At 45.1% G+C, this 70,691-nt stretch overlaps 2 protein-coding genes and 2 pseudogenes across 8 annotated transcripts; 1 reads left to right on the top strand and 3 right to left on the bottom strand.

The window, feature by feature from the left end:
- Positions 1-221: 221 nt before the first annotated feature.
- Positions 222-533, bottom strand: LOC129498341 (ATP synthase subunit g, mitochondrial-like; annotated as a pseudogene).
- A 9,830-nt stretch (positions 534-10,363) lies between these two features.
- On the bottom strand, positions 10,364-12,286 carry LOC129498807 (metal transporter CNNM3-like; annotated as a pseudogene).
- A 2,026-nt stretch (positions 12,287-14,312) lies between these two features.
- On the top strand, positions 14,313-24,196 carry HNRNPA3 (heterogeneous nuclear ribonucleoprotein A3). 5 transcript variants are annotated; one of them, XM_055308254.1, is made up of 11 exons: positions 14,313-14,457; positions 16,446-16,568; positions 16,660-16,806; positions 16,896-17,106; positions 17,422-17,511; positions 17,594-17,686; positions 17,768-17,848; positions 18,235-18,378; positions 19,537-19,659; positions 19,755-19,828; positions 22,612-24,196. In XM_055308254.1, exons 1-10 carry the CDS (start codon positions 14,386-14,388, stop codon positions 19,805-19,807), a joined length of 1,137 nt encoding a protein of 378 aa, XP_055164229.1. In that variant the 5' UTR covers positions 14,313-14,385; the 3' UTR covers positions 19,808-19,828; positions 22,612-24,196. The 5 variants fall into 5 exon arrangements, with proteins under 5 accessions (XP_055164229.1, XP_055164230.1, XP_055164228.1 ...); XM_055308255.1 differs by lacking the exon at positions 22,612-24,196 and adding an exon at positions 19,921-21,935 and having other exon boundaries at positions 18,235-18,375; XM_055308253.1 differs by lacking the exon at positions 22,612-24,196 and adding an exon at positions 19,921-21,935.
- Positions 24,197-28,931: 4,735 nt separating this feature from the next.
- NFE2L2 (NFE2 like bZIP transcription factor 2) lies at positions 28,932-62,348 on the bottom strand. 3 transcript variants are annotated; one of them, XM_055308316.1, is made up of 5 exons: positions 62,189-62,348; positions 33,312-33,578; positions 32,694-32,783; positions 31,856-32,047; positions 28,932-30,654 (listed from the first exon to the last, which is right to left on the bottom strand). In XM_055308316.1, exons 1-5 carry the CDS (start codon positions 62,231-62,233, stop codon positions 29,428-29,430), a joined length of 1,821 nt encoding a protein of 606 aa, XP_055164291.1. In that variant the 5' UTR covers positions 62,234-62,348; the 3' UTR covers positions 28,932-29,427. The 3 variants fall into 3 exon arrangements, with proteins under 3 accessions (XP_055164291.1, XP_055164292.1, XP_055164293.1); XM_055308317.1 differs by lacking the exon at positions 62,189-62,348 and adding an exon at positions 61,753-61,817; XM_055308318.1 differs by lacking the exon at positions 62,189-62,348 and adding an exon at positions 61,244-61,386.
- Positions 62,349-70,691: the final 8,343 nt, after the last annotated feature.

The raw sequence follows: 70,691 nt of genomic DNA, 5'->3' as shown, positions 1-70,691 counted from the left end.
GGCCTGATCCTGGAGGCCCCAGGATTGAGTCCCACGTCAGGCTCCCTGCATGGAGCCTGCTTCTCCCTCTGTCTGTGTCTCTGCCTGTCTCTCTCCTCTCTGTGTATTCTCATGAATAAATAAGTAAAATCCTAAAAAAAAAACCAAACCCGTCTGATCACACATGGGCCAAGAACACTCAAATAATAAGCCACATAGAAAGAGATGTTAAAGATTGGTCTTCAAACATTATAGCCAATGATGCCATGCCTGACTATGATCTCGCCCACATCAAACCTCATCCACACCTCGGTGGCCACCAAACCATTAAGCAGAGCTTCCTTAACTGTGAGCGGTTTGAAGTTACAAGTTGGAGCACTCTTGACTATTTTTTTCAAGCTCTGAGTAGCTGTAGGGATCTCAGCAGGGGTTGGAGGAAGCAGCTCAACCCTGGCATAGTGCCAAAATGTGGCCAATCAAGGCTTCGAGTAAGTCACAGCAGCGTTCACCAGCTCCAGAGCTTTCTCGGCGAGGTTACAGACGATCTGGGCCATGTTTCCAGGATCAGGACAGTTACTTCTACCTCATTATGCTAAACTCTCCACCCAAGGAGGAGTACAAACCTTGATAACATAACATACAATGCATGTACAGGCATGTTTCCCAAATATGCATGCATGACCTTATGCTCACCTCTACATACGAAGGCAAAATTCCCCTTTCTGACTATTTATCTTAACCCTAAATAAAAAGAGCCCATTCACTCTTGCTTGGGAAGTCAGGGCTTTGGAAGTTATTGCCTGTGATCTCCGTATTTGCTGCAAAATAAAGTTTCCTTTGTGTGACAACTCCATTTGGTGTGGTCCTTTTATGTGGAACTCACCAAGGAGCAAACTCTAGTTCAGTTACAAAGATATACAACATTCCAATTGGTCAGGCCTAAGCCAAATGCTGCCCCTGTGGTCAGGGGTGGGATCAGCGAGCTCCTCTTGAATCAAAAGTCTAGGAATGAGAAGAGGGGTGGTTCCATAGGAAAATCAGAGTGTGTTTACTAGAAGGAAACTGGATGCTAGACAGGCGAAATCACAGATATATCCATTCCACAAGATGCGATGAGGGAAGCACAGGGAAATCATTTGTAAAAGACGCATTACAAAGATTTGTAGCCTTTTCAAACTTCCAACTTGGGACCTGAGAGAGAGCACAATTAGTGTGAATTCATCCGTACTTCTAGTAACTGACCACTACTTTAACCTCCCAGGAAGCAGGTACAGATTCCCTGAGGATCCTCAGCATTACAGATCTCATGGAAGCAGAGGGAGAAGGACATGGAAGAAAGTGTCCAGAAGGAAGCAGAGAGAAAAGTGAGGGAGACAATCAATGTCCTTTATAAAGACAAGGTAGGAGAAAACCAAAAAGGAGGGATAGGCAGTATTGTCAATCCCCAGGTTAGGGAGGTGTGCTATGAAATCACTATTTGTGTTGCCCCCAAATTCATATTTTGGAACTTTAATCCCCAGTGTGTTTGACCTTGGAGGTAAGGCCTTTAGGAGACAAGTAAGTCTTTAAGGTAGAGTCCTCATGATGGGATTAGCATCCTTATAAAAAAGAAACACTAGAGCTAGTTCTCTTCCTCCCTCTTTCCCAGGTAAGGACACAGCAAGAAGGCAGCCATCTGCAGTCAGGAAGAGAGGGCTCTCACAAGAACCCAACCATACTGGCACCCTTGATAGACTTCCCAGTCTAAAACTATATGTTTTTAAATTCACCCAAACCGTGGTATTTTGTTAAAGCAGCCTGAACTAAGTCAAAAGGATTAACGCTGAGAATAGAGACATTAATTTGATGTTGAGATAATTTATGACTTTGAAGAAAGAATTTCCATAGCCTGGGGCACAAACTAGATTATGAACACTTAAGAAATGAGTGGCTGATGAGGAAGTGTAGGTACACCATAAAATGAAAAGTGAATAAATTGTTTACAGACTGAGAGCCTACTCTAGACAGAGCACTACACTAGGCACCAGCTTCATGGGTGTACGACAGGACATTCTACACAGGGCACTGGGCTCTGATGGGTCCTGGTTTGACTTGCTCTGATGTCACTGTCTTGGAATTCTTACTAAATTTTTAATGAGGAGCCCTGCATTTTCATTTTGCACTACACCCACACATTATGCAGTAGGTACTCCTGAAGGGGACCCAAAATATTTCATTGGTTGTTCATTCACTTATTTATTTTTTAAAGATTTTTTCCCCCAATTTATTTATTTGACAGAGAGAGCACAAGCAGGGGGAAGAGCAGAGGGAGAGGGAGAAGCGGGCTCCCCACTGAGCAGGGAGCCTGATGTGGGGCTCAATCCCAAGATCCCAGGATCATGACCTGAGCCAAAGGCAGACACTTAACTGACTGAGCCACCCAGGTGCCCCATAGTCATATTTTTGAACATGCACCATATACCTTTCACTGTGCTAAGCACATTCTATTCCTGATCTCATTTAATTCGCTTAACAATCTTAGGAGTTGGGAGGCCTGGGTGGCTCAGCAGTTGAGCTTCTGCCTTTGGCTCAGGGTGTGATCCTGGAGTCCTGGGATCGAGTCTCGCATGGGGTTTCCTGCTTCTCCCTCTGCCTGCGTCTCTGCCTCTCCGTGTGTCTCTCATGAGTAAATAAAGTCTTTTTAAAAAATCCTAGGAGTAGGTCTTATTAGTGTTGTTTTCTGAGTAAACTAGGGCTTAGGAAATTGAGTAAATTTATCAGGGTCATATAGGCCCTACAAGTGAGATGAAGTGGAATGTTACATCATAGCTGTTTGTGCATTTTAATATGCTTGAAAGTAACAATCTTTTCTTAGAAGATTTTGTCACGTATCTATCACGTTCACTACCTCTTTCATCATGTCTCCAGAGACCACAAGAGTGGCTGACTCATAGTAAGCAATTCCTTTGTTGTTGACTAAGCGTTTGCCTTCAGCTCAGGTCCTGATCTCAGGGTCCTGGGGTCAAGCCCCTGCATCTGACAGCATGTGCTCCCTGTTCAGCAGGGAGTCTGCGGCTCTGCCTCCCCCTCCCCTGCTTTGTGTAAGTGTGCATACACACTCTCTCCCTCAAATAAAATCTTAAAAAAAAGTGACTATAATGAATCCAGTACTTAGCAGTGCCTGGCACATAGTAAGAATTCAATAAATGACTGGTTCATTAAGTGAGGGAAAAGTGAAATTTTCAGATCAATCTGGATGGTTTGATATATTTTTGTATAATGAAACAATTATGGTTATATATTCACATTCATATATTTTTAAAGTATTTGTTAGCTCTAGAAGAAAATATAAATGGAATTTTGTGTTTTACTTTATATACTCCTTATTTAAAAGTGAAGATTGTAGGAAAATAAAGCTATTAGCATATTCTGAACCTAGTAGTAGATAACAAGGCTTATATTACAATTCTTCCTTCCTAAGAATGACCTTCCTCCTGTCCAAAATATTTTCCATTTCTATTCTCTTTTAGTTCTGACTCTGCCACAATTTGCTATTAATCTTAGAAAAAAAGAATCAATTCCTTGATCTGCAGAACAGTTTCCTCATTCACAAAATGAGGCACACAATCTAAGTAGTGCTTCACAACTACTGAACTTTGGGATGCTGGTGTCCTGAATATGGATTAAGAAACTGACCTCTCCTTTGATGGGGCAGTTGAGAGGAGTCAGAGAGGGTCAGAGCCACTTGGGCCAGTAACTCTGGCCATGAGGCTGCCTTGTTTAGGTCTCCTTCGGGCAGCCTGTGCAGTCTGGGATGTATGCCAGGGCAGCAGGAAGCACTGTGGACAACAACCAGCACTTACAGTCCTGCTGAGTGTGCATGGCCAAGGAGATGCCTGTCACATGGGTATCCACATGCAAAGTACTTTACTGCCCATCACGGACCAGAGAGATGTTGGAGCCAATGCTCCAAGTTTGTGATCCAGATATCCAAGGGGCACAGCACACAGTCTCAGGGATCATCTGTTAGAGGGTGAAAGGGGACACTGGGCAGAGTAGGGTTTCTGGTGGGCTCAACTCCAGGCAATGCCCGTAATATTTTCTTCAACATACGTGGGCTATTCCAATCCCTTTGTAGCAATGCACTCTTTTTGTGGTGCCCAGGCTGGCTGTTGAGAATGCATGCATGTTCTGAAAGTTAGTTTTATTTTATTTTATTTTTTTAAAGATCTATTTACTCATGAGAGACACAGAGAGAGAGAGGCAGAGACACAGGCAGAGGGAGAAGCTGGCTCCACACAGGGAGCCCGACATGGGACTCAATCCCGGGTCTCCAGGATCACGCCCTGGCCCGAAGGCAGGTACTAAACCACTGAGCCACTGGGGCTGCCCTGAAAGTTAGAGTTTTAATGTGGAAATCCAGAAATAAAAATATACTATTAGGTTCCAAATCCGTTTGCATTATCTTATGAAATTGCAATATTACATCTGTCAGTAAAAGAGAAGGAAGGGTTGTTATTCTTTAAACATAATTATAATTGTAAATTCTGAATGGTTGTATAAAATGGTTTTAAATATTTTATCACCCACTTATGTGATCAGAGTCCTTCACTGATAGTTATTATTCAGAATACGAGAAGTTTATCATTAAGAAGTCTAGATCAGAAACTGCATAAAGTCACTTCAACCATAAAACCTAGTATCAAAATATATTCACAGGAACAAGTTCTGGTTGATCATTAAAAAATGTGGAAACATTTATTTGACAGATTTATTCAAATGCAATTTTTAATATCTTTTCTAATACATTATAACATTTTATAATTATATAATTTAAAGATAATGCTATGATTTTTTTTAGCACCATCTGGATGATTCCAAATCTCGTTTATGTAGCCTAGTGTGCTATGCAAAAATGATCATTTTCTGTATGTGTTGTGATATGAAAGAAGTTGATACAACTTCTTTATCCCTGATACAATTTACTTATAAAGTGTGTCTGCCCCTCATCTCACCCTAGGACCCTTGTCTCCTGCTTCCCACCCCATATACTTTATCTCTCACTACAAAGAGAACCAGGGCTACAGGGTCAAGGTTCAAGTCTGTATCCAACAGGGTGAAGAACTCCAGCATGGATATTTGCATGAGATGCCATGGGGCTGCGGGGCTGTCGGGTAAGCTTAGACAAAAGCATAAAAAACAGCTAACGTCTAAAAATCAGAGTCTGGATGAACAACAAACCTGGACAAATCCAGAGAGGAATCTACCTTTACTGAAGGATAAAAGAGGAGAATAAATGGACTGACATACCATGTTCCTGGATGAAGTACTTCGTATCACATCCCCCATCATTTCTCATATGAACATAAGAATTTAAAACAATTTTAAAAAGAAAGAAGAGGGCAGCCCGGGTGGCTCAGCGGTTTAGGGTGGCCTTCAGTCCAGGGTGTGATCCTGGAGACCTGGGATGGAGTCCTGCGTTGGGCTCCCTGCATGGACCCTGTTTCTCCCTCTGCCTGTGTCTCTGCCTCTCTCTTTCTGTGTCTCTCATGAATTAAGAAATAAAATCTTAAAAAAAAAAGAATAGCAAATTATGATCGTTATTGCTGATTAGAGAAACGTGTCCTATGGTGAAGTCAAGTGATCAGTCTTCTAGACCATTCTTGCAATGCCTCATAGGTACCTTGCTGTGGATACCATCTTCCTAAGGTCTTTAGCTTTGTGTTTTTCTAAGTACTCAGAATTGATGAAGTTACTCATGACTATTTTTCACAGTAACCAAACTCACAGAGCCTTGATATATGAACGAAACACTGAGGGTAAACATTTTCTGAACGTCTCCACTACTGCTGTTGGCTATCAGGAGTACCTGACAAGAATACATAATGGTTTGCTTGTGGTAGGGAATCCTAGTAACAGGAGGAGGCTGGTTTGGAGGGTTATTTCACTGAAGTTACATTAAGGCCTGGTGACCGGTTTCTGCTGCACAACAGAGTACTTTTTGTTCGAGTCTCCCAAATAAAACACCTGTTCCACTTGGCAGTGCTAGATAAACATCAACAAGTGCTTATTCGTCGCCTTCCCTCTTCCAAACTCCAAACCGACCACCCTTCTCCATTTGTTAACACAAACTGTTTTTCAAGCAATTTATATTTGATTTTGTTGTGCCTGAGATTGCGAATCTGAGAAACCACCGAGGAGCCGACACCGATGCAAACACACGAGGGTTTATTTACAAGCTCGAGCCTGGGTCCAAGTATACCCGACACAGCAGAGCAGGGACTTGGACCCCGAGACTAAGAGGTGTAGCAGCTTTATAGGGGCCAGTGCCAATGGGATATGCAGAAAGTTGCACAGTCATGTCGGTCCACACGCAGGTGGCCAATTGAATTACATCTTACCCTATACTATCCATTTGAGCTGGCCTATTGTTTTGGTCAGAATTGGCGCGCAGTTTTGGCGGGCACAAGGCAGGGTTACATTGTTATGAGCCGATTTCTGATTAGGGTGTGCCCTAGGCTTGACTAGGGCGGGGCAGTGCCCTAAGCAGGTTGGCACAAGGCGGGTGCAGCACAAAATGGAGTCAGTCCTGCTCTGCTTGTCCAGGGGTAGGGGATTTTTGTTAAATTTCCTGGGTCCCACATTCCCCCCTTTTTCAGAGGATCCTATGCAGGACCCAATCATGGTTCCAGGTTGCTCAGAGTGAGCCAGGGGGAATGATTAAACCAGGATTCTCAAAATAAAATAAAATAAAATAAAATAAAATAAAATAAAATAAAATAAAATAAAATAAACCAGGATTCTCACCAACCTTGTTGCTGTTCTCGCTCTCATTTACATTTAAGGCAGCACAAACCTTTGTTGTAAGAAGACTAAGTCTAGGGATCCCTGGGTGGCACAGCGGTTTGGTGCCTGCCTTTGGCCCAGGGCTCCCGGTGCATGGAGCCTGCTTCTGCCTCTGCCTGTGTCTCTGCCTCTCTCTCTCTGTCTGTGTGTGACTATCATAAATAAATAAATTAATTTAAAAAAAAAAGACTAAGTCTAATCCCCTTCTATTTTGAAGGACAACCTCGGACTAGGGAGTCTTGGAGGTGGGAAATAAGTGAGAACAGTACATTCTTAGCTTTAGGGGATTGTCCTTGTCCGGTTGGCTTTTCCATTCTGGAACAAAGACCTTGAGAAAGGCGTGTGGGTCAGCTGGCCAAACGTGGGTGTAGTGGACCCAGGGAGTAATCCCGTCGACCTTGAGAGCAGTGGGAGTGGTCAGGATCACGATGTAGGGTCCCTTCCAGCAAGGTTGAAGTGTCTGGTGTTGGTATCTCCGCATATATACCCAGTCACCTGGCCGATATCGATGGGGGTCTGGGGGTGGCCCAGTCTCATAGAGAGCCCTCAGCTTAGGCCACACCTGCTCATGGGTTATGGAGAGTCTGTTCTTAAACCTTAGGGTTTCTTCAGTATTGGTAACTAAAAATCCCCTGGTCCAAATTTACCATGTCTCTGAAGGCCTTAACTGAAGAAATGAAATGCACACTCGAGGACAAAATTGGGCCTTTGTTGCGACAAAATAGTTTCAGCTCAACAATATCAATGGAATTAGTTTTTCAAACAGAAGAAAACAAAGGACTCTGGAGCACCAAAGCCAAGGAGACCATGAGAGCTTTCCCAATACCTTGGTTTCATCGGCCACAGCGAACCTGGGGATAAGAAGACATGCCCTGAACGTAGGTACACTCGTCTTCTTATGTCATCCCTGGTGGGATGGCTGGTCAGCAGGACCCACAGGAATCAGCAGGGGCACTAGAACGGATCACAGATCAGGCTGGGGCCAGGAAAAAGCCTGAGTACAAGGAGGGCAGGGAGCGGGCTCATGAGAGAGATTTCAACAATATCAATGGAATTAGGATTCCACACACAGGAAAGCAAAAGAGTCTGAAGCGCCAAATCTAAGGACAGCACGCAAGTTCTCCTAGACGTCTGTTTTCATCGGCCACAGTGAACTCGGGGACAGGGAGAATTGCCCTGACTGTACCGACAAGTTCATTCTCACATCAATCTCGGGAGAACGAGTAACTTCATGGGATTCCCCTGGAAGCACAGCCATGTCCACAGGTCCGGTCAGGAGCAAGGAATCCACCCTCGGGATGCTGCGACCAAAGAGCACCATCTTTGGCCACGCAAATGCGCGAGCCTCTGGAGTGGCCAAGAAGGTGCAGGAAGGACAAAGCCCCACAGTTCTGAGTTCCCATGGCTTCCTCTGGAAGAGAGACGGGGTGCTGGTGGTGGTGGTGGTAGTGGTGAGCGCCTCGTCATCATCAGAGAAGGTGTCGATAACGGATCCTCTCTGCAGTGCCTGCCTGGCAGCAGGCATCCGAACACAGCCATCTTGGGACACCATGGTGGCCTTCCCAGAGAGCCTCTCCTCTTGCAGAGGTTTGAAGACCACTCACGCACTGCGTCTGCGATGAGTTTACTGCTGGGCTGGCCCTCGAGACCTTCACTCACGAGGCCTCTACCTGCACGCAACCCCCGGGGCTGTCACGTCCTTTCTGAGAGGAGACCACAAAGCAGTGCACTGCTGTGGCCTCAGGGTGACCTTGGACAAGACACCGCCCCACCAGGGAGGACACGGACAAGGCAGCACCTCTGCATGCTGGGAACCCTCCACTCCATCCCGCTCAGGAGCATGGGTTCCAGGTCCCGGCTGAGGTCCCACTCGGACGTCTGACACTTCTTTGTCCTGTGGCCTAAGCAAAGTCCTTTCAGACCCTCAGCTGCCAGCGCTGCGGCACGGGGCCTAGTTGTATACCTGGCCCCTGAAGAGAAACATGCCATGGGCAATCCACAGGGCCTTTAGCCATCCTGTAGTTGGAGGCACCACAGTAGGCTACGTGAGTCTTTCCATCATTCTAGGAGATCTCGGGGAGCGTGGCATACCCCTGCCAAGCCCTGCCCAGCCCTGCCTCCAACTGGCGGTGTGGCCTGAAGAAAATCAGGTGTTTGCGATCCTCGGTTCCCTTCTTGCAAGATGGTCACACGCTCATACCTTGCCCAGGCTCTGAAGCTAATCAGAAGCAGAGGGACGGCTGGAGGCAACGTGGTTCTGCGAGAAGCCCTCCCAGGAGGCCTTGAGAGCCAAAGTTGGAGAAAACTACTCTCTGCATTGCTTCCTTTTGGGAATCTCAACATTCAAACCGCAAGAGATTCGGCTTTCCACTTTTTGAAGAAAGGCATCAGAAATGCCTTGATCAGGCCAGCACAAAGGGAGCAGGCTGCTAAAGAGGCCAGGACACCAAATTCAGAAGAGGCATGTCACGTACACGAACGGAATGGTGATACCAGATACACGAAAGAAGGGTCGTTTGCATCAGCAAAGCCAGCAAGCGCAACTGCTCTTCCTGAAGCCTATGGGTTCTGCTGCCACAGGGAACATGGGGACGGGGCAAAGGGACTGCCAAGTGTGCACGTGCTCACATATGCCCGGTGGGCACATCACGTGAGGCAGGACCCACGGGACTGCCCCAGGAGCCCTGCACTCCACAGATCAGTCTGCAGGGGGCAATCAGCCTGCGGAATGGGGGCTAGGCCGTAGCTCTTGTAGCTTCATGTCAGATAGTCCAACAATATAGATGGAAGTAGGATTCCAAGTATGGAAAACAAGGGATTATGGCATAGCAAAGCCAAGGAGAAAGGCGTGGTTTCCAAACAATTTGCTTTCATCGGACACTGTTGCCTCTCAGACATTTGTATGGAATACCAAAACAGATAAACTCCTAACCAGACAAAATACACTTACATGTGTTTATGCTCACTTGCTTAGAGCTGTACCATTGGTAAGGCACCACCCCACAAAATGAAAATGTTTGAAATCCAACTGTTCAAACATTTCTATAGAGTTTGCTGGACAATGGTCTGGAATTTGATAAAAGCAGCTGACAATTATCAAAGAAGCATTTTGGCCATCTTAGTAAAAGAATCATAGTTCTTAACTCTTCTGGGTCACAGCCCCCTTTGAAAACTTGCTGGTGATGGATCCTCATTCCCCAAAAATGCACACTCCCACTATTTCTGCATACAATTTCAAGGAGTTTAGGGGGATCTCCAACTTCAATCCAAGGTTCCCAGGTTCAAAATCCAAGAACTGGGCAATTGCTAACTTTTCATACAACTCAAAAAAAAAAAAACCCATTTACAAACAATAATCATTCCTTACGTACATACCAATGCTTTATACTTCACAAACATTGATAGGCAGAGGAGGAAACTGAGGCGCAGACAAATTACAGAGTGATTTGCCTAAGGTCACTCGGCCAGCTGGTGGCTAGGCCTGGAAGCAAACCCAGCTCTTCCGACTCCGGGGCTTGTTTCCCCATCCTGGAGTTGCCGCCAGAGCTCCCACCCCTCACTAAGGGGGCATAAGGAGAAAAAGGCAAAGTAGAAAGCCCACCACCAACCATACGCCCACGCCTTCTTGCTCCCCCAACTTGGTCTGGGCTCGAGTGACCAGGAGTGCATTGAGGTACTGCAGCCACGTGACCTTGATGAGCTGCAGGTCGCAGAGGGCCCTCATGGTGTATGCAGACAAGCGAGCGCCATCGGCTGGCTCTGGCTGCAGGTCGTGGTGGACGGACTAGAGCGAGGACACTGGGGACTGGTGAACCGAGGACAGCGCTGTCAGGGCAGACACTCTGTAGTAGGTGAAGGCTCCATTCTCGAACTTCAGGCCCTCTTTCCTGATCTCCACCTCAACCCTGCCCTGCAGGATGAGAATTAATTAATGCACCGGCTGGCTGCCCTGGTACAGGTAATGGTGTGCAGCCAGATGGTTGCTCTCGTCAAACCTCACTTCCTGGTTGACGCTGGGATGCTTCAGCAGGTGCAGCAGGACTTTCTTGGAGATTCGCAGGGGGCTGAATACATCCACCTCTCGAGACAGGAAGGGCTGGGTGGCCAAGAGCAGCTGAGGCGAGATTTTCACTTTATATTCATCGTCAGACACCTTTTTTTAAAAAAATTATTTATTTATAATAGTCACACAGAGAGAGAGAGAGGCAGAGACACAGAGGGAGAAGCAGGCTCCATGCACCAGGAGCCCGATGTGGGATTCGATCCCGGGTTTCCAGGATCGCGCCCTGGGCCAAAGGCAGGTGCCAAACCGCTGCACCACCCAGGAATCCCCCATCGTCAGACACCCTGAACAAGAATTCCAAGAATTCCTCTTTTCGACGGAAAGGGGCACTCAGAGGAGCAGGCTTCTTCCTGACGGTGGCATCTCGGTAGTCCTCAGACTCATCCAGGATCTCAGACTTGATCTCCTCAATGACTCCTCCAGGGTGACGAGGCCCAGCACCTCGTAGAAGGGGTCACCTTCACCCTTGTTCACCTTCTGCACGATGGCCAGGTGAGACTTCCCTCGTTTGAACTCCTCCAGGACGGCATCCAGCTTGGTGTCGTTGAAGACAAAGTGGAGCGGATGGTTGTAAAAGCGGGTGATGGTGCTGAGCGGCGTGCAGTCTCCGGGATCCACGAAGGCCAAGTCCTTGAGGTACAGCATGTCCACGATGTTGGAGCGCTCCTCCTCGTACACCGGGATGCGCGTGCGGCCGCTCTGCATGATGCTGGCCAGGACGCCGAAGTCCAGCACGGTGCCGGCCGCGGAGGTGGCGGCGCCGCCCTGGGCGCTGGGCCAGGGGGTGGCGGGGCTGCTGGCACTGGCGGCGCTGGTGCGGAGCCTGCAGCTGAGCGCGCTGGCGCCCCCCAAGGTGCAGGTGCTGCGCGAGAGCAGCACGGAGGCCAAGCGTGCGGGGCCTGGAGCCCGAGCGGCTCTGGGCTGGCTGTGCCCTGGGCGTGCTGTTGCTGCTGGCCAGCCAGGCGCAGGCGGCGCTGGCGGTGCTGCTGTACTGCGTGGCCGGCCAGTGCGCCGTGCCCGCCGTGCTGGGCAGCGTGGGGCTCGTGTTCCTCGTGGGCGAGGTGGTGCCGGTCGCCGTGAGCGGGCGCTGGGCACCGGCACTGGCGCCGCGCGCGCTGCTGCTCAGCCGGCCTGGCAATGCTGCTGACCCTGCCAGTGGCGCTGCCCGTGGGCCAGCTGCTGGAGCTGGCGGTGGGGCCGGGCGGCTGCGCGAGCGCGTACTGGAGCTGGCCTGCGGGGCGGCGACCCCCACAGCAACTTCAGCGAGGGCGTGCTGCGGACCGTGGAGGATGTGCTCACGCCGCTCGAGGACTGCTTCATGCTGGACGCCGGCGCCGTGCTGGACTTCGGCGTCCTGGCCAGCATCATGCAGAGCGGCCGCACGCGCATCCCGGTGTACGAGGAGGAGCGCTCCAACATCGTGGACATGCTGTACCTCAAGGACTTGGCCTTCGTGGATCCCGGACGAGCCCCCAAATGTTGTGCCCGAGATTGCGAATCCGAGAAACCACCGAGGAGTCGATGCAAACACACCAGGGTTTATTTACAAGCTCGAGCCTGGGTCCAAGTATACTAGACACAGTAGAGCAGGGACTTGGACCCGGAGACTGAGAGGCATAGCAGCTTTATAGGGCCCAGTGGCCAATGGAATATGCAGAAAGTTCCACAGTCATATCGGTCCACACGCAGGTGGCCAATTGAATTACATCTTACCCTATATCCATTTGAGCTGGCCTATTACTTTGATCAGAATTGGCGCGCAGTTTTGGCGGGCACAAGGCAGGGTTATGTTGTTATGAGCCGATTTCTGATTAAGGTGTGCCCTGGGCTTGACTAGGGCAGGGCAGTGCCCTAAGCAATAAGCAGGTCGGCCTATCACTGAGCCGATTTTTTTTTCTTTTCTTTTCTTTTTTTTTTTTTTTAAATTTATGATAGGCACACAGTGAGAGAGAGAGAGGCAGAGACACAGGCAGAGGGAGAAGCAGGCTCCATGCACTGGGAGCCCGACGTGGGATTCGATACCCGGTCTCCAGGATCGCGCCCTGGGCCAAAGGCAGGCGCTAAACCGCTGCGCCACCCAGGGATCCCTGAGCCGATTTCTGATTAGGGTGTGCCCCGGGTTTGACTAGGGTGGGGCAGTGCCCTAAGCAGGTCGGGTGCAGCACAAAATGGAATCAGTCCTGCTCTGCTTGTCCAGGAGTAGGGGATTTTTGTTAAATTTCCTGGGTCCCACAATTTCATTTCCAGTCTTTCCAATTCAAAAGGAGGACTTGATCAATTCAAAAGGAGCTGCTCTTACTGGACTGCTACGTTCAAAGAGCATTTTTTTTTTTTTTGTTAAGATTTTATCTATTGGGAGAGAGACGCAGACACACAGGCAGAGGGAGAAGCAGGCTCCCTTTGGGGATCCAGAAGCGGGGCTGGATCCCAGGACCCCGAGGTCATGACCTGAACCGCCCAGGCGCCCGAAATACAGAGCATTTCTAAGCAGGGAAGGGAGACGGGTCAATTAGGGTCACGTTGATCAGAACCTTTGTTTTCACTATGGATACGTGGGTTATGAATTTACAGCTCTCACAGGGGTTGGAGATCACCTAATCTCACCATTTTCAGGACAACTAAAACTCATTAAGGTTGAAAGATTTAAAATTACTCGGGCAGATCAAGAAAAGTTTATTGCATCTTCCCTGCCCCCCCCCCTTGATCTGGCTCGTTATACTTCAAGACCACGTTGGAAACATGAAGACAAAAATCAGTCGCGCAGCAGCAGCCTTATGTGGCCCTCCTTTTCAGAAATCTTGTAAACCGGTCTTTTTAATCTACCAGATCCCCGAGAACAGCTGCTTCGACTCTTTGCAGCGCCCAGCTGTGCCTCGGCTCCGGAGGGAGCGCGCGCCCCGAGCTGCCCCGGCGGCCCCGCGGCCTTCCCCAGGTGCCCGGGATTCCCGCGGGCGCGGGGATGCTCGGCGCGGGCCTCGCAGGCCCGGCCCCTGGAAACGCGCGCGGGGAGGCCGGGGCGGGAGCCGCCCCGCAGCCCTAATGTCCAGGAGACGACACTGCGGCTTGCTTCGGGGATGGGGAAGCAACCACGTCGCCACCGAGCACCGGGAGGCCCCCCCAGGGGGGGAGGGGAGGGGTACGCGAGAAGAAAGAGAAAGGCCCTGCTCCCCGGTGACGCGCGGTCACGAGGCGTCCTCCCGACGTGGGCGCTCACCATTGGCTGAGTCCGAGGCGACGTCCCCGCGGCAGCCCGGGCGCGAACGGCGGAAAGGGCGGCACCGCGCCCCCGCTCGGCGAGGCGCGCGCGCTCCCGCGGCCCGCCCCGCCCCCGCTCCCCGCCCGCCAATCCGCTCGCCCGCTCTCTCTTCGCGCCCAGTTGGCCACACCCCCTCCCCGGCTCCGCCCCGCCCCCGCCAGGACGGCGGCGCGCGGAAAGGGCGTCACGTGACGGCTGGCCCCGCCTCTTCCTCTCGGTCCCATATTGAACTCGAGTTGGAAGAGGCGAGTCCGGTCTCAAAATGGAGGTAAAACCGCCGCCCGGTCGCCCCCAGCCCGACTCCGGCCGTCGCCGCCGCCGCCGGGGGGAGGAGGTATTAGGGGGAGAGCGGGGGGTTGCTGGGTAGTGGCCGGCGTGGGGGGGGGGCCTAGCTCCGTGGGAGCGGGGAGGCCGGGTGGACGGGATCGGCCGTCCCGCGCTCTGCGTTGAGCCGGGCGGTGGGGGGGGAGGGGAGCGGGCCCCGGACGCCTTCTCGGGGCCCTTCGCCCTCCTCGCCTTCTTCGGCTGCACAGGTGGCCCCTCGGAGGCGCTGCGTGGCCGGGGAGGCCTGGGGCGGGAGGGAGCCGGCCCGCCGGCCGCGCGGCCTCGGAAGGGAGGCCGAAGGCGGCATGGCGGGCCCCGGCGGGAGCGGTTGGGAGGAGGCGGTGGGGGAGGGGAGGGGACGAGCAGTCACATCCGGGCGAGCGGGCGGGCGGGCGGCGGCCACATTGACATTGATCCGCTGCCGCGTTACGAAATGGCGCATTGGGCCGCAATGGCCGCCGCCTCGCTCCGCCGCCGGGAGAGCGCGCGCGGGATTGGAAGGCGGCGGGAGGCGGCGGCCCGGCCCCGGATGCCGCAAATAGCCTCGGATCCCGGGGCCTGGTGTCTCCGCCGAAGTGGGGCCGGCGCGTTTCCAGTCCTTTCAGCTTCTCCCTCAGGCCGACCAGAATTTTAATTTCTCCTGTTTTTTGTCTTTTTTTGTTTTTTTGTTTTTCTTCACAGCACCCAGTTGACAGGACGCAGTTTTTTTTTTTTAATTAAAGTTCGCTGCTTTAAAAGCACTTCCTGATGTGCTGTTCTAGCTAAAGCCCTTAGAATTATCCGTCTCTTCGCGCCATTGTGGGGCGGCTCTGGTTGTGGTTTCTTGGATTTTTGTGTGTCCAGAGGACTGCAACCACAGTTGAATTTTTCATGTGTCTGAGGTGACTTGATGTGGGTTACAATTTTTTGGGGGGGTCACCTTTTTGTATGTTTTCTCCGTTGAGCGTGATTAACCCAAGATTCTGGAAAAGAGGCGTGAACTGAATTGATGAAATGAATTGATGCGTTAGGCCATTAATCATTTGACGTTTTTTTCTAGCGCGTGACAGTCTTTTCCTATTAAATGCCTTAACATCTCCACTTTGGAAGACACATGAAGACCTTAGAATGTAAATGTGAGCCCCTTTATTTAAGGACTTTGGATGAACTCTTCCTAATGCATGCGTTCAGTGGCAGTTGCTGGAACTTCTTGAGGAGCTAGTTCAGTTGCAAACAATTCAGGCCGTATCTTCATTTAAATCTCAGTTTCTGTTTTCCATTCTTGTCAAAAAGTACATCCTGTATTTAATACAAGTACGATTTGCCGTTTTTGTGACCCTGTAACGTGTTCTTGGCGTTTTTGCTGTGTGATACAAGTGCAAATAGGTGATTTTTACTAGCATATAACCTAAACCATAAGTTGGCTACAGAAAGCTATAAAAGATAATGGTGGGTTTCTTTTTGTAGTTTTTTTTGGGGGGGCGGGGGAATGCTGGGTTAGCCTTTGAAGAATACCTGTTTTAAGCTCATGATTTGTTTGAAACTGATGAATTTTTTAAGAATTTTCTGCCTAGAATCTTCAGTTCTATACTTCACAGTTTTGTGGTTTAAAATTAAATGCTGGAAGTGTAGCCTGATGAGGGAAGATGTGAAAAGTGGCACGGTTGGAACACTTCTGCAGCACTTTGGTTTCGTAAAGAACATTCTGTCAGCAACTTGAAGGGAATCTGTCCTCATACTTGTAGTTGTCTGAAGTTTAGGGACTTTTGATTCTGGAATTTTCTTGGACTTAAATGTAGTTGAAGGGATGTTGGCACTTGAAAGGCTGGCTATAGATTTTGGGGAGGTATTTTGGTACCTTTAATTAGTTGATGTGATCTTAACTCCAGTTTTTAATTGAAAAAAGTGTTAATGGTACAGGAATTTGATGCTGAGCTTATTTGTAGCAGACTAAAGACTTGTGCATTCCAGCAATTTACCTGCTAAAAGAAATCATTTAAAATGTATTTGTTTTCTCAGGGCCATGATCCAAAGGAACCCGAGCAGTTGAGAAAACTGTTTATTGGTGGTTTGAGCTTTGAAACTACGGATGATAGTTTAAGAGAACATTTTGAAAAATGGGGCACACTTACAGATTGTGTGGTGAGTTACTAAAGGAACAAAAAAAGGTTATTAGAGGAATATAGGACCTGTACCAGATGTATTTCACTACTTTAAAATTTTTGTTTTGTAGGTAATGAGAGACCCCCAAACAAAACGTTCCAGGGGTTTTGGTTTTGTGACTTACTCTTGTGTTGAAGAGGTGGATGCAGCAATGTGTGCCCGACCACACAAGGTTGATGGGCGTGTAGTGGAACCAAAGAGAGCTGTTTCTAGAGAGGTACTTTTTAAACATTACTTTGTGTAATATGAGAGATTCTTGGAGAATTTGGTTTTTGACCTTTTTTTTTTTTTTTTTTTCATTTATAGGATTCTGTAAAGCCTGGTGCCCATCTAACAGTGAAGAAAATTTTTGTTGGTGGTATTAAAGAAGATACAGAAGAATATAATTTGAGAGACTACTTTGAAAAGTATGGCAAAATTGAAACCATAGAAGTTATGGAAGACCGGCAGAGTGGAAAAAAGAGAGGATTTGCTTTTGTAACTTTTGATGATCATGATACAGTTGATAAAATTGTTGGTAAGTAGACGATGATTGGAACTTGACTGAGAAAACAGAAAAGGTCTCTTTGTGCTGTGTTAGATTTGCAAATCGCTTAATCGTTTTGTATTGTGTTTAATAGCATGCAAATTGCTTAATCGTTTTGTATTGTGTTTAATAGCATATGAAGCATATGGCTCAGTTTTCATAATGACTTTCTAGAACACTCCCTCATTCTCAGTTACTTAAATATTTTAATGAGTTATGTACTGATAAAGGTTTTCATTTATTTATATATACTTTTCCAAACATCAAATAACTTCTGTTTGTTTGTTTGATTAAAAAAAAATTTAGTTCAGAAATACCACACTATTAATGGGCATAATTGTGAAGTGAAAAAGGCCCTTTCTAAACAAGAGATGCAGTCTGCTGGATCGCAAAGAGGTGAGTAGTACAATATATACAGATACAGTGGTATGAGTGGCATTTGTAAGGTTTTTAAAACTCTCCCTTGCCCATGTTAAAGGTCGTGGAGGTGGATCTGGCAACTTCATGGGTCGTGGAGGAAACTTTGGAGGTGGTGGTAATTTTGGCCGTGGTGGAAACTTTGGTGGTAGAGGTAAGAGTTATCTTTCAACATGTCTACTTGAAATTCATTGGTAAGTTGTATATTTTTAATTCATACCTTGTTTTTCCTCAGGAGGCTATGGTGGTGGAGGTGGTGGCAGCAGAGGTAGTTATGGAGGAGGTGATGGTGGATATAATGGATTTGGAGGTGATGGTAAGTTTTTAATAGATGTTTAATATTTTGACTTTGTTTTTGTACTTTATTGAAAGTTATGTATCTGTTTATATTTTAATTTCAGTTAAAATTTGCATGGTTTACCATTAAAGTATGCTTCTGAACTAAAACGTGGGAAGACTAGACTTTTTCCCCCTAAATTTGAAACATAAGCTGGGTCTTTCATGGCCAATAACATTTATTGTACCAACATTTGAACTAGATTGTCTTGGGAGACCGTTTACTATTTTTTCTTAGTGAACTTTAATTCCCAAAAATTAAAACGATTTTTAAATTAATTGATAGCCACATAACTTAGAATTTAAACTTGAATTTACACATTTAGGTTTTTGTTGACTCCCCCCCCCCCTTTTTTTTTTCTTTAGGTGGCAACTATGGTGGTGGTCCTGGTTATAGTAGTAGAGGAGGCTATGGTGGTGGTGGACCAGGATATGGAAATCAAGGAGGCGGATATGGTGGTGGTGGTGGAGGATACGATGGTTACAATGAAGGAGGAAATTTTGGAGGTGGTAAGCGTTCACTTGTTTTAAATATTCAAAATCGTTCATAGTTATTACAGTGTTAAAATGCAGCTTTTGGTCATTGTAATATTATAAAGTACTCAAATGATGGGTGATTTAACTGAATTTTCTTGCTTTGCTGGCCATTTATCAAATTGGTAAAATGTGTTTACTTTTTATATAATTGAAATGGATGTTTATTTTTCAGTATTTATTGCCAGAATTTTATTTAATTCTAGGCACTTTTAAATGGGACAAATGGGAACTTCAAATTAAATGCAGACATCTTGAAATGAATATAGGGTGTTGTCTGGAGTTTAGGGGACACAGAAATACTTGGAATTTTAATGTCTAGTATATTTTAGACAGCAAGTATGCATTATTCCATGGTACTTGCAGATAAAGAGCTTTGTTATGGTTGCACTGAGTTTTGTTGGGGTGTATTAATGTTTGAACAACAAGGTGGGTTTTTTTTTTTTTTTAATTCTATGTCCAATGTGAGCATCAACTCATGACCCCAAGATCAAGAGTTGCATGGTCTCCCTGCTGAGCCAGCCAGAAAGATTTTTTCTAATAGCCAATTTAGAATACCTTCTTGGTCATTGATTTAAAAGTTGTGTTACGTCCAAATGAGAGTGACTCAAAGCATAGTTTTGATGGTGTTGAAGGCAAGAACGTGAACTAGGATATTGGCATCTGCTGTCGACAAAAGATGGCACCTATCTAGATACATGCTCTTCTGTTCACTCTGTTTTCCCTTTCTTAATGCCTGAGGTCTGCTAGTGTGGGCCTCTGTTGTGGAGTCCGTAGTTCTTTTTTTTTTTTTTTTTTTAAATTTTTTTATTTATTTATGATAGTCACACAGAATGAGAGAGAGAGAGAGGCAGAGACACAGGCAGAGGGAGAAGCAGGCTCCATGCACCGGGAGCTCGACGTGGGATTCGATCCCGGATCTCCAGGATCGCGCCCTGGGCCAAAGGCAGGCGCCAAACCGCTGCGCCACCCAGGGATCCCTGGAGTCCGTAGTTCTATAAACTGTTTTTGAAGGGTTGCATTGTAAGTGTCCTAGAGTGTGCTGTTATGATTTATGGAAAGATAATAGGTGCATACATTAAAAATGAAAATAATTGTTTAGGTTAACCACAAATAAAACTTCTGTAATTTCAGGTAACTATGGTGGTGGTGGGAACTATAATGATTTTGGAAATTATAGTGGACAACAGCAATCAAATTATGGACCCATGAAAGGGGGCAGTTTTGGTGGAAGAAGCTCGGGCAGTCCCTATGGTGGTAAGTAATCTTTTTTTCCTTTCGTTAAAATTTTTCTCTGACTTCTTAATTTAAAAATAAAAACTTCTAAACATTTTTAAAATCTATATTTCTAGGTGGTTATGGATCTGGTGGTGGAAGTGGTGGATATGGTAGCAGAAGGTTCTAAAAAAAATTTCAGAAGAAAAGGGTAGGTATCTTTAAAATTTTATCATGATGATAAAGAATATGTGGAACTGTTCACTGAGTGTAATAATTTTTTTATCCTGTATTATTCAACAGGCTACAGTTCTTAGCAGGAGAGAGAGCGAGGAGTTGTCAGGAAAGCTGCAGGTTACTTTGAGACAGTCGTCCCAAATGCATTAGAGGAACTGTAAAAATCTGCCACAGGAGGAACGATGATCCATAGTCAGAAAAGTTACTGCAGCTTAAACAGGAAACCCTTCTTGTTCAGGACTGTCATAGCCACAGTTTGCAAAAAGTGCAGCTATTGATTAATGCAATGTAGTGTCAATTAGATGTACATTCCTGAGGTCTTTTATCTGTTGTAGCTTTGTCTTTTTCTTTTTCTTTTCATTACATCAGGTATATTGCCCTGTAAATTGTGGTAGTGGTACCAGGAATAAAAAATTAAGGAATTTTTAACTTTTCAATATTTGTGTAGTTCAGTTTTTCTACATTTTAGTACAGAAACTTTAACAAAATGCAGTTTTGAAGGTGTTTCCTTGTGAGTTAACAAGTAAAGAAGATCATTGTTAATTACTATTTTGTATGAATTTTGCTAAAGTTAACTGTAAAGAAACACCTGCTGACTTGCAGTTTAAGGGGAATCTATTCTCTGCATTTCCAAACCATGAAATGAATGGGCTCTGACATGTGGAGAGAATAGATATTTGTATGTTTGCAATGTGTGTTTTAGATAAATAGAATTGGGTATTTAAATTAGCATATTTGTGAATTTAATAGCATTAAGATTTACCTTCAAATGAAAAAAAAATCTCAAAATTCCTATTTGGTTTTTGTGCATTTTCTTTCAAAATGTAATCATATGATTTTAGTGTGTTAGTTTTGCTGAGAGTCCTAGCCGTGTTTAGAACATCTCCATTCTACATTCACCTTGGTCACATGTGAACTGCCATAGTTTTATTTGGGTGTAATGAATGTCTACTGCCCTCTGTTTAAATTTAAATTCTGGAAAGGGGTAGTGGATGTTTTCCCTTTCCTTTAAAAACCATTCTTAAAAACTTCAAAATACAGGACCACTAAGCCTGCTGTGTCTGAGCAAATTAGTGGCTACCCTCTTTTTTCCTTTTTAAAGCACAAGAGGCCCATATGTCTTCAGTTACTTTCCTTGGTTTAATATATATATTTTTTTGATACAAGCTTTCAGAAGCAAGAGAATAAAAATCATGCATTGTTGAACCCTTAACTGGCTGGCATGCTTTCCTGTTTGTACCCTTTATATTTTATTGGATAAAACCAAGGACAGTCCAGATAAAATCCTAAATCATTTACTGCAGTAGAAGTGTAGCACAGTTGCTTAGTACAAGCTTCTCACTTCCCAGAGACCTGAATTCAAATTTGAATAGCCTGAGTTCTTGCTCACTTAAAATTCAAAAGAACACACTGTTATTCCATGTGTATGCTTGAACCTAAATCATGTTGGTATGAGTTAACAGTTTGGTTTGGAAGACCTTGGTTGGGAAGAGTTTCAGATAAGGTCGTATATATAAAAAGCAATGTCTACTGTTTTGCGCCAGCTAGTGCTTACAATTTCATTCGAGCCCTAAGTTATGTGCTCCGCTGTTATTCTTTCTTTGGCAGTTGAACGTTGAATTCGAAATTTTTTTTTGTTTTCAGAAGTACTAAGCAAAACAAGCAATAAAAAGGGGAATGGGGCGTGCTAGTGTTTGAATATGCTCTCTTGTTGCTCTAATTCTGTGCCTCTGTGCATTATTAATATTTGGATGCATGCAATGCCAGCATGGAAATCGGTCTTCACAGATACTGCAGTTTTCCAGAATACACTCACAAACCAATAAATGTAACAGACAACATTCCATTTGTTAATGGACATATGTGAATAAGCAGCGTAGAAAATAGGCTAATATTAGAAAATGGTTAAGTCTTTAACAACTCAAATGTGGTTATATAAATGGACACTGTCAATGTTCATAACTTAAACCTGGGTACCTGGTCAAAGTACTGCTTGGGAAACATTTTATTAAAATTGAGCTAAATTGTCTCAAGTTCTTTTATTCATATAATAAAGGTTGAAGGAATGGGGGAGATTAACATTTCCTGTTTCTGTTTGTGAAATTGTTTGACACAACCTTGACAGTATCCTTTAATGGCATATGAGGTTAATTGTACTGTTAACAAACTTTCTGTGTTCTGGAACTAGTTTAATAGTGAAATATTTTCAGTAAGTTGATGTTTGCAACCTATAAGCAGGTGAAATCTGTGTATGTGACCTGTTTATAAGTTGTATTAGCTTAGTTCTTGTGAACAGTGTGGAAAAAGTAAGCCATGAGGAGAGCGATTTAACCAGCTTTAAAGGACCTAAGATGTGCATTTTAAGCACAGTCTGGATCAAAGGAGACTCACTAAGACAGGACTTCAGCAGCCTTTTGAGTATGGACAAGTCAGCATAAATAAAGAATGACAAGGCAGCAGCAAGAGCTTCAACTACAGAGAAGTGAAGGCATAAGATACTATGGTGATAGTGAGCAACTTTACAAAAGCTAGTTAAATCTGCTTATTACATCTGAAATATCGAAGAAAGTCTAGCAGGAAGGAGCTCTTCGCCTTTTGGAACATCAATGAGAGATAGTTGCCACAGTCACTAGGTCTAGCATTTAGACCTGCAAGGAAGGGCAATAAGCATTAGGTAAGGCTTGAATTTGAATTTTTTCACTAATTAAAGAGTAATTTTTTGTAAAGCAAGGTAAGAGTAATCTTTTTGATTTGCAGGTTGAATGAGAACCCTACTTGCCTAAATGAGGAATGTCTTTCCTACCATCTTAAATACGAAGGTTTCTGGCTGGGTAAGGTTTGTAGCTCACAGTAAAAGCTGGTGACACCATTTGTTTCCCTACAAATTCATATTACACATTTTGAAACCGTTAGGTAGGTACATGGGCAAAGTTATTCAGCTGAACACTTTGAGAACCACATCCAACACATTTTAAAGTTTTAGGCCCTGCAACAACCATGAGTATCTAGTTAGATGTGGTCCCATGTATACAAATCATTGTTGGTGTCTTTAGGGTAGAGTCCATTTTTGATAAGGAGTAATAAGCATGACACTTGTCACAGAAACATTAAGCTGCCAATCCTCATTCTATTAAAAAAAAAAACACCTTAGAATGAGCGTTCAGAATTGTCTGGTGACACATAGAAAAATGGTCTTCCTTCAAGTGGCCTCATAAATAATCTTGGATATAAGTTCAGGGAATTCTTTGAAGTAATAGGATACCTTTTTGGTTCTTTGTAAAACAAGTTAGCCAGAACTAGTGGGAGCATAATATGCTAATACTCCCTTTTTAAAAGATTTCCCAAAGAATAATTAAAATATTACTCAGTTACTATTCAAATCAGTTGCTGATTATTCATAAGGGCTATTGATGCCCCAAAAGGGCTTATTAAAAATTGAGCTTGGAGGGGTGCCTGGCTGGTTCAGTTGGTGGTAGAACATGCAACTCTTGCTTGGGTTTAGGAGTTCAAGCCCCACATTGGGCAAACACTTGAGATGGGCTTACGATGGTTCCTAAATTGCAAAGTTCATACATAAAGACAGGTTTAGTTTGCTGGAGTTTATTCTCAGATAATGACTGGTTGGCTCTTTCTGAATCTAAATCAGGACTGAATTTCTACACATGATAGAATGAAGTGTTAAAGGTAATAGCCTTTTAATACATTATCTTTACAAAGTGGTTTTAGTGTGAAATAAAGATAGGAAACATTTTTTTAAAAGGCATTGTTCTTTACAGTCCATCTCATTTCTTATGAAATAAAGTGATTCTATTTAAATGTAGTTCCACTGTCATTCCTGGAAAATGTGCTCTTCAGTTCATAGCACCAGTAAAAAAAAAAAAGGGAATTTCGCGGGGAGAATGGTTGAGGCAAACTTTTCAACTGATTTTGTCAAGCCGTCTCACATGTTACTGTTTCCCATGCTACATTATTTTCAAAAAACCCAATACACACTCGAATCTTAAAGGAGAAAACTGGGTAATAAAGATCATTTGTTAAGGAACTGAGCAACTGGAATGGGCTTGTTTTTAAGAGTGCCAGTATGAGTCACAACTTGAAACATTTCTAGTTAAGTATCTTGGAGTTCCAACTGATGTCACAAGTAGTTGAATAAGCAAGGTAATGCAGGGGTGATGTAAGGATTGTTAGCCTATATAATATTCAAGATTACTTTTAAATTTCAATGTTTTATCCTGATTTTTAAGACTTAAGAGGTGGTCTGTAATGGATTCAAATGTTCATTTGTAGTATAATGAAATGTTTACAGAAAGATAACTTTTTCATTAAAATATTTTTAGAAATGTGTGTGTGGTTTTGTTGCTTCACGGTGTTCGTGTGATTTTAAACAGTAGGTGAATATTACATTGGAAGGAACTTTGATGTAGCAATTCGCTTTAGGGATTATGGATTCTATTTAGTGGAAAACAATACATGACACTAGAAATGGGTATGGAAAAAATAAACGGAAAGCCTATTTGTTTTAAATGCCAAGATGTGAGACGCTGGGGTGACATGAGAAATCTGAACTTTTGGGAAAAAAAAAATAGAGTTAAGGATAGGACACTTAAGTGACTAAAAGTTGGGAAGAGGTGGTTGGGGGTGTGTTTCACATGTTGGATGAAATTTTTTTCCCCCAGAAAGCGGATTGGTTGAATCTTGTATGAGGGAGGGCTGGGAGGAAAATAAGGAATTTGGTCAAACTGCAGTGCTGCATTTTAATCCAAATAAAGGTGTGTGATGATCGTTGTGTTACAGTGATCCATTGTGAGGGTTTTGAGAATTGATTTTTTAGGAAAACTTGGCAGCGTAATTATTTGAATTCTTAGCATTAATAACATTAAATACTTGGGAGTTGAAGCCATGTGAGGAATTTTAGCTGTTTGGATTATAACACATACTATATGCAGTGGTTTTATACTCTGCAGCTGTAAGTATAATAGTTGAGTTCCAAAGTAACGGCAAGAGTGGACATTATTTCTACAAAATCTATTTGCCTTTATCCTTACAAAGTGGAAATTAGGCAACAAAAGATTGGAATCTCCTGTGTATTCATGGACTGCAATTAAATCTTGAACATGAGTGATATGCAAAAGTTTAACCTTGTAGGTTGGTGTAAGTTAGGATTGGATAGAAAGTACCAAGGAGAGGGGAAGACTTCAGATGAACAGGTAAAGTATGCCATTTTTGCTTACATTTTTATCAGTTAATGGCAGGGTACATTGAGCTGCATTTAAGTGATTTACATTTAGCCTCTTAAGTGAAGCTTAAGAGGATACCATGCTGAGCCAGCTAGGAAATGTGAATTTGCCCAAGATACTCCATTTGTAAAATATATTGGTAAGTGGATACACAACACAAAGGTGTTGGTGGCTTTAAAGTACTTTAAAATATGAAGTGGTTAAGTGTCACTACATTCATGTCTTATACCCATTATAACTTACAAGGGCCTATAATCACAAAAATGAGTATCAAATGTTGACTAGTTACACCTGAAATTAAAATATAGGTAATTCTCTCTTTAAAATACATTGCCGGTCTCCATTGTCGATAGAAACGTTGAGTAGACTATCCTTTAACATACTTAGGAAAAGAATTTTGATAGGTGATCTATTTGGATTTAATCACATTTGTCCTACTCCTATCCTTAATTAGGTATTGGAAAACCGATTATATTACTATATAGCAAATTTTTACAGAGTAAGTTTTATGAGCTTGGACAAGTTGCTTGGGGTTTCATTTTTACGCATGCTACACCTTGGCAGTTGGTGATGCCAACAGACACCTAGGAATGTTGGGTTTTTTAAAAGATTTTATTCATGAGAGGGAGTCCAGGACAGGCAGAGGGGAGTAGTGGGCACCCTCTAGGGAGCCTGATGTGGGATTTGATCCCAGGACCCTGAGATCACGACCTGAGCAGAAGGCAGATTACCAACCATTGAGCCACCCAGGTGCCTCAAGAATGTTGGCTTCGTATACATTAAATAGAATCACTTAAAACATTACATCGAAAATAGTAATGAAGGGGCACTCAGGTGGCTCAGTTGGCCGTCTTGACTCATTTCAACTCCGGTGGTGAGATATCCGCCCGCCCGCGCCCCCCCCCCCCCGCCCCGCATTAGGCTCTGCACTCGCATGGAGCCTGCTTAAGATTCTCTCCCCCTCCGCCTCCCCCTCCCCCCAAATAGTAAAATGCTAAGTTTGATTTAGTATTTAGTAATACACGCTTCAAATATTAAATGAGGCTAGTGGGTCTGACGAGACTTTGAAGTCCTGCGTATGTGGCATTTTGGAATACGACAGCAATCTGATCTGGATTCTTAAGAACAGTACTGTGAATACCATTGCGATTTGTTGTCTGTAGTGTTGAAGGAAATGTTAAATTTCACTAAATGTTAGTAACCCCATCAAAATTTTTACGTTCTGTACACATTAGGAGCTGTTTTTACCTAATTCCTTTTTTGTAAAATGGAGATTATACCCACCTTCGTTAAATCTGAAAGTTAAGTCTGATAGTTGGCTTAAAGAATTTAATCCGGTGTCTGGTCCATGGTCCCTAAATATTTTTTTGGTAATAATTATGGGTACTAATAGCCCAAGCATACTTAAAATTTAATGGGTGACAATAAAGTTATGCCAATGTCTTAAGTTTTTCTCTACTGAAAGTTTTTGTGGTTTTTACATTTTTCTTCAGCTCTCAAAAGGTATAAAAAGCAACTGAAAATGAACCTGTTCTGAGAAGGGTTTTTAAGGAATGAATGAGGATTTTGTGTAGGTTCTGAGGCTTAAAATCTAAGTATGGTATGAGGAACAGTGTAAGTTCAACAGCCACCCCTTGCCTAAAAAGCATGGGCTTGAGAAATCTCAGCAAGAAAGTGTTTCTTTACACAACAAATGCAGGATCCTTGGGGTCAAGATTGCTAAGAATGCTTGATCCGCATCCGTGTGGAAGGCATAGGGACACATCTTAACACTAGAAAGGGGTTTAATATTTAACAATTGGGTAGTTTAATGACAATATAAATAAACCTGGCCTCATTTTTTTGTCATGGGGTTAGGATCTGTTTAAAAACTTTAGTTTCTAGTTCTGCATAATGCAGTATGTGTGGTACTTCAGAGTCCGTTTTTCAGGTGCCCTACAGAACTGGCTTCTTGAACTCCAAGAAGTCTGCTCCAGCCAATTCCAGATGTTCCGGTGGGGCCGCACCCCCAACACACACCTATAATTTTATCTAAGGTTGGATACTTTAGTCAAGATCCAAGATTTTGGCAGGGGAGGGTTGGAAAGAGGAGGTCTCCAAGGAGAGCAGTGCCGCCGCCACCACTTAGAGGTAGAGACCGTTGCCTGGTGAGGAAGGGCAGGGGCCGCGTCCGAATGTCGGCTCCGTACACCCGTTGGGTTTTGAATTTTTTTTTAATTATTTGACAGAGTACAAGCAGGGGGAGCAACAGGGAGGGAGAAGCAGGCTCTGCTGAGCGGGGAACCTGACCCAGGGCTCCATCCCAGGGCCCTGGGATGGTGACCCGAGCCAAAGGCAGACGCTTGAGTGACTGAGCCACCAGGCGCTCTTTGAAGTCACTTTCAACCCTGAGCTTTGTCGTTCAAGCTCAGTTCTTACCGGCTAATCGGACTTCAGTTTCTTTCAAACTAGTCAGGAAGAGGCGTCCGGGTACGGCCAAGTGAGACGGTGTGAGCCAGCATGGTACAGGCCTCCGCCCAGGCCTCGCTAGGGCCCTCCTCCTCTTCCCAGGCGGGACTCGCGGTGGGACTAAGTGTGGTTGCTCTAAGTGTGCACAACTCTCCGACGAGTCACCAATTACCCACTTTAAAACAACACAAGACAAACTGATTAGATGAAGAAACCGTGAATTAATGCTGTGAGGGAGTCCGTGCGGCCCCCTGGACAGCCTGCAGCCTCTCGGAGTTTTGCGGGGCCTTGCCTTGGTCTTATGTGTGTTTAATCTCCCAATGTGTCCCAAAGTGAAATTTCCCACCTAGACTTTCCTTCTAACCAGGCATCTCAGGGTAACTCAGTTCTCAAAGCTGTTTAAGTCCTTGACCCCACCTTCACCCAACACCTTCTCTCAGAATTTTAGTTCTGCCTTTGAAATCTGCAGAACCCAGAGCCTTCTCCCTGTTCCTGTGTTCACCACCCTAGCCCAAGCCAACACCATCCCATGTGTTTCAGAGCTTCCCCACTCATCTAACTGCTCCCATCTTAACCCCCTAGACTATTTTCAACACATGCCTAAGGAAACTTAAAAACCAGATGTTAATCCTACTAAACGCCTGTGGTTCCCCATGTTGCTAGATAAAAGCCAGAGCCTTTGTGAAGGTGTAACAAGAATCTGTGCCATCCATGTTCCACTCCTCTACCTGCTGCTTCTCCATCTTCAGTCTTGTTGGCAATATTCTTTAGCTAACAGAACGAGTCTCCCACACTTTTCAGATGTTGCCATCTCAAGGCTTTTCCTATTTACAACCCTGTATTTTAGCATAGGGGCAGAGAGAGAGGGAGAGGCTCTTACGCAGGCTCCACAACCAGTGCAGAGCCTGACACAGGGCTTGATCTCATGGCCTGAGCCAAAATAGAGTTGGCCGCTAACTGACCAAGTCTGTTGGGCACCCCCACCCCCCAAAGCCTGTGCAACCGTATTTTAAATTGCAATGCTTCCTTTCTACTGGCCTTCCCGATCCTGGCAGGCGTAAGGTTTGCTGGCTTCAATTACAGGAGGAGAGGGATTTCCATGGTGTCTTCTGTACTTTAGAGGACACCTAGCACATGGTGGGCCTCCATGTACTGACACGAGGAAAACGTTTTCATGTCAAGAAAGCACCGTTTGAGATATACTTGCTATTGAAGAGAGAAAATACCTTGATAGACATTATTTCTTTGTTATCTCTGGGACCAGAAGTTTAGTATAAAATGCTTTTCACACTTTGAGTGAATGAAAACATTCTGACAATGCAAAACACCTAAACACGTAAAGTGTGGTGGTGTTATGGAAAATAACAATAAACTCAGATTCCAAAGAAATAATTTAACAGTCATAATAATCCTTTATTAGTACCAGCTTTTCAACTAAATTGGTTTTTGCCAGAGCTAAACAATATAAAAAAAATGCCTTTTTGTTCATACAGTATTTATAAAAAAGTACATAGTGGTTAGTTTTGCAACAATTTGTTTTTAGCCAGATGTCATATCATATAAACCTATGAACGTAACAAATGAGATAAGAACAGTATAAATAAAGTTTTTGTAGTATTTACACTTATACAGAAACTAGCCCAAATGGTGTTGTAAGAAATTAAGTTTGCAGTTAAAGTGAAACTACTGATTCAGCATACTGATGACTTACTTTAATGCTTTTTAAAGTTTATATTATTTTCTACACTAGTTTTGACTAATTTTGCATAGAATTACTTATAAAGTATATTTTTGCATTTCACATCACAGTAGGAGCTTTTAGTATAACAGTACAAAAAAAAAAAAAAAAACAACCCACTAGCTCGGAAAAAGTCACATCTTCTCAAATCTAGTTTTTCTTAATATCTGGCTTCTTACTTTTGGGCACAAGGAATACATTGCCATCTCTTGTTTGCTGCAGGGAGTATTCACTGGGAGAGTAAGGTTTTCCATCTTCATCACGGAGCATGCTGAAGACTTCAAGATACAAAGTGCTGAGTTGTTTTTTCAGTAGATGGAGGCTTTTGTCATTCTCGCCCTTTTCTTTGAGCAATTTTTCTTTTTCATCTTTTAAATGATCCAAATCTTGTTCCAGTTCCACTATATTTTCCAGTTTTCTTTTTCTGCAATTCTGAGCAGCCACTTTATTCTTACCCCTCCTGCGTATATCTCGAATTAACGCCAGCTGAGCCTCATTGAATTGCTCCTTTGACATCATCTCATTGAAGTCATCAACAGGGAGGTTAATGATTTTTTCAACAGGGAATGGGATATGGAGAGCTTTTGCCCTTAGCTCATCTCTTGTGAGATGAGCCTCCAAGCGGCTTGAATGTTTGTCTTTTGTGAATGGGGCTTTTCGATGACCAGGACTTACCGGCAATTCTTTTTTTGGTGTGTTTTCACACTGGGCGTCACGCACTGGAGCACTGGGCCCTGGAGATGGTGACGGGGGCTGGGCTGGATCTCCGGCAGACTGTCCCGGCTGTGTTTTAGGACCGGTCTGTTTGACACTTCCAGGAGCACTATCTGTCTCTTCCATTTCAGAATCACTGAAGCCAAGTGGTGTGTCTCCATAGACAGAAGATTCCACTGAGTGTTCTGGTGATGCCATGCCAGGACTTGTGTTCAGTGAAATGCCAGAGTCAGAATCGTTGAATTCTGTGCTTTCAGGGTGGTTTTGGTTAAACGCTTTACAAAGTGATAAATCAGAAACATCAATGGGCCCATTAAGAAGTTCAGAGAGTGACTGGCTGAAAGAAGCAGAGGAAGGCATGCTGTTGCTACTACTGGGTTCTGCTATGAAAGCAGAATAAAATTCATCACCAAAATCTGTGTTTATTGTGGCATCTGAATTTAATGAGTTCACTGTCAGCTGGCTGGAATCTTCTGTGGAGAGGATGCTGCTAAAAGAATCCTCGAAAGCACTGAGAAAAGGTGGACTGCAGTTACCTACTTCTTTTTCCAGTGAGGGCATTGAGGGGTAGAAATGATAATTGTTGTCGATTTCTGTCATTTTGGTTTCTGGACTTGGCACCATGCTAGTCTCGACCAACTTGTCATTCTGAATATTAAGACACTGTGGAAAAGAAATGTTTACTAAATGTAAATCAAGGTGAAATATTTTTGATAGCAGATAGTCTATATTTCATGGCAAATATTTATTTTTTAAAGATTTTATAAGTAATCTCTATACCCAATATGGGGCTTGAACTCACAACCCCGAGATCAAGATTTCCATGTTCCACCAACTGAACCGACCAAGTGCCCCTGATGGCAAATAGTTTTAAAAGCTGAAAATCTATATCTGATTCTGATTCCCCACCCCCATTCTTTCCAAGCTCTTCTGTAATTCAGATAATTCCCATCCATTTCTAACAGATATTTATGTCTAAGTATGTACATTATTTTCACAGTTCCTAGGTCAGACTTCTGGTCTACAAAGACCAGATCCTTCCTCAAGACAATCAGGTGGCCCAGCAGCTTGGCGCCACCTTTGGCCCGGGGTGTGATCCTGGAGGCCCGGGATCAGGTCCCGTGTTCGGCTCCCTGCATGGAGCCTGCTTCTTTCCCTCTCCTTCTGCCTGTGTCTCTGCCTCTCTCTCGGTCTGTCACGAATAAATAAATGAAAGCTTAAAAAAAAAAAAAACTGCACATAAGTGATCATGGGCAACTCTTGTGACTCAAGTTTATTTAAGTTATCTTTACACCCAAGGTGGGGCTCAAACTCACAACTTTGAAAGAGTCGCATGCTCCTGTGACTGAGCCAGCCAGGTGCCCCTCTCAGGACTAATTTAAAAGCACCCTCTGGGACGCCTGGGTGGCTCAGTGGTTAAGCTTCTGCCTTCAGTCCAGGGTGTGATCCCAGGGTCCCAGGATCGAGTCCCGCATCGGGCTCTCTGCATGGAGCCTGCTTCTCCCTCTACCTATGTCTCTGCCTCTGTCTCTCATGAATAAATAAAATCTTTAAAAAAATAAAAATAAAAGCACCCTCCTGGGCATTTGGGTGACTCAATTAAGCAGCTTCCATTGGCTCAAGACATGATCCCAGGGTCCTGGGATGGAGCCCCACATCAGGTTCCCTGCTTCCCCTTCTCCAACGCTTATGCTCTCCTGCTCTCTCCCTCTCTCTCAAATAAATAAATAAAATATTTTTTAAAAAAAGCACCTTCCAATCCTTCCATTAAGTAGGTGGCATGTAAATAGTAACTGGATAATTGATTTAAAGGCACTGAATATAAAAGTGTCTTTGGTATTTATTGATACTAGATCTTAGTTACCTGCAGTTCTGGAATGGATAGTAGCTCCTCCCAAACTTGCTCAATGTCCTGCTGCATATTGTCTAAATCAGCAATGACTGACTGAACGGCAAGAGTCTGAGGTGACTGAGCCTGATTAGGAGCAATGAAGACTGGGTTTTCGATTTGGCTGGGAATATCAGGAACAAGGGACTGAAATGCAGCTGAAGAAACCTACAATTGACAGAGCATTTATCTTCATGAGTCTGCCAGCAACAGTGGAGAAGTACTCCCCAAGGCACCCCCACAACACCTTCAACTGGACTTGGCTAACGGTTCTCTATTTCTTTAGTTATAACCACTTATGAAACCACTTATTAATGAAACAAATCTCTTTTTCCCCTGCCCGACTCTAAACTTAATCATTTACTAGCTTAGCTGTTTTATCCTATACATTCAAAGGTAAATTTCAAAATAAGTATCAATCTTTAGGATTTTTAATTTGTATGTCTCGGTAAAAATATGTAGTATAGTGCTTCAAACATAATAAATTTACTAAAAGTGTTAACTGAGCAAGTCTTGGTTTATTACCCAGCTTGCTTTTTACACACCAAAATTTATTTCTAAGTACCTATAACCAATGAGTCATTTGTTTCCATGGTTATGCAGATGCATGCTTCTGGCTATGCAGCAGTGAGTGGTTTTCGTTTTGTATTTTGTAGAGATTTTTTTTTTTATTGTAAAGTTATCTACAGGCTAAGGATTCTTTGACAAAATTTCCTCTTAAAATATTTTTTTTTTTACCGGAGACACACTTAGAGGATATATTAGATACAGTGATTAGATATAGTGGAGGAGTTTCACTGTTAACCAAATGTACCTCATTGTCATCTACGAACGGGAATGTCTCTGCCAAAAGCTGCATGCAGTCATCAAAGTACAAAGCATCTGGCTTGGGAATGTGGGGAACCTAGATAAAAGAGAGACATAAAAGAAGAAAAAGATTGTTCAGTGTCATACGGTGTTTATAATTTAGTTAGACATTTATCTTCTTTCCGAAATCAGTTTAGTGTAGTACAGAGCACAGAATCAAATCAACCAGACTATCTGGGTTTGAATCTTGGCTTCCCCAGCTTTGAGCGCTCCGGGCAAGCAAGTTACTGAATCTCTGAGCTGCAACTGCTCATCTGCAGACAAGACGCGAGTACTCTGTACTACTTTTACCGCTGCCACCACCGCTGCTGCTTGACGCTTACGTATGTTTCCACAGCTTAGAAGGCACCTTCCCATAACTTATGTCCTCCCAATCCTACAGCTCTGTGAGGAACTCATCAGGAAGCTGAGGTTGGGAAGGTAACTTGATATGGTCATGAAGACATAGTAAAAGGCATAAAAAAAAAGGCGAAGTAAAACTCAAATCCAGAGGTTTTAACTCTTGGGTTGGTATTAGTTCCATAAACCCTGCCACACACCTTCCCAAGAACAGAGTTTTCTGTACCTGGGAGTAGTTGGCAGATGCACTGGTTTCCGATGGGATGTGTGGGGCTGGCTGAACTGGGAGGAATTCACCTGTCTCTTCGTCTAGTTGTAACTGAGCAAAGAAAGCTTTCTCTTGCTCCTTTTGGAGTTGTTCTTGTCTTTCCTTTTCAAGTTTTTTCTGTTTTTCCAGCTCATGCTCCTTCCGTCGTTGACTGAAGTCAAATACTTCTCGACTGACCCCAAGATCTATATCTTGCCTCCAAAGTATGTCAATCAAATCCATGTCCTATGTTTAAAAAAAAGGAGAGAGACCATGGCTAAGATGGTTTTTAAAATGGCAGATACCATGTAGTTTACATTATGCCACTGTTGATGGCCGGCGGTAGGGAGATGACGATCTGAATGGGAACACAGATCCCATGTTCTGGAAGGACACGATTAATTCCAGTCAATGAATCAAGAAACAAGAACGTACAAACAGCCATCCATTCTAATACTTATAACTTGGATTATTAATGACTGGGTGGTAGTAGAGGTCACTACGGAGCAAAGGAACACGCAGCACGCACATTAAAGCTCTTGCATTAAGGGAAGCCCCACACGTGTTTAATGGAATACAGAAATGAGAGTAACTCCAAGCCACTGGTTTACTATGAGAAATGGGAGTTTGGGAAACATGATCAAATATGTGGAATTTCTTCTAAACTCAGCAAATATCCAGTTTACAGAGTGGGGGAAAACCCCTGCTAAATGTCAATCTAGCAGCTGTGAAACAGCACCTTCTTTTGGTGTTTCCTACACCGATTACTTTCCCCCATCATCTCTTGCTCCTCTTGTCCCTGTGGTTCATTTATGGAAACAATCTCCTCCGGACTTGGGTGTTCGCTCCGGAGGCGTGCACAGATTAGTACGGGGAAGTCCTGGCTAATGGTCATCTCGTGACCCGCAGGTGAAGCAGGGGGCTGCAAGGGGCTGCCCTGGGAAAGGGTTTCACTTCTGAGAAATCACAAATAACCCTCTTAAAAACAAACACAAAATAAATTAAAAACAAACAAACATGGCTCCAGGGAAGGATGGAAGGTACTAAAAGTTTTAAGATACAGGGAGAATCTTGCCACGAGAGTAATGGTTATTTTGATTTCTGTGACAAAGCTAAGTCGACGTACCACATCCAGATTTTTCTAATCACAAATGTGTCAGAAAGCAATTTTTCTGACTTAGAACTTTAGTTTTTGGAAAAGTCTACACAGGTAGGAAATACATTTGTATTTTTTAAAAGATTTTATGTCTCCCCATACCTGTGTCTTTGCCTCTCTCTCTCTGAATAAATAAATAAATAATATTTAAAAAAGATTTTATGTATACATGAGTCACAGAGGCAGAGACCCAGGCCGAGGGAGAAGCAGGCTCCCTATGGGGAGCCCGACACGGGACTCGATCCCGGATCCCCGGGGGGGTCACGGCCTGGCCAGAAGGCGGGCGACTGACCGCTGAGCCCCCAGGCGTCCCCCCATAGGACATTCAGATCACTTCCCAGCTAAGAAGTCATCTGTACTGAAAATATATAATGAGACTAACAGTAGAGAAATCCAGGCGCGGGGAGGGGAGCGGGGCTGACAGCGGGCTCGGCAGGGGACACCGGCTGCCCCGGGGACACCGGCTCGGACACCAGCACCGGGTCTAGACCTGCCGACTGGCTCCTCCCGGGACCAAGGGGCGCGATGCCTCCTGAGCAGCTATTTCCAGCCAACAGCGGGGAGCCCAGGCCACCCTCGGCCCCGGGCCCTGGCCCACCGCACTGAGCAGCCCACGGCTCCCCTCGGGCCTCTGGGACCACAAGTCACACCAAAAATATGACCGACGCGGCTTCCTGAACTGCGGCGACAGAAGATCGCGGTGCTGTCCGCGCCCTAACATCCCGGGGCGAAGGGCAATGCGGGGCGGGCTGAGCCTCCTGGACCTCGGCTCCCACAGGGCGCAACCGGGGCGCTCTTCAGCCCCGCCTCTCCTAGGGGCCCCCGCCCCCCCGCCCCTGGAAGGAGCTCCATTTCAAAGACGAGGTGTGGGGGTCCCCGGGGGCTCAGCGGTTTAGCGCCGCCTGCGGCCCAGATGTGACCCCAGGGGCCCAGATCGAGGCCCGCGTCAGGCTCCCTGCAGGGAGCCTGCTTCTCCCTCGGCCTGGGTCTCTGCCTCTCTCTCTCTCTCTCTCTCTCATGAATAAATATAATCTTAAAAAAATAAAAAAATAAAGATGATGTGTTTCCATTTTAATGGGCAGGTTTATCCAAAGGTCACATGAAACACAACGGTTCAAGGTACAGCAAATTCTACCTTAAAATCCTGAGTAGTTCAGCTCCGACCCTGGTGAACTGGGGATCCCTCCAGGCTGTTCTCCCACTGGAGCCAGGGGGCCAGGGCCAGGGAGGTCGTCCTCAGGGTCCCACACCCACTAAGCGCCAGCACTAAAGACAAGCACGATCACAGACAGCCCCAACCGAACTCCAGTCCTTCTCGAACACTGACAGGCCAGCGCGCCGAGCTCTCCAGAGCAGTAAAAGAAACGCAGGGGCGCCCGGCTGGCTCTCGGGTACGCGTCCAGGCCATGATGTTGGGGTCCTGGGCTCCCTGCTCAGCAGTCTGCGTCTCCCTCCCCGTGCTCCCCTCCCCACACTCGTGCGCTCTCTCCAAGGCCAAGGCAGAAGCTTTTCCTTGTTGAGAGATCCCAGATAAAAACCAAAATCCAAAAAAAAAAAAAAAAAAAAAAAAAACCCACACAAAAAAAACCATGATCCACTTTTGATTTTTTCATAAAAGCCAAATGAACACTGAAGCAGTTTCTATTGCAAATCCCTGCTCACAGGTCAGACTATTCCAGGGTATCCCCAGAACCCAGCCCCATGGGCCGAAGGAAAATTCCTACTGTAGTTTACTCTAGAATTCTCAGGAGGCAGTCACACCAGGAGTTGATACATCTCTGTTCTTTCCTTTCTCCTTCTTTCCTCTGCACCAGAGATGTCTCAAGTGGGTTCAGATGGTTTAGCTCTAAATTTAGTACATGCTTGTTTTGGCCTACCCCTATCATACAGATGTTGGTGGATCAACTGAGACATGAAAGAAATCTCTCTATAAATGTAAAGCATATGCTATTGTTGCTATGCATGCTGACAGTGATGGTTTTGTTTTTTTTTAGATTTTATTTATTCATGAGAGAGAGAGGGGCAGAGACACAGGCAGAGACAGAAGCAGGCTCCGTGGGAGAAGCCCGATGTGGGACTCGATCCCAGGACCCGGGATCACAACCCGAGCCAAAGGCAGATGCTCAGCCACTGAGGCACCCTAGTGCCCAGTGATGGTTCTAACACCTGCCGGAACAGAAGATCAAACTCCAGCCAACGGATGATGATGAAGCTGTGGACCTGACTGTACTGGGCGCCTGAAGTAACACTCAGCAATGAAGCTCCTTGGTTCCTCCTCAGGGAGGGTGTGAAACAGATTACCCGGTTTGTGCAACATGTGTTGAAGACAAAACACACAACCTCTACTTTCATGTTTACTTCTGTGTACACACACACACTTGCTCAACTGCCGTTCAGTCCCTGCTGGGCCCCCCCTTCGATGCACGGCCAAACGAATTCAATTTTAAAGAATTTCCCATTACCCACCAGGTGAACAGATGTTGATCTGGGAAATGATTACTTGGAAGGCCACTGTACTTTGTCTCTGCTATGGTATGTTTGTACTTTAGCAAGATAAAAAGTTCAACTTAAATGTACATGTTTATGCTAGAACCACCTATATAAAGTGTCAAGGAACAGAATGAAGATATATGTGCTAACATTAAAAGCAAAATTTCCCAGAATATGCTCCCAAACACCTGGATGGATCCTTATCAACAAACAGGAAAAATACATCATGAAGCAGCATCTGGATCAGCCCTTGAGCATCCTGTTCTCCTCTGACCTGAAACAACGCTGGGCCCCGGGAGGCCAAGCAGCTTACTGTCTCCACCCGGAATGTCTCCAAAAGAGGTTTCCAGTGACATCTAACTGTCCTAAATGTGGCTGGGCAGCCTTCAGGGGGCACAGTGGTCCCCAAACAGGTTTCAAAGTGTTCTCAGAGCTCTTCCTCCGTATATTAATTTATTTTTATGTGATATTTATTGTTGCTGTGATAAGTCTCTAAAAGGAAACTTCTGCTTCGAAATAAAAGCGAGGGTTGTTCTTACTACCTTGGGTTCCTTAAAACCGATGTTCTGATGAAATTCAGAATGAAGCAACAACAGGTTTCTTGTCACGGCCTTAATATGTCATCCTCTGTGTTACTCAAATTTTTACATCATGTTCCGAAGCAAAAACCTTCAGGGATTTGATATTCTATGAAATATTCAAAGCTTGAGGATCCCTGGGTGGCTCAGTGGTTGAGCGCCTGCCTTCAGCCCAGGGCGTGATCCTGGAGACCCGGGATCGAGTCCCACGTCGGGCTCCCTGCATGGAGCCCGCTTCTCCCTCTGCCTGTGTCTCTGCCTCTCTCTCGCTCTCTTTGTGTTTATCACGAATAAATAAATAAATATTATTTAAAAAAAAAGAAATATTCTAAGCCCTATGTTGAAAATGAGAAAGGCGTCCAGCCAAGACCGGCCGGTGGGAGCCCAGGGCCGGGTGCTGGGTGCTGCCCTCGGGGCCGAGCACTTCCTGCCCGAGCCCTGTGACCGGCCGTGACTTCCGCCACAAGTGACCCGCCTCCGCGGAGCCGGCGCCCCAGAGGAAGCGGTCGGGTGGAGCCCGCAGCAACAGGACACGGGACGGCGGAAGGGAAATGCCCGGGGCGAGCCACGCGGCCGCCGCACGCAAACCCAGGCCGAGAAGGGAGAGCTCCCGGAGCAAGGGCCGTCCAGAGAGGTTAGGGCAGGAGAGGGGAGCAGGGGGTGGCTTCGAGGGCATTCCGCAGGTCCTTTCCCGAGACCAGGGCAAAGGCTCCGAGGGCCAGGGCGCCGCTGCGGGCCTTCCCGTGCCATATGGAGCCACTTAGTATCTGAATTTTTTGTTGTCCTTTAGTGATTCCTGAGTGTGTTGCAAATTATGCTGCTAGCGTGGCTTACACAAAAGATGACGATTTAATAAGAAACATAAATGTTTGACAATTCGCATTAAATCACCATCTGGTCCAAATGAAAGATTCCTATTTAAAATGTATATATCCTCATTTGCCGTCTATGTCATCTATTACATGTTTCACAGGGACTCTGAAGTTGGATTATTAACTCAGACCACTTTGAAACAAACATCTTTGTTTCAATAAAAAGAAAAGACAAAGGCCTTGGACAAACAAACCGGCATATTTCATACTCAGATGATCCAAAAAATGAGAAAGAGAAGGCAAGATAGCACAGTCTCCTCTTAAAGTAGTTCTGTAAACTGAAGCTTTGAGAAAGTATCTGGAAAGAAAAAGAAAATGCCTTCTATAATATATTCACACATATGAATGAGGCCTGCACCTCTCAACCCACTGCTCTCCCCTGCCTCTAGTTTTTCCTGAGGATGGCACGGTGGTGGGAGGTTTGCTTCTAAAAATAAATTTCACCAATCAAGTGAAAAAAAAAAAACTGGACAGATTGCTAAGCTCGTAAACAGAAAATGAACACACTTTTCAATTTAACTGTGTAAGCATGAAATCATGCTATACTCTGTGAAATTATATATTTCCATTAAAAAAATAATAAATAAGTCTTTTAAAGTTTATTCCCCCCTGGGATCTCTCTTTCATTTAAATATTAATTACTGGCATTCAGAGTCTAAGTTATTTTTTTCAGTCATTTTTCCCTGTACATGTGTTGTATGCCCAGGTGGATATACCATTCACCTCAAAACTAAATCTGGTTTAATATTTTTTTCCATAGAAGCTGCTCAAATATTTTTGAGCAAAACCAGATGAAACCTGAATCATATCCCACCGCCCGAAATGAAGAGCTATAGCTGGCCACAACACAACCAAGGGGATGCCTGAATTCTGAAAAACTGATAAAGCAACAACAAATGTCTCCTTGATTCACAAAGTCACAATCCTTACTAAATAAAGTGACAACCAGCAGGTGTAGTTTTGAAATACATTTCACTGATGACTATTATATTTCATACACATTTATCTGCTCATTTACTTCTTTGCTTCTCTCCACTGCTTCATTACAAGAAGAGACACAACACAATGCCAACTTTTTTCAGTGAGCATTCCCGAGAAGGCAGGGACAGGTAATTCTTTGTAGTTTGCCCACATTCAAGCACTTTTGATTCTACTGGCCTCATCTGCTAACATTTAAATATATTGCTATAATAACTGTCAAGGAGGTAAGAATCACAAAGAGTGTGTGTGTGTGCACGCACACACATATGTAAAATCACAGAATGTTAGACACGGAAGGGGCCTTACAGCTGAACAGGCCAAGTGTAAACGTCACTAAATTAATTTGTGTAACTACAGCTCCATTTTTAAAAATAACTGGCCTAAAAAAAAAAAAAAAAAAACTGGCCTAGGGCAGCCCCAGTGGCTCAGTGGTTGAGCACCTGCCTTCGGCCCAGGGTGTGATCCTGGAGACCTGGGATTGAGTCCCACATCGGGCTCCCTGCAGGGAGCCTCCCTCTGCATGTGTCTCTGTCCCCTCACTCTATCTCTCATAATAAATAAAAATAAATAAGTAAAAAAAAAATAAAATAACTGGCCTAGCAAGCAGTTGTACGTCAGCAGAGACTCCTAGTAGGTAGTAATAGATACTACTAGTCCAAGTTTTCCTTCTAGAGAAATCTTACTAAGGATTGTTTCCCCAATCTTCAACCACCAGGGCTTTCTAACAATAAAAGTTCTTGCATACACACTGAGAGATGAATTATCCAAGTTAAAATCCTCGATCACAAGTTTGCTCTTCCCCGAGTAGTGGAACCATCCTTTCACCCTTTTGTCTTTCAACTAGAAAACGGTCCGGTTTCCTGAGTCTGGCATGTTACTATGTACAGACATTTTCATGGGCTGCTTCCTGTTCACAACAAGTTTCTCAGCAATGACTCAGTCTAAGAAATATGATCCAGCCAGTTTACTGGAACTCTTGCCCATTATGCTTGTCTGCAGGCTGCAAACATGATGCAAAGATAAAGCAAAACCGGAGAGGGAATAGAATAGGAACTTGGGCTGTTGGTTTTCTCAAGAGGCACATATGTGTTTAGCCAAAAAAGAATCAAAAAGAACATTAATTTCCAAAAGGGGAGGTGATTCCACCTGCTACAAAACGTGCACGGCTTCAACTCTTCCAGGAGAAGTGTCACATCTGGACCCAGCAGCTTCTTACTTGGTGGTCTGTGTGTGGGAGGATGCTGCCACCAGCCTGGGAGGGCTTCTGAGAGGGTGTAGCAGGAGTTTGCCAAGGGACTGGCTTGGTTTGATAAGCAAACTTCAGGATACATCTTTCTAATCTCTTCCGCATTTTTTTAAAAAAATATTTTATTTATTCATGAGAGACAGAGAGAGAGGCAGAGAGACACAGGCCGAGGGAGAAGCAGGCTCCCTGCGAGGAGCCCAATGCAGGACTCGATCCCAGGACCCCGGGATCATGCCCTGAGCCAAAGGCAGATGCTCAATCACCGAGCTAGCCAGGTGCCCCTCTTCCACATTGTTTTAAAAAATATTTTATTCATTTACTTGAGAGAGAGAGAGAGAGAGAGATCACAAGCAGGGGGAGGAGAGGAGAAGCAGACTCCCTTGCCAAGCAGGGATTCAGTCCCAGGACCCCAGGATCATGACTCAAGCGGAAGGCAGACACTGCTGGAGCCGCCCAGGGGCCCCCTCTTCCACATTTTTTAACCAGCCACATAGACGTTCAGTTCTGGATGCCGTCCTCCATGCACGGAAGGAACTTCCATCACTACTGGAATGATTCTCCTGGAAAACACACCTACCACACCTGCCCCCCCCCCGCCCCCGCCAAAGAACCTTCAAGAACACTGGATCTAACTCTTCAACCTACTTTACCTAAGTTTCACCAGGCGTGGACTCACCATGTGGCTCTGCTATTCAAGCTGAGGCCCAACAGCCCTACTGCCCCTCCTGGGGCTCTTTACAGCCACCGCTGCTACTTCTAAACACCCTGTGGGATCCTTTACCCTCTTTGGGTCCTGCATTTGTAAAAAGAAAATTATTTTTTTTCAATCTTAAAGCTCCTTTTCAGATTTAACTGCCTACCATTAACTTTAAAAAAGCAAGAACCAGGGTGGGCACCCAGGCTTGGAGGCTAAGTAAGTACTGTACGCTGGCTGACTGTCGCTAGTCAAAGACCTTGTCTGCCACGGTGGGAGCAGGTGTTGAACATTAGATACATATATATTCTAGATGGTAATACATATAGACAATCTAAAACACTTAGTTTTTTTTTTTTAACTGTAGGTTCTGTTAAAATACATTCTAAGGAGTCTGTTTAATTTTTTTTTAACATGCTCTTTTTTGAGTATGAAATACTTCTTGAAATAATGAGCCATTAATGGCTAAAATGTCACTTTACTGGAATGGTGGTAGTTAAAATAAAGGTGATGGTCAAGATCAACAAGATTAGTGTACATAACTACTCTAAATGGTTAGTCAATCCACCCCATCTGTTATTTTTTAAAGATTTTATTCATTTATTCATGAGACACAGAGAGAGAGGCAGAGACATAGAGGGAGAAGTGAGCTCCCCATGTGGGACTCAATTCCCAGACCAAGGATCACGTCCTGAGCTGAAAGCAGATGCTCAACCGCTGGGCCACCCAGGCGTCCCCCCCCTTCCCATCTAATACATATGTACAGATCACCTCTCAGGTGCCAGTAAGTCTGCTAGGTGCTGGGGATGCAAAGCTAAATAAGACAGTCTCTGACCTTAGTTTGGACACAGTAAGAAGCATACAGGAGCCAAGGCAGCAGGAAGGCAAGTATCATTAGGCTGCACAGAGAGACCTCATAGAGATCACAACTCACAAAAGTACCGCAGTCACAACTGTGAGTGTCCCACTCAATAAACAAGGGTTAAACCTGGTTTCAAAGGTCTAATCCAAGGAAACATTTGAAAGCAAAAGAGGTCGTGGAGGTGGAGAGAACAGAGAACAATGAATACAAGGCCAAATACTTGATGCATTCTTGGTCTCCCCTCTTGGTGGCGGTAATGGTTTACCCCTCTCCCCACTGAGGCTTGATTCCCCAGCTCAAGGAAAATTCTCAGACCCAGAGACTTCCTTCCCACATTTGGACTTTTAGGTCAGCATGACTCATGTCAGCTGAGCTGGGTATTACTGCTAATGCCACACTGTCACGGAAGGGCCCACACAGCCCCTTTCATTTTTCAAACAGGGAAACAGGCCAGAGGATGAAATGACTTGTCCTAAGGTCAAAGGTCAAGGATTCCAAAACCACCTACCTCTCTACTCTACAACCCTTGCCAGGTTATTTGGCAGATACACTGATACATTTTAGACCCATTTTAATTTTTAAATGGGCATCTCTTGCTCTAACTTGCCAGCTTGCAGGTACCTAACAGCTTCTGTTACAGCTGGCGCTTGCCAAGAACTTCATGGTTCACAGGGGTATTCGCCAACAGTATCTCATTCCAGCCTCACTGCAGTGGCCCAAGGGAGGTGGTTTATCTTCATTTAGGGATGAACACATTTAGGCTCTGGGCACCAAGCAACACTGCCCCAGATCACATGTTTGGCAAGAGGCAGAGCCAGGACTCCAATCCAGAACCGATTTGGGGCCTGCCACGCTCTTCCCAAGCCGTGGTGCCGCTCCCTGGCATTCACACCACAATGGGACAAGGCCTGGAAACTGCTGTAGCCCCAGTGCCCTCTCCCCAGGCAGGACATGAAGACTTGGACGCTGTCTCTCTTTACACTCAGACCTGCCTGTCCTGATGACTCATGGGTATCAGGTCCACCAGCACACAAGGAGAGGTTCAGGTTTAAATCTACCTTCCCATAAAGACAATATTTACCCGTTATGTCTTATCTGGGCTTTCTTACAATGGTCTGACTAAACTGTAAAGGAGTTTAGGGCATGACAATGTCTTTTTTTTTTTTTTTTTTGACAATGTCTTTTAGATAGATAACATATGTATATGTGGTACAAAATATAAAAGCTGCAACAATCTCCCAGTTACCCTTCCCCAAGGCAACTGCTGGCACCAATATTTTGTGTTTTCTTAGGAAGACATTCTATTAAAAACACATAAATAGCATATAATCATTGTGTTCCACACTTATTAATGTATTTTTAGAGACAGTTCTAAATCAGGGCATAGAATTGTTCATTATGATTATTTTTTAAAGATGTTAAGTAATCTCTACACCCAACGTGCAGCTCAAACTTACGACCCTGAGATTAAGTCACACGCTTCACTGACTGAGCCAGCCAAGTACCTGGCCCATTATTTTTATTTATTTTTTTTTAAGATTTTTATTTATTTATTCATGAGAGACATACACACACACACACACACACACACACACACACACACACAGAGAGGCAGAGACACAGGCAGAGGGAGAAGCAGGCTCCATGCAGGGAGCCCGACGTGGGACTGGATCCCCGGTCTCCAGGATTACCCTGGGCCGAAGGCGGCACCAAACACTGAGCCACCCGGGCTGTCCTGGTCCGTTATTTTTAATGGCTGAGCAGTTTTTCCTCATAAAGATGTACCAGAATAATATACTATTTAATAATATAACTATTTAATTAGTCTCTCATTGGGTTTTTAAGTTATTTTGGATCTTTTCCTATTACAAATAATTTTTATTGCAAATTATTTATTACAAATTATAAATACTGCTATAATGAATATCCTTGGACATAAACCATTCCCTAAAAAGGTGTGAAGACATCTGTGGAATAAAGAATTGTAAGGGGAACTGCTGGGTCAAAGAGCACAGCTGACCCATGAACAAGGTAGGAGTTAGTGGCACCAACCCCTCACATGGTCAAAAATCCACATATAACTTTTTTTTTTCCACGTATAACTTTTGACCAAAGGCCTTACTGGTAACAAACCGTAGATTAACACATATTTTGCATGCTCTAAGCATTATATATTATATTCTTACAATAAAGTAAGCTAGAGAAAAGAAGCTGTTATTAAAAAAATCAGAAGAAAGAGAAAATACATGTAGCTGAAAATCTGTGTGTAAGTGGACCCGCACGGTACAAGATCAAACCTGTGGTGTTCCAGGGGTCACCGCATAAGCATATGTAACTAAGACAGACGGTGCCCCACAGCTCCACACAGAGGTGGCGCCTTTCATACTCCCACCAGCAACGCGTGGCGGTGCCCATTTCCCACTTCTGTCCTGCACACCCAGCATCACGGTGGCACGTGGTACCCACATGATAAGTACATACTAACTGAACAAGATGTCCTGTATTAATTCCAGAATCATTTCAAAATCAGCCTCTCCCTCTCACTTTTTAACAATGAAATTAGGCTGGAGATGAGAATACACATGGCACAGTCGGTTGGCTCGCAAGCAGCAGCGCTTTAACCACCCATCTACGTCCAGCCTTGCTCCAGCCCACTTAACCCTGGGCCGGTGCCTTTGGAGCCAGGGGAACAATTGTAGGAGCGAGAAACCTAATAAGGGTGTGGCCTGCACAGGTAAGGGGCTGGGCGAGGTCTCAGCAGCTGGAATACCAGAGCACGTCGTCGGGCAGAAGCAGAAACCGCTGCCTTTCCCAGAGACCAGGCAAAGGTCAAAGGAAAAAAGCAAGTCCAGCCTGGCTGACCCATCTATCAAGTCCTTAAAGACCAGGAAAAGGATTCTTTCTAGGGAGGAGTCTCTCAGAACAGATGTTTCTCAATCATTAAATTACATTTAGAGCACACAATCGACTAAGAAAAGCTGACAGTGATCTTGGGGACCACAGTCCGAACCCAGGTCTATTGAGGAGGTTCCTGAGGCCAAGAAATGCTAAATGAGTAACCGTCTCATTTGATGAAGCAGAGCCAAGAAGGGGTCATATAGTCAAGCTAACACAAATTAAATTTTAAGGCAGACTTTCTATTGGAATGTCTCTTACTTAGGACTCAGGAAATACTAGGAATGACTTTAAACTTTTTTTTTTTTTAAGATTTTTACCTATTTATTTATGAGAGACACAGAGAAGGAGAAGCAGGCTCCTTGCCGGGAGCCTGATGCGGGACTCGATCCTGGGGCTCCAGGATCATGCCCTGGGTCGAAGGCAGGCGCTCAAGCCCTGAGCCACCCAGGCATCCCTAGGAATGACTTCAAAAACAGACCTTCACAAAACTGTTGTGTCGCACTGAACCTTGCATCCAAATTAACGGCCTATAAAAACCCTGTTATTTCACCAATGACTAACACTGCATTTTTCTGTGCAGAACTTTCCCTCACCCTGAAGCTCTAAATACCATGTAGTTTCCTGAAGACCCCTGCCCAATACGACAGACAGATCACCTCTGCTACCACAACAAAAGCAACTCAGAATCAACGTGGACTCCACCAAGTTCCCAAATCACAGAGACAAGCCCATGTACCCACATCCCAAACTTGTCAGAATCATCCAAGGGTTCCCTGAGAACGAGTATAATCCAAGAGACAGTTCTACACTGTCTTGGAAAAAGAAAGCCCTTGGAGACAGATCAGAAAACACGCTGACAAACATTCCCTTTTTGGGTGGTGGAGGGTAGAGGGAGAGAGCTAGCACCACTGACCCACCCAGGTGCCCGCAGGAGAGAGATTCTTAAGAGGACTCCACGCCTAGCAAGGAGCCCGACTCGGGTTTGATCTCACAACCCTGAGATCATGACCTGAGCCAAAATCAAGAATCAGATGCTTAGCTGACTGAACCACCCGGGGTCCCCTCTGTGCATTGTCACTTAATCCTCACATTACTCTGGGTGAAGATCAGTGAGATGAAGAAACTGAGTCTGACATAGGCTGAATGTCAAAGGTCGCACACTTGTCACCTGCATTTTAGGCAGAAGCAGCCTCCTCTAATCTAAAGGGCATGCTTACAAATCAAATCCCTGTTTGGTAAACCGTAATGCCTCCCTTTCTACTTCCACTCCTCAAAATGCAAATAAAATGAGGGTTTGCTCTAAGGCTGTTCCTTGTAGTTTGTTGGTGGCTTCTTCCTTTAAATCACTTTTGCTATCCTTATAAGAAAACAATACCATAAAACAGGCCTAGGCTTTTAACGAATGACCTAAATAATAAACACATGAAGTCAAGCCCTTACTCTAGTTCTCAAGGACAAAAGCTGTGGGTCTGGTTTAAAATCTTCCAGCTTTGGGAGAAGGACAAAGCATGAAAGCCAGATGTGTGGAGGTTTCCAAAGTAAATGTTCACATGAAGCAGGGAAATTACTTTTTACCTTATGACTTACTATTATTCCTCATGATTGAATCGTTATACTGCCCAACAAAAACACATGTCAGACACGGAATCGACCATCCTGTCCATCGGTAGGCAAAGCAAAAAACATTATTTTTCCTTACCATCTAAAGTAATTTCTCCTGAAAGGCCTTTTCTTCAGTCTGGATCTGGGGGCAAGTTTATGTTCTTTGCAACTCTGACGCCCACCGACTTTCCAAGGCCAAGCAAATCTCAGACCCAACATGGTAGGCTATCAGTCTCCATCTAGTTGTGCCATTTTATGGTATCTTTTAGCCTCACGTTCTTCCTCTGCTACAGGACAAGGCTGAGTTAGGTAATTCCTAAGATCCCTTCCTCTAAATACCTCTGATTCTATGATGCCCAAAATGTAAGTCTGAAATCTAATTTTGAATTTTAAGACAAGCTAATTTTAGCTTGTACCTGTAATAGATACTCTAAAGCAGTACTGTCCAACAGAAATACAATGTAAGCCACATGGAACATTTAAAATTTTTGAGTAGCCTTACTAAAAAGACAAAAAAAAAGATATGTGAATTTAATTTTACCAATATAATCCAACATATCAAAACATTAATATGTAACCAAAAATTTAAAATTATCAGTGAGGTATCAGAAGTGATGAACCCACTCAATCTACACACTACATATCTCACCGATACGATCACATGAAATGTAGTGTATTCCCAGAATAAAGTTATATTTAACAAAAAAATCTTAACACTTTGTTTAAATTTTTTTTCCTATTTTAAAATTTAAATCAAAATTCATTAAAAGTAAAAAATGCAGTTTCTCAGCAGCACTAGCCCCATTTCGAGGGCTCAAAAGTGACAAGCTGGTGAGCCACGGTGTATCTCAGAGGGAGCTTACAAAGTTAGCCCTCTACACTCCTATGGGGGGAATTCTATTGGGCCAAACTCTTGTGCTTTGCATATTCCTTCCTGAGCATACAAAGGGAACATGAAGCCTTCCAAATTTCACTAGGTAGTCTTTACACCACTAGCAATTATTTGTAAAAAGCTACTACAGTGACCTGCAGGTGCTAGTGTGAATCTGAATGCCTAAAGGGGTTCCGAGTGACTGAGCGGATCAGGTTGGTCCTTACTCTGCACTGGTGTAGTCCACACCCCATGTAATTACCAGACTATTGCAAAGCTCATCTGAAGAATGGGGGGAAGTAAGGGGCTTAAGTGATGGGGAAGCACTATCTGTTCCAACTAAGGATATGAATTAAGCTGAGTTTGGAAATTCTATTTCAGCTACTTTCAGATGCATACGTCTAAAGATGCACAACACCCACTGTTGTTGCCAACCGCCAGGCAGCAATTTGGACCTCTTACAGGAAAACTGTAATTAGTGTATAGATCATATTTCATGCTCTTAAGAACAGTATAGAAATCTTTTATTTTCCTTAACATTAACTTGTTAAATGAATATGTAAGGACAATAGTCACCTGGTGAGTTTTCACATTTAGATTTGAGTATGAAAGATCACAGTGCCGCAGATTCTGAATCCAGATAAAGAGAGAGATGACACAATCTAAGTAATACTAATAATGATGGTTACCATTTATTGTGCACTTTCTATGTGCTCAACATTTTTGCAAGTACTTGTGTTTATTATCTCCTTTACTCACACCAATCTGCAAGGCAGGTAGTATTGTAATCATCGCCCGTCTGGAGCAAGGAAACCGAAGCATGAAGAGGTTAAGTAATTTGCCTGAAGACTCCACTCATGTTCTAAATGAGAAGGAGATCCACTCCATGTGTGTCCCAGAAGCACTCCAACAGCACAGGCTTTACTGTGCTGAACAACCTAGGCCTCTTCAGGGAGACTACCCAGTGTGGTGCCAGTTAGGGCTCTGCTTGGGCTTTGCCACCTAACCTCACTGTGCCACTCCCATCAGGAATAACCACCAAGACACTAAGACCAGCCTCACAGAGTTGTCTTCCATCGGGGAAAAAAGTATGTAATGCCCCCTAAAAATATAAAGGACAACCAGGGGTGAGGTATTAAAACTGTTGATAAATTCAACTCCTATTGCGATGTCAAATGAACACGAGAAGCATCTAATTCTTAGGCTGCTAGGTCTAACTACTATATAAAAAATAGAAGGTGAGGTCATAATTTATTTATGTACAGACATCTGCATGGCAACATCAAAGGGTAGCAAATGTAAGTTTTCAGCTGTGTCACCTCCCCTCAACGGTCTTCTAGAAGGTCTTCTTTCCTTTTACCACTCTACTCTTTTTTTTCTTTTTTAAGGCCAGAGTTAACTCAGGGGTAGCTATTACAAAAAGGAACATTTCGGTCCTGAAAGCCTATAAGGAGGGGTAGGATTGGGAGGAGGACAAGGTCACAGGGTCAGCTCAGTCCGTGTTTGGATTTGGCCTTCTGCTAATGCACTTCCATTCCCCAAACTCCTTCTGTTCATTCAACTTGCCGGCGGACACCGCTCCTTTTCTAGGCCCAGAACACCGGAGTAAGAAATTCCGCCACAGGTGCAGGAGTTTGCCTGGGAAGGCGTTCCATGAGATGGCTTATCAATCCATGTCAGTACAGGGGATCCAGCAGACAGGCTGCAGGATCCAGCAAGGGAGGCTGGGGCGCAGGTGGCCCTCAGCCGTTACAGGGCACATGGACTGGTTTTCTGTCTCTGGAGACTTTAGTGCCCAACGTGAGGGACGTGCATAGGGGCGACCACGGGAGAGCACATTCACAGCAAAGAGCAAAAAAGAGCACTAATGCTTATGCACCTGCACGGCCAGAATTCAAGGAGGGGCTTCTTCCAAGAAATCTCGGCTCCCACACGTCAAGCATGCCCGACAGAGAAGGGGATTACGGTCACAGTAACCACAGCCACCATTTGCTGGGCGTGCGCAGCGGGCCAGGTCTTGTGCCCAGTGCTTCTCTGGCTTGTAAGAGCACCGAGGTAGGCGGCATCCACAGTCTAATGATGAGGAAGCCGAAGCATATCCCACCGCAGCAGCCTCCAGCTCACCCTCTCGGGGCCTCGGTTCTCTGCCTACAAAACCGGGATTACGTTCACCGCACAGGGCGAGAGCTCGGGGCTGAAGAGCCCGGGAGACCGCAGCTGCCACCGCCAGGGTCGCCAGATGCCCACTGTTAGCTGCAGGGGTACGAGCAAAGCGGGCAGGGGGGACAAGAAGAGGATACTGTTTGCCCTCTCTCCCAGGGCTCCTCCCTGGGCTTGGAAGCCAAGGGTGAGATGCACCGCAGCTGAAGGCAGTCAGAGTGAATGGGTCTTAGAGGAGGGCACACAGAGACAGGCCCCCCTGTGCCACCTTGGAGGAGAAAACAATCCATACCTCAGGCAAAGCGGCAATTTCTGGCTCGTTTTCCCTCCCCTTCCACCAGGGGAATGAATACACTGGCAGATGGATGGTTTCTGTTAGAACACAAACTGCAGGGTGTGCGAGCTTAAGCACAAGTGGTATCACAACGGGGTGCACAGGAGGAGGAGATCTACTCCCCGCCTTTGAAAAGGGGGCTTAAAAAACTCTTCTTAACTGGCTAACAAGGTGCTAGAGAGGAGAATCACAAATGCAGATCCTCCATTCGTGTGCGGATGCCAAGTCACCCAAGCCCCTCCTCAGCCTCCAACCTGGCCCGCTTCTGCTTCTGGGCCACAGTAACTTCCTGCCCACATCCAGCTCCCAGCTCCCGTGTCTTGCCCTTTCCAAAGCCTTCTGTGATTCTGAGGTCCTTACATAAAACTGGAAACGCCACACGTGGGCACTGAAGGGCTCTCTACAGTTAGCCCCAAATTAACCTTTTCGCCCCTAGTGACCCAATCCATTGCCGGAGTCCAGCTCCGGCCTGTAGTACCCCTCCTCGGGCTTCCAACTGGAGCTTAAGCCAAAGAAATCTTACTGACTTAAAAAAAAAGAACCTAGTTAAAATACTACCTCCTCCAGGATGTCCTCTCTGTGCAGCATCCCAGTTGGAAATGACATTTTCTCCTCTGACCTGTCACGGAGCTGTCACACATCAGAGATGAGCGTGTATAAACACCAAGCTTCTAGAGGGCAGTAATGCTCACTCTCACTTTACTGAGCAATTATTTTTTTTTTTTTTTTTTTAATTTTTTTATTTATTTATGATAGTCATCACAGAGAGAGAGAGAGAGAGAGAGAGAGAGAGAGGCAGAGACACAGGCAGAGGGAGAAGCAGGCTCCATGCACCGGGAGCCCGACGCGGGATTCGATCCCGGGTCTCCAGGATCGCGCCCTGGGCCAAAGGCAGGCGCCAAACCGCTGCGCCACCCAGGGATCCCTTTACTGAGCAATTATTATATAAACACTAGGCATGATGCCAGACAGCAGGGTTACAAAAATGAATAAAACACAGTCCCTGCCCTAGGGGAAGCCATACCTTAAGCAGAGGAGACAGAGATGGAAAGTAATTATGCCCAGTGACATAAAGCATGTATAATCCGTGTACAAAGAGCAAAGTGATTGGTTAGGAGGAGGGGCCATTTGAAAAGCAAAAGTCCCTCGAGGAAGACAACACATTTGCTACATTATCTTGGAAGAGTAAAACCACCTAGGGTGTGTAAATACCAAATAAATATTTGTGGAATGAGTAAGTAGACACTGAAGCCCAGGATTCAGTATTTTAATTGTGTATCTAAGGTGTCTGGGATCAAAGAATTCTAATTACTTAAATAACAAAGATACCGTGTTTAGTATCAGTCATGACCCAACCGCTGGTCCCAGAAAAATTACTTAATTATTAAAATTATTTCATAGTAACAATACTTTAAATTACTCTCTGAGTGCTCTCTAAAAACAATGTATTACCCCTTAAAAACTATAAACGCATATACCACTTCAAGTTAACAATAAAACTGTTTTTTGTTTTTTTTTCCCAGACCTTCCCCAGCTTCTCCAGAAGTGAGCGCATCACTGCGGTTCCCTCTCCTGGGCTGGCAGAGGGATGGGCCCTCTAGTTGTCACCGCGGTGCCGCGCATCCTGTGATGCGGGGTGGCCTCCACTCCAAGTGCAAGTCGGGCCCAGGAGCCAGTAGCACGCCGCCCGCTGACCAACACCCAGGGAGCTCCTGGAGGAGGACGCTGCCTTAGCCCGTCTTCCTAAGGGAGTCTCTCCCTCTTCAGCACCTAACAAAACACCCACAGTCAGCAGACAAGGAGAGGAGAAACGGAAGGAGGAGGAAGACGGAAGGGAGAGCAGGGACTCCGGGCATCCTAATCTCTCTTCTGCCATCGTGAGGGACGTGATCCTGGACAAGTTACTTAACCTCTTTTATTTGTTTTAAATTTATTTATAAATTAAATTTATAAATAAATTTCATTTATTCATGAGAGACAGAGAGAGACACACACGGAGAGGCAGAGCCACAGGCAGAGGGAGAAGCAGGCTCCATGCAGGGAGCCCGACTCGGGACTCAATCCCGCGACTCCAAGATCACACCCTGGGCAGAAGGTGGCGCTAACCGCTGAGCCACCCAGGCGTCCCCAAGAATTAATTTCCTACATTAAATTCCCTGCTTGAAATATCTCCTGTGCTTTCTGGTCTCCTGAACTGAACTCTGGACTGTTATATCAACAGGATTGTTAAAAGAACTAAAGACGACGAGCGTAAGAGCACAGGTAAATACTCCCACACGGGGGAATCTAAGGGCAAGCCGCATGCTGCAGAGTGAATCCAAGTAGCAAAGATTTAGGAAATCTTCAGGTAAATGTTCCAGGTCCTGCACAGCCCGGGGGGCTCAGCAGTTGAGTGTCTGCCTTTGGCTCAGGTCGTGACCCTGGGGTCCCAGGATCGAGTCCCACGTCGGGCTCCCTGGATGGAGCCTGCTTCTCCCTCTGCCTGTGTCTCTGCCTCTCTCTCTCTCTCTGTGTCTCTCATGAATAAATAAATAGAATCTTAAAAAAAGTTCCAGGTCCTTCTGAAGCTTCCTCGGGAAGAGTCCAAAGGTCTGTGTTCCTCCCAGGTTTGTTAAAAGAAATCCCTTAAGTTAGTTTCCTTTGTCCTCTCTCTGTCTCTCTCCCTTCCGCAAGGCCCCAAAGAGAACCTGGAATTTCCCCTCAAAGTCACCAAGCTTACTCTCACTCCACTGCCCTAAGGATTCTCCCAAACATGCAGCCTGGTAAAGGATTTTCCAGCAGAGGGTGAGCCTCTGTGTCTGGGGGAGGAGAAAGAAGCCTGAACTCACAGAATAGTTCTCATTCTTAATCCTGCTCTCAGCCTGGGAACCAGGAGAACGTCAGAGCCGGGCCTGCAGCTGGCACGGCGTGGACCGGCCCTGTTCCTGTCCTTTGGGGCTGGTTTCCCAATGTATACTTTAATCACGTTTCGCTGAGAATTACCAAGATCAAAAAACAACTTCAAAAACTGCGAATTTTTCCTACTGCAATGAAAAAACACTGGTGGTTTTCATTACTAAGATTTTCACAGTAATGAAATTTTGTTTTTGTTTTGCTACGTCAAAAAATTCAGGGCTCTTCAACACTCTCTAGATACAGCAAGACTCCCCAGGTCCAATGCTACAAAACAAAGCAGCAAAAAGGCCAGGCTCTTAAATCAATCCTCAGGAAGCAGTACCGTAGTTCGTCCCATCATGTGTCGTACTTCTGCTCCAATTCTGTTCACAGAAAGCAACAACACACGTTTATTATTTGCCCCGTATTCTAATCCCTTACAGGGAATAAGTTGGGTTTTACATGCATGTGCATTGCAGTTTTCTGCTGAAGCAGAGCAGACAAAGGCTGCCAAGTCCGGAGTAAAGCAAAATTCCATATCCCTTATCAGCAGGCCACCCACACAGGCAGTCAACACTGTCCCAGCCTCTTAAACCCCGACCCAGGTGCGGGCAGAGATGGGGACGAACCCACCCTGAATGATGCCTACTTTCCAGCAAAGAAGGGAAAAGGGTACTTAAGGGGAGAAGTAATTCCTTGAAATGCAAGTATGCACTGCATGCTGCCTAGATGTCAACACTGAACTCTTTCTGTTCTAAGGTACTTTAAACCTGTATTACATCCATCACTAAGCACACAACTCTTAAGAACAAATCAAAGAGCAAGATGCTGCTTTTTAGGGGTGTCTGGGTGGCTCAGTCGGTTAAGTGTCCGCCTTCAGCTCAGGTCATGATCCTGGGGCCCTGGGACGGAGCCCTGCATGGGAGCCTGCTTCTCCCTCTCCCTGCTGCTCCCCCTGCTGCGCTCGCTTGCTCTCTCTCAGACAGGTGGTTAAAATCTTAAATTAAAAAAAAAAGAGTTTTTTAAATCTTAAAAACAAAAGGAAGATTGGGTTAAAGGGTTAAAAGAACTTTGCACTGCTGATGACTAGAGTGAGAAAAGCAGCAGCTTCCCAAGGGGTGACTAGCGGCACCCTTCCAATGAGAGATGGTGGGAAGCGGCTGGAGACGGGCTGCGGACCTGCCTGGCCACACGGGGGAGGGGGGGGGCGGCGAAGGCTGGAATGGGGTGCGCGCTCCCTTCTGGGCCTGTTCCCGGCCCGTCTGCCAGGGGGGCTCAGCCAGCCGCGGAGGCCCTGATCGCACCCCGCTCTCGGAGAGGTGCTGCTGTACTACCCATGCACGCTCGCATCCATTCGGAAATCAGCCCCAGCATCCAAAGCTGTGTACCAGGAAGCCGCCCAAGGTTAAGTACGAAGGGCAGCCACCGCGGCCAGAACATAAAGGAGACTTCAGGCAGATTACAGGGAGTCCAAAAACTGACTTGCTGGAAGTTGCCCTGTAGATTTCAGGGTTTTGTTCTCTGTAAACAGAGAGGATGATGAGGCCGAGGACTGCAGAGCACAGAACTCCTAGGGGAAGGCAAAGGCTGTTCTGGCCGCCAGGCCCCTAACACCTCGCCCAGGCTTTCTGTCCTCGTGCCTTTTCTATGCTGGTCTCAAACAATCAAGACAGCACATTCTCACAGGTCACATTCCTGACCAAACACAGAAAAGTTTGGACCCAGTTGGAGAGAACTTTCTGATAACATAATTGTCACACAAATTAACTCGAGGAGCTCAAGTTCTAGGTATTGCATTTCAGACTTTTTGCCAGGCACCTTAAAACAGTTCCCAGATTCAGGTGATCACCTGAGGCTGTGAAGGTCAGTGATCAAGTACAAAAACACTTCTTGTCATGATTTAAGACAGATATCCTAATACCATACCTTCGACAGGTACCAAGCACTGAGCAAGGTGCTCTAGGGCAGTGGCTCATAAACCTGACTGCATGCTAGAACTCTTCAGAAGCTTAAAAAAAAAAAAAAAAAAAAATTGATGCCTGGATCTCACCATCACAGACAGACTTTGACTTAAGGAAAAGGCCTGTGTTTTTATTTATTTTTTTAAAAAAGATTTTATTTATTTATTCATGAGAGACACACACACACACACACACACAGAGAGAGAGAGAGAGAGAGGCAGAGACACAGGCAGAGGGAGAAGCAGGCTCCATGCAGGGAGCCCGACACGGGACCCAGGTCTCCAGGATCACGCCCCAGGCTGAAGGCGGTGCTGCCCAGGCCTGTGTTTTTAAATACTGATGGTGACTCTACAGGATAACAAAGTTTAAGAACCACTGCTGTAGGGAACAAAAAGTAATATGTAAAGTAGAAACAACCCAAATGCCCATCAACTGATGAGAAAATAAGTTAAATGAGGTGCATCCATACAGTGGAATAGGATTCATCCAGAGAAAAGAATGAAGACCGGATATGTGCTACCCCATGGTCAAACCTTATAAACACTACATCAAATGAAAGAAGCCAATCACACAAAATCACACAGGGTATGATTTCATTTATATGAAATATCCAGAATAGACAACTCCACAGAGATAGAGGATGAATGGTTACCAGGGACTAAGGTAGTAGTAATGAAAATGTTCTAAAATTGATTGTGGTGAGGGCACGTAATTCTAAATACACTAAAATCACTGCAGTATTTTAATTTTTTAAAGATTGTATTTATTCATGAGAGACACAGAACAGGGCAGAGACACAGGCAGAGGGAGAAGCAAGCTCCCTGCTGAGGGCAGAGCCCGATGTGGGACTCAATCCCAGGATCCTGGGATCACGACCTGAGACAAAGGCAGACGCTCAACCGCTGAGCCACCCAGGGGCCCCTGAACTATCTATTTTAAATGGGTGGGCTGTATGGTATGTGAATTCTATCTCATACAGCTTTTAAAACAAAGTACAGAAATATAAATTCTATGCCCAGCTTTCAACGAATTTATGATCTAGTTGTAAAAAACGGATAGGGAAAAAAAAAGGTACACAGTCAAAACAAGTATCAGATTTTAAAAGATGATTCAATAGAATTGCTAATGCAGTAAATAGAAACTTGAAGTGAGGCTTCAAAGCCAAAATGATCTGATGTTTTTTCTTACACACTCTATTAAAAAAAAAAAAAAAAAGCAACAGAGGGCTCAGATCTGGCCATATGCTGTTACTACAGGCCCCAAAATCTCCATTTCAGAGCTTGTGAGGAAGGAGTGACTACTTAGCATTGCCAAGGAATTTTTTTTTTTTTTAATCTCCAGAACACAGGCTGTTGATGGCATTAGAATGACTCTCAAGAGTCAGTTATCAACAGGGCCATTCAAAGATGGACTTGGTGCCTTAAATCCTTCTCATGCCCTGGATTTGTCTTTACCCCCACAGCCTGGGCCACGTGAATTTACATGCTCATATAGAAACTCTCATATATGAGGCTTTATGATATGCAGGTATTATAGGTCTCCTGCAATTAAGATGATTGGTTAGAAGTGCCTCTTCTCTCAGAGTTCCTAATTTTTTTTTTTAATCTCTACATCCAACTCATGACATTCACACTCATGACTCTGTAATCCAGAGTTGTATGCACTACTGACTGGGCCAGCCAGGTGCCTGTTCTTAAAATTCTTAATACCAATAGCTGAAAAGTGTTTACTGCGGCAGGGCCTGACACATAGACAACTCCCAACTTTAGGCAGAACAGAATTTTGTTTAGCAGTCTTGTTTTTTTTTAGGGGAGGGTCTGTGTGTGGGGGAGATTAGTGTAAGAAAACCAGTTTTTTTTTTTTTATTACTGTTTGGCAATGTATTATAAACTTGAACATATTTTTGCTTTTGTTTCTAGAAAACATACCATTATCAACTGAGCAACTGAAAAAGCTTTGTTGTATCTTTTTTTTTTTTTCTTCATGAGAGACAGAGAAAGAGACCTAGGCAGAGGGAGAAGCAAGCTCTTTGCCAGGAGCTCAATGCAGGACTGGGTCCCAGGACCCCCTGGGATCATGACCTGAGCCAAAGGCAGATGCTCAACCACTGAACCACCGAGGTGCACCCCCCCGCCCCAGCCTATATCTTAGAGCCTTTTATTTTTATTTTTTTTAAAGGAATTTTTTTGAAAGATTTATTCATGATAGACATAGAGAGAGAGAGAGAGGCAGAGACACAGGCAGAGGGAGAAGCAGGCTCCATGCCGGGAGCCCGATGCCGGACTCTGGATCCCGAGAATGCAGGATCGCGCCCTGGGCCAAAGGCAGGCGCTAAACCGCTGAGCCACCCGGGGATCCCCTCTTAGAGCCTTTTAAATAAATGTTTGTTGGAGCATATTTAAAAAGTAGGTGGCAATGAAATTTTAGTAACTTTTAGAAATCATGTTATCAATATATAAACTCTTTTGTCCATCTTACAGGAAATTTAAAACAAACATACAGCCAAAGGTAAAGGAGGCAGGCCAAATACTGCATTTAGTAAACCTGTCTTCCTATACCTTGGTGTGCAACTGACTTCAGCAAACTTTCAAAGTGGCTGGACCAGTCACTTAAATGCCTTGGGCTTACCCAGACTAACTTGGAGGCAGATCATCCCCTCGATGGCAGCAGCCTTAATCCAGACAAATAAGACAAGAATTCTGAAAATGACCTGTTTAACAATGAAGACTAAGAAACAGTATATTGAATTTTGAAACATACTGTACTCGAAACGCTAAATAAACTTCAACGAGATAGACCTGAGCTCTTATGCTTGCTTCAATTCAGAAATGCCCAAACAGGAGATTAGTCTTTAATTTGAGCCAACAGGTCTCTCCTACCCATTTTCCACTCAAGTTTTCCCCATGCTACCCACTGACCTTCAACCTGGCAGTCTATCCTACTTTTCAACATACTATGTATCTTCACTATCAAATTTATTTTTGACTCCTACTTCAAAACAAAAAAACCCAAATGGAACAGGAGAATGTACCAACTAACAGGGCAAATAAAGGTAAACAAATATTCCAGTAGCTAATAGATTTAGTTAAGAAAAAGGAAAATGGTCCCTGAAAAATGAGATGCCCTAACCCCAACCCTAACCTTACCCTAAGCCCTAAATCTGGAACACTGTGGAAATCCCAGGAATTTTTAAAGTACTATTATGTTAAGAGATAGTTCTGGGGCGCCTAGCTGGCTCAGTTAGTAGAGCATACGACTCTCGATCTCGGGGTTGTGAGTTAGACCCTACGATGGGTGTGGAAATGACTTAAAATCTTAAAAAAAAAAAAAGAAAAGAAAAAGAAAAATGGTTCTGCTTCTCTAAATTAAACCCCTCAGAGATCTCTGTATCTTCCTTAAAAGACCTCGATGCAGTAATTCCATTGACAGGTTGTATTTACTCTCACTGTATTTAAGAAGGTCCACCTAAAAAAAAAAAAAAAAAAAAGAAGGTCCACCTTCCCTAATATATACATAGTTACTGAATTTCTTGTAAATGGAAAAAGTGTGGAGATTTCTGCCTCTCCTTTCTGGAGTTTTTCTCAATTAATCCACATTTTAAAGTGTGAGCTTTTCCACCTGTTTAAAGTTTAAGTAGTCCTGGTCTGTTTTTTGTTGTTGTTTTTAAAATTTTATTTATTTATTCATGAGAGACATGGGGTGGGGGGGTGGGGGGCAGAGACACAGGCAGAGGGAGAAGCAGGCTCCATGCAGGGATCCCGGTCTCCAGGATCACAACCCAAGGCCGAAGGTGGCGCTAAACCACTGAGCCACCCGGGCTGCCCAGTCCTGGTCTGGTTTGGACGTGGTTATTAAAAGCCATTGGAGTCAGACTAAGTTTGGTTCCCATCTCTACCTCTGAACACCTCAGGTGTCTGGCTGGCTCAGTCAGTGGAGTGTGTGACTCTTGATCATGAGTTTGAGCCCCACATTGGGGGCAGAGATGACTTAAATCAATTAATTGAAAAAGTAGTTGGGGCACTTTATTTATTTTTAAAAAGATTTTATTTATTTATTCATGAGAGACACAGAGAAAGAGGCAGAGGGAGAAGCAGGCCCCATACAGGGAGAGACATGGGGCTGGATCCCCAACCAGGGACTCCAGGATCATGCCCTGGGCTGAAGGTGGCGCTAAACCGCTGAGCCACCCGGGCTGCCTGACTTGCTTGGGACACTTTAAAGCTGGCCTCTTGGCCTCTTTGTGCCTCTTTTCTCTCCCTGGAAACAAGATAATAGCATTTCCCATGGGGTTAGTGTGGAATTATGCATGTGAAGCAATTATTGCAGTGCCTGGCATGCAAGGGAGTGCCCAAGAACTTGTCTATGATCATCTTTGTGCCAAATCCTTCCTGCACCCAAGAGTTTGCACTGAAAAATTAACCCCAGATCAAGAAAAAAGTAAAGTATTGTTTGTGCAAACCTTCTTTTACATTACGTTCAGCCAGTAGGTAGGCAATTCCCAGAAAAATGTGCTTACAGTCCACAGAGGGGTACTTTATCTCATGTAGCTCTAAAGGATATTTCATCCTGGATAAATATTAAGAGAAATAGTGTATTTGGCCTTCAGCTCATCCTGGTAATCTTAAAGAAAAGACTGGAGTTCTTTTTTCTGGCATTGTTTATAAAAACCCAAGTTACCAAAAAAGAAAGATTCCAAAATGGCCCAAATTATTTTCAACGCAGGAAGACTGATGTGAAATGTGTATTTATTCTCTTGACACACAGCTTTCATAATCTCTCAAAAGTCTAAAAAGTCGTTATCTAAAAAGTCAAGTTGTTCTATCCATTCAGATAAGAGGCCTGTCCTATTTTTCTTTTAAAAATAATCAGTCTAAGGATCCCTGGGTGGCGCAGCGGTTTGGCGCCTGCCTTTGGCCCAGGGCGCGATCCTGGAGACCCGGGATCGAATCCCACGTCGGGCTCCCGGTGCATGGAGCCTGCTTCTCCCTCTGCCTGTGTCTCTGCCTCTCTCTGTGACTACCATAAGTAAATAAAAATTAAAAAAAAAATAATCAGTCTAGTCCAAGATCAACTTCATCCCTCATACATAAAAGTACTTTCTCTCTCCAAGACACCCTCGAACCCTCGGAAAGGGTCATGGACAGTTCTTTCCACCTAACAGAAATACAGGCTCTAAGGCTCTTCTTACTACCCTGTTTATCAACAGCTCTGCACACAGGATGAAAAACTGTATTCTAGCACCACTTCACACCTGGAATTTCTTTGACAAAGGACAGAATCCGTTTCTGACGGTGCTGAAATCTTTCCAGACTCCCAATAATTATTTAAGATGCATCACCACTCACGGACATGAAACGGATTCCAAATTTTACTCCATTTTTTTTTTCACGGTCTTCAGATATGAAAACGGTGTCTGATTAAAAATGGGAAAGCAGTTACTTTATCAAATGAAGCTGAAAGTTCACATTTAACAGAGAGAGCAGTACACATGCTCCAAGAGCTTTTTGTGTATTGTACGGAATGTGAAATTACGCAGTTCTTTATTGTGGTTATTTGAAAATAATAGAGGGCTCTAGGCTACAATGTAGAAAAACAAAAAGTCCGTTAGCCTCTTATATCCTTCGGTGGTAAAGATCACTAAATACGGGGCTATAGCGCTGTGCGGATTACTGCCAATTAGCAGCGAAACCTTGGAAATCAAGGTTTACACTTCATGCTAGTGTGAACTGCGGGAATACAACCCTAATCATTGCTGGGACAAAGTTCAAGGCAAACAGCTTTAAATGACCAAAAAAAAAAAAAAAAACCCCAAAAAAAAAACCACCAAAAAAAAACCACCCAAAAACAAAAAAAACCCAGCACAATCAAAAAATCATCAACTTAAAGCCTTACTTTATTAAATTTTCAAGATTAGCCTGAAACTTCACATTTAAGAGTATACACATGCGCTCCCAACTGTACCTGTTACGTTACACATTCCCTTAAACCGAATTTTCCCTAAGAACTCCATTACCCAAACAAAACAAAAACAAACAAAAAACCCAGAAAGGTAAGTAAACAGTTCTTTGAAAAGTCCCTACAAAGTAGGAACAGAAACTTGCTCTCACTTTTATGACAATTTACAAAACTCGTTAGCAAAACATTATGCAACACAAGCGTCCCTCCCTCTGCCCTATAGCCAAAAAAAAAAAAAAAGCAAGCAACGTGCTAGGACCTCGAGACAAGTTCTCAAGCAAACGGAGACGAAAACCTGTACCACGCGTCCACGAGACCAATATCCCAGGACGGCCGGAAAATCCACGGAAACGCTCGTGTGCGCTCCAAAGCCTTACCCTTGACAGCGCAGGGCAGAACACCGGGCCTCACACATTTTGGAGCCGCGGTGCTGGAACGCTGGAGCCCAAGACAAAGCGCCCAGGGGAAAACAGCAGTTGCGCAACAGCAGCCGCGCGGCCCGGCCCGGCCCGGCCCGTGACCCGGCGCGGCGGGGGCGCAGGCCGGGCAGCGGCACAGGGCCCCCCGAGGGCCGCCGCGACGGCCGACCGGCCGCGGACGCCCAGGCCGCGCCCACGCAGCAGCCGCGCGCCCCCCGAACGCTCCGCGGGGCCGATTAGCCGGGGCGCGGCCGGGCCCCAGCCCGCGGAGGAGCGAGCGCCGCCCGCTCCGGCCGCCGCACGTCGGGGCACCGCCGCGCGCCCTGCGCCCAGCGCCCTGCTCCCTCCCCCGCGCGGGCGCCGCGCGCTCCCGCCCGCCTCCCGCTGCGGGCCCCGCACAGCAGCGCCCCTGGACGGCGGCGGCGGCCGGGCGGGGGCTCCGGGGCCCGGGCCGGAGGGGGCCTCACCTCCCCCGAGAGCGGCCCCGTGACTAGGCACATTTCTCCGGCTCCGAGCGGAGGAGCAGCGCAGCCCCGGAAGGGCCGGGCCGCGCCGGCTCGGACCGCCCCCGCCCCTGCCCGCTCACGCCCCGGGGGGGCGGCCGGGGCTCCCGGGGGCGCAGCTGCCGGGGCGGGCGGCGCGGCGGCACAGGCCCCCTCCCCCACGCGCGCAGACGCGGCCTCTAGCCTCCCCCGCGCCCTCGGGGCCGCGCCCCCGCTGCCCCCGCTGCCCCCGCTGCCCCCGCTGCCCCCGGGGTGCTGGCGGCCCCTCGGGTTGCCGCCCCCCCCTCCGGGCCCGGCGCAGGCGCAGCGGCTCAGCCTCGGGCCGTGGACGGGAGGCGCCGGCTCCCCGCGCCCCTGTGCCCCGTCGGGCACCGCCTGGGCTCCCGGGTCGGGGCAGCACCTGCTGCGACGGCAGTCCGGGCGGCGGCAGCTCCAGGTCCATCATGGTGAGCGGGGCCCCGTGCTCCGGCGCTCCCCGACGGCGGCGCTGCTCCGGGCTCCCCGGCGCTCGCTGCTCCGCGACGCGGCCCGAGTGGCCAGCCCGGCTGCCGCCCCGCTCCGCCCCCGCCCCGAGGGCGGGGCAAGAGCCGGGGCCCTTCCTTCCCCGGCCGGCGGCGCGGGCCGAGCTTCCGAAAATCCCCGCCCCGCCCCCGCCCCGCCCCCGCCCCGCCCGGCTGACGCAAGAGGCTCGCTGGCCGCGGGCGGGGGTCCCCCTGGGCGGCCGCGGCCGCGGGCGGGGGGGCGGGAGCTCCCCATTCCCCCCCTCCGCCCCGCAAATAAAACCTACGCTCCCGGGCCGCGAGATTAAGAGCTGTTGGCCGAAGGTCGCTCGGGTTCGGCCGCTTTGAAACAGTTTGAACAGTTGGAGCCAACACGCCTGCCGACCCGGCCGGGGCGCCGCTACCGGGCTGCGCCCCCGAGCCGCGCGGCCGCGGAACCCTGCCCCGCCTTATCTCCCCGCGCGCCCGAGAGCGGCGCCAGCCCTGCGGCCGGGCTGAAGGTTGGCCCCGGGCCCTGCGCCGCGCGAGCCGCCCTCTCGCCCTCCGCCCCCCCCCACCCCGGGGCGAAGCGGGCGGGCCGCGCGGGGAGCTCGTGCTCGCGGTGACCCTGAACGCCCTCCGCGCGCTCCCACGCGCTGCCCTCCGGCCCGGCCCCGGGGGGCCGCGCGCAGGCGGGGAGGGCCCTCTGGGTGGGAGAGTGGTCAGCACTGCCCAGCAAGAGATCTCCACCCCCACCCCACCCCGCCCCCGCCCCCGCCAAGAGCGTCGCGGACCCAGCTTTGGATTTTAGGAGTGAAAATAAAGACGACCCAAGTTACAAAATCGTTTGTGTAGTATGGACCCGTCTTGCGGAAACTATGTGTCTAGGAAAAGAAATGGAAAGTTGTTCACCAAAGTAGGAGTTGTAACGTCACGAATGATTTTGATCTTCCGCGTTACTTTACGTATATGTAAAGTCTACAATGAATATGTATTACGTTTTACATTAAAAGAGATTATCTAAAAATTAATCGTCCACAAAAAACTTCAAGTACTTGAAAACAGGAATGTTGTGATATCTTCTACGATTTAAGAGAGAAGGGATAGATGGTTTTTCTTTTGGGCATTAACAATCTAACTCTCTAAAATAATGCCTGTTTTTAGTTTCCAGTTTTTTGGAATTATGCAAAGTCAGGTGAAGTAGACTGTGTTGGCAGAAGTTCTACTATTTCATTCAAAAACCTGACGGGGGGGGATCCCTGGGTGGCACAGCAGTTTGGCGCCTGCCTTTGGCCCAGGGCGCGATCCTGGAGACCCAGGATCGAATCCCACGTCGGGCTCCCGGTGCATGGAGCCTGCTTCTCCCTCTGCCTGTGTCTCAGCCTCTCTCTCTCTCTCTCTCTCTCTGTGACTATCATAAATAAATAAAATTAAAAAAAAAAAACAAAAACCTGACGGGAACAACAACAACAAAACCAAGCCTGACTATTGCAGATCAACGCCCAAAAAACTGCAAAGAACTTACCTTCTGTTGGTTGCGTAATTTGACACTCCCAGGATTATCTGTAAATTTATATGATCAAATATTCCTTGAGGTAAGTGAAGCCTAAATTAATTGCTTGTAATTAAAGCAAACTTCTTCAACTTGAATTAAACCTTTTCAGCTGTTATTTGAAGAGCCTGCAAAATGATCTGCACACCAAAAACAAGCTTAGGAGTAATTATTTACAATGAACCTGACATGAGACATGCAGAGACATAATGAAAAGACATTTCTGCGTCAAAGAAGGGCACAAGAGTATATTGTTTAACAATTCCAGTTACTTATTAGAACTACTACTTGGGAGAAAGTGGACCATGAACCCAGGAGGTAGGAGATATCAAAGTCGTATATGGCACAGTTGCTGCCCTCAAGGAGTTTATAAAGTGTTTGGTATTTCCTGTTAAGCAACAAATTTCCATTGAGTTTAATGAATGAAATAACCTTTATTTTTAAAAACTGCAATTGCTAGGAATGTATTATTTTAGGCACCTCCAGAGTACATATTTTCAAAGGGAGGAGAATAATATGATAACAGTCTAAACATGTTAAAGAAAAATAAACATTAATGAAAAGCTGCTTGATGTTAAGGGGTGGTTCCACACCAGGAAAGGGAACTCCAGTCTCAGACTATCTGTGTCAAAGAAGTTCCCAGTCTTTGTAGACGCTGAAATGACATCTCCATGTGAGAACCTGGGCCCTTCTTTGCCTTCTAGACTATTGTGCTGTGGGGGGCACAGACACTTTGAGAAGCTCCAGAGGAACAGAAAGAGGATGCTGGTTTTCCTCTTGTGTCCTGGTGCCATGGGAATCTTTACTGCCTGCCCCCAATTTGTTTCATATTCTACTACATTGCACATTTCCATTGATGTCTGAATTCTTTGCTGTCTTTGGAAAGACAACACTTTCTATATGCTTCAAATATTTCAGAATTATAATACTTTGTTCTAGAGTTATTGTAAAAAATAAACATCAATTAAGTTTTCTGAGTACACAAAGTTTGGATAATGGTGATGCAATGACCCATTTATTTCACCTTCTTCTCTGTGATCTAATCTGCCAAGTTTGCAAGGCTATGAAAGCCTTTTCAAGAGAGATTGCAAGAGATCTACTGCTTCAAAATCCTTCATCACTTTGAGGCTTCTTCCCCCTTCTTTTTGACTTTCTTTTTAATTGTACTCCATGTTTGGGACGCCTGGGGGGTGGCTCAGTGGTTGAGCCTCTGCCTTTGGTTCCCTACGGGGAGCCTGCTTCTCCTCTCTTTGCCTGTGTCTCTGCCTCTCTCTCTCTCTCTCTCTCTCTCTCTCTCTCTCTCTCTGTGTGTGTGTCTCTCATGAATAAATAAATAAAATCTTAAAAAAATAATTTCTACTATAACATAGTGGATACTATCTGGCTCAAACATGGAGTACAATTTTTTTTTAAGATTTTATTTATTTATTCATGAGAGACAGCCCCGGGGGGGGGGGGGGACAGAGACAGAGGGAGAAGCAGGCTCCATGCAGGGAGCCGGACATGGGACCGGATCCCAGGACTCCAGGATCACGCCCTGGCTGAAGGCAGACGCTAAACCGCTGAGCCACCCAGGGATCCCCTATAGTGGAAATTCTAAATTTGTCTAACTAACAGTTGGAAAATATTGGGTAACTAGTTTCCGAAAATGGTGCCCAATGAACCACCCCCTCCTCATATTGATGTGCTTCTATAGTCCCCCCACATTGAATCAAAGCTGGCCCTGAGTTGCTTTAACTTGTAGAAAGAGGCTGAATCTGATACTAAGCCAGGACTCTGCCTAAGCCTTAAAAAGTCCTGAAAGCTTTTAATTTTATACTTAGAAGTCAGCATTCATGGAGAAAGTCTATCCTCATGGGAAGAGAGGCCACAGAGAAAACCCTGAGGGATGAGACTCCAGGTGGAGAGGGAGCCTATGTGAACCAAAGCACCAGATATGTGAGTGAAGAAACGGTCTAGGAAACTTCCGGCCCACTTAGCCAAGTCCCCCTAACTCCAGCCCCAGCTGCCATCTGACATCATCGAGAGACTCCAAGCAAGACCTAGAGAAGACTGCCTGGCTGTGCCTAATCAGCCCAAAGAATTGTAAGAGACTATGGTCAATTGTTTTCAGCCACTAAATTTTGGGGGTGGCTTGTTTTGCAGCAATAGATAACGAAATAGCATATATTAAATATCAAAGGCAAAGTTTTTCCTGGCTGCTTTTTGTTTGTTAACAATTATTGGAAGCACATATAGGGATGGTATTTAGCAATTTAATAGAGTCTCAAACCCTTAGAAGCAAATTGATTTCCCTGTGAGTGAGGAAGGTATTTTTCCTATAATGTATACTTGTTGCTACATCCAAAGTATGTCACCTTCTCACAGCGTGTATCAGTATCATACCATTAGATAGATGATGGTAGATGATGAGATATTCTTACCAGAATACACGTAAGAAACACAGACATTTCATCAATTAAATAAATGGAGATATAAATGCATATAGAAATTCTGGCTCTGACATGATTTCATTTATACCAGTTATGTAAGAGACTTGCTGAATATCTGCTGAGGGAATTTGAACTTTGGGAGCAGCATGCCCAGTGGATAAACTGAACTCCTGTATAGCAGTGTTCTAAATAATAGGTGTATTAACTTCAAAACACACCCATAACCTTGGTTCCTTGGTGTGCATACCTCACTATGCAAACTACTGATACAGAGAACTATCTCCAAAGCCAGTTTTAACTTGTATAGTTTCCTGCTGATAATAGAAACAATGCTCTGCAGAAACTGCAGTGCCCTGAGTGAAGAGAAAAACCCAGACTTTTAAAGAGTACTTTTGAAATGTGTGTTGATGCTTATATAAATATATATGCAGGGATCCCTGGGTGGCGCAGCGGTTTGGCGCCTGCCTTTGGCCCAGGGCGCGATCCTGGAGACCCGGGATCGAGTCCCACGTCGGGCTCCCGGTGCACGGAGCCTGCTTCTCCCTCTGCCTGTGTCTCTGCCTCTCTCTCTCTCTCTCTCTGTGTGTGACTATCATAAATAAATAAAAAAAAATTAAAAAAAAAAAAATAAATATATATGCATAGAAAAACTGAACATATGCTCCAAAATGATAATCATTCTTTTTTTAAAAGATTTTATTTATTTATTTATTTATTTATTTATTTATTTATTTATTTATTTAAGAGATAGAGAGCATGATTGGATGAGAGGGGCAAGGGGAGGGAGGAGCAGGCTCAGGGCCAACATGGGCTCCATCCTGGGACCTTGGGAGCTTCTGGGACCAGAGCAGAAGGCAGATGCTTAACCAATTGAGGTGTCCGAGTGCCCCAATCATAATTACTCTGATTAGTTAGATTACTTATGATTTTATTTTTCTCATTTTTGCCTGTCTGTATTTTCCTAAATAAACATATATTACTTCTATAATATTGAGTAAAAAAAGTGGGGGTGAGACATGAGGAAATGGAGGAACACTTGCTTTTCTCTCAAGTCACTGGGTCCATTTCATTTTCAAATTGAATTTTAACCACAGGCTTTGTAAATCTTTCCATTCTGTATTTACTAGAGTGGAGCCTGGAGAATTTGACCACATCTTTAAGTACGGATGTGGTAAGGGTCTAAAGATCCTTTGCTCTTTCAATCTATTGCTATATTTGCAAAGTTTCATTCAGCAGAATCAGAGCCCCCAGACAAAGATGGAATTTTGAGTACATTGAGTAGAGACTAAACCACAGCTTTGGAGTGATACTCAAATTTGCCCATACATAACTTTGCCATATAAAAAAAATAGACTACATAAAAACACTTATACCTAGAGCTATGTCTGCAAGGCCAGTTACCAAATATTAATAAGGGGTGTCAGATATCAGATAACTTTTCCTTTTATTTTGTATTTTTCTGCACTGTTCAAATATTTACAGTAAGCATTTTTAGAATTAGGGGGGAAAAACAAAACTTTTCATTTTGGACAAACAAAAAGCTGAATACAATCATGGAAGAACAAAGTATCCTCATGGATGGGACTTTCAGACAAAGTCTTTAACACTCTCAGACTGGACTGTGCAAAAGAGAAGTAAGATTTGCCAAGGTATTTGTCCTTTGGCATTTGCTATTTCACAGATTTTCATTTTGGCCTTTGAGCCAAATATTGGAGTTAAAAGAACCTTTAAAGATCTTCTGGCCCAAAGACGGCAAGTAAGTTTTACTTTGATTGCCAACTCTATGATGCTTTGTTGAGAATTCAGAAGCACCTTCCCAGTTTGGTTTAAAACTTTCAGTGATTGATTAATAACGTCTACCACAGACACAGAATGGCTGGAGTAGTGGCACACACAAGGTGTTTTTCCTCAATAATCTAGCCCGATTCTCTACTTTTACATTTGAGGAACCTGAGGGGTCAAGTGGTTTACCAGTGATCACAGAGCTAGCTATTGGCAGAGCCAGGAGTGGAGTAATATTTCCTGATCCTGGCATTACTTTCTTCCCATGCAACAAATTGACTAGGACTTTGAAAGGCAAATTTAGTACTGACCTAGCCCTAAAGGTCAGTTGTAAATTTTATTTACATGCCAGCAACTTATTTTTGGAGGAGATTAATAACTCAGTTTATTAATGTTATAATTATTTCATGTATTTAAAAAATATTCCCTACAAATCATGGAGACAGGAGTAGGTCCAATAATATAAATCAGAGGGCTACAAAACGATGATGTTGAGTTGCTGAGTTGTTGAGTCTTTGAGTTGCTCAAAGCTCAACAAATTATTTTCTGAAGCTGGCCGATTCTAAAGCCAGGCTCAGTCCACTCTAGGTCAGGTCTCTGTAGAGTCCCTTGGCTGTGCTATATTTACTGAGACTACTGACAGCAAGGCTCCATGGAGATTACATTTTTCCACATTCTGTTTAATTAATTCCCCGTGGACAGAATGATAGAGTATTTTTCACTAGAGAGAAAACTTGCAAACAAGTAAGAGAACAGAATTTCTACATGTAGAAGAACCTCAAAGTGAAGGGCAAGAAAAAACTAAATGGACCGTTTGCAACTTTGGCCTTTCTACCTAATGGTAGGGTTTTTATTTTTCTATTTCAATGAAAAGGTCTAGGAGCCTTTTATAAAATGTACTGACAAGACTATAAACAAATAAAATCTTAAAAATGGGACGCCTGGGTGGCTCAGGGGTTGAGCATCTGCCTTTGGCTCAGGGCGTGATCCTGGGGTCCTGGGATCAAGTCCCACATGGGCTCTGCCTGTGTCTCTGCCTCTCTCTCTCTGTCTTTCTCTCTCTCTCTCTCTCTGTGTCTCATGAATAAATAAATAAAATCTTAAAAAAAAACTAAAAAAGACTTAAAGACTATAAACTATTATAAGCCTTGCACTTCTTCCAATAAATTAAATTCCTCTGGTTGTGTGCTTCTAAAAAGCTTAACATGCAGGTAACTTTGCTGCCAGTTGAAAGCTATCTTTCCTGGTAAGGTTTAGGTATCTGTTCATCACATTTCCTTCTCCTAAAGAGAGAGAAAATATTTCAGTCTCTGGGGTTCATAAATTTTAAGAAGTTTGTGATGGTAAATGTATGAATTCACTTGCCTCTTAAAAATTAAGTTTTGAGGGGTGTCTGGGTAGTTGATTAAGTGTCTGACTTTGGCTCAGGTCATGATCTTCGTGTCCTAGGATCCAGTCTCACATCAAGCTTCCAATTCAGTGGAGAGCCTGCTTCTCTCTTTCCTTCCTTCCCTTCCCCTGCTTGTTCTCTCTCTATCTCTGTCTCAAATAAATAAATAAAATCTTAATAAAAAAAATAAAATAAAATAAAATAAATAAAATAAAATAAAATAAAATAAGGGTTTTGACTATGGGCCATGCACTTTACATGGATCGTTTTATTTAATCCTCTCAGAAAACCAATGACATAGGTATATTATTAACTCCACTAAAAATGAGGACATGGAGGCCTGGAAGCAGATAGCTATTTTTTTAATCTATGGCCAAGCAATTAGTAAGCAACTGAGTAGGTCGCTTTGGCACTATAGTCCTTTTTTGTTTTTGTTTTTGTTTTTGCACTATAGTCCTTAAGCACAGAGATTTGCTGGTTCCCTTAGATGTCAACAAACAAACAAAAAACAAGGGTTAATGAGGGGATTTGGGTAGAACTGTTTTCTGAAATGTTTTGCTAAAAAGTATCCAGGCAATTTACTCATTTAAAAAATAACAGTTGGGCAGCCCAGGTGGCTCAGCAGTTTAGCGCCTGCCTTCATCCCAGGGAGTGACCCTGGAGACCCCGGATCCAGTCCCACCTTGGGCTCCCTGCATGGAGCCTGCTTCTCCCTCCTCCTGTGCCTCTGCCTCTCTCTCTGTCTCCTCTCTGTGTATTCTCATGAATAAATAATAAAATCTTAAAAATAAATAAATATAAATAAAATAAAAAATAAAAAATAACAGTTGATGAGGGTCACCATGTTGGGGGTTTGAGGGGACGACCCAGATGAATTAAACATGGATTCTATCCTCAAGACCCTTGAGGTCCAGTAATTAAACATCACCATTGCTCACAGCCAGGAAGTGGTGCATGCTGCAGAAAGAGGCAGTGGATCTAGCCAACCTAATGGCAGGGTTGTTTCTCTTTTTTTTTTTTTTTTAAGATTTTATTTATTTATTCATGATAGTCACACAGAGAGAGACAGAGAGGCAGAGACACAGGCAGAGGGAGAAGCAGGCTCCATGCAGGGAGCCCGACGTGGGATTCGATCCCGGGTCTCCAGGATCGCGCCCTGGGCCAAAGGCAGGCGCCAAACCGCTGCGCCACCCGGGGATCCCTTGTCTCTTTATTTTTATGAAAAATCGGCACACTGCTTCCCCCCCCCCAAAAAAAAAACAGCATGA

Source organism: Nyctereutes procyonoides, unplaced genomic scaffold (assembly GCF_905146905.1).
Source record: "Nyctereutes procyonoides isolate TBG_1078 unplaced genomic scaffold, NYPRO_anot_genome, whole genome shotgun sequence".
NCBI classification, from domain to species: Eukaryota; Metazoa; Chordata; class Mammalia; order Carnivora; family Canidae; genus Nyctereutes; species Nyctereutes procyonoides.
This window is presented reverse-complemented; position numbering and strand designations above follow the sequence as displayed.

What these genes read in the sequence shown, in the direction of transcription:
- HNRNPA3 (XM_055308254.1), top strand. Translation starts at nt 14,386, where the DNA reads ATGGAGGTAAAACCGCCGCCCGGTCGCCCCCAGCCCGACTCCGGCCGT. An exon ending in GTCTGCTGGATCGCAAAGAG is followed by an intron (nt 17,512 to 17,593) that starts GTGAGTAGTACA and finishes CCCATGTTAAAG; the next exon opens with GTCGTGGAGGTGGATCTGGC. An exon ending in AGGAGGAAATTTTGGAGGTG is followed by an intron (nt 18,379 to 19,536) that starts GTAAGCGTTCAC and finishes CTGTAATTTCAG; the next exon opens with GTAACTATGGTGGTGGTGGG.
- NFE2L2 (XM_055308316.1), bottom strand. Translation starts at nt 62,233, where the DNA reads ATGATGGACCTGGAGCTGCCGCCGCCCGGACTGCCGTCGCAGCAG. An exon ending in CGTTCGTAGATGACAATGAG is followed by an intron (nt 32,048 to 32,693) that starts GTACATTTGGTT and finishes TGTCAATTGTAG; the next exon opens with GTTTCTTCAGCTGCATTTCA. An exon ending in TATCCATTCCAGAACTGCAG is followed by an intron (nt 30,655 to 31,855) that starts GTAACTAAGATC and finishes TCTTTTCCACAG; the next exon opens with TGTCTTAATATTCAGAATGA.